The sequence below is a fragment of the Perca flavescens genome, chromosome 22 (assembly GCF_004354835.1).
Source record: "Perca flavescens isolate YP-PL-M2 chromosome 22, PFLA_1.0, whole genome shotgun sequence".
In the NCBI taxonomy this organism is placed as follows: Eukaryota; Metazoa; Chordata; class Actinopteri; order Perciformes; family Percidae; genus Perca; species Perca flavescens.
The window spans coordinates 15,491,035-15,560,735 of NC_041352.1; the positions used below are offsets into that span (position 1 = coordinate 15,491,035).

A 69,701-nucleotide genomic window follows, 5' to 3' on the forward strand; every position below is an offset into this window, starting at 1 on the left:
ATCATTAATTAATAAAATGCTTCAGATGATGTCATACCATTAGTAACAACTATATACTGTAGGTGAAAACACTATATTCACGATTTGAAGCAAGAGGAGGAGCAGGTTCCAATAACTTATTTCTTTCAACTAGATCACCAAAAATGAAGAGCATTTCGCACAAGGCACCATGCCCTCATTTTCAACCCACGTGGCGCCTGTTTCTTCTCAGTATAACCATAGTTGAAACTCTGACAATGATTCCAAAGATAAGTTTATCCTCGACAAGGTATTGAAAGACAAGTTTCCGTTTGTACTGCACTACACCTTCAAGCAGGTCGTGGGTGATGTCAACTCCATAGTTGTCAGAGGTGTGAAGAAAAACGCAATGTATTGAGCAAGCATGTCTTGACACCAAATGTCATCAACATAGGATTTTCGTATAGAGCTGAACAATGTTCTGCATGGATTTCTTTTGTATGAAAAATCAAGCCAGGGTGATCTTCAGTGAAGACACATTGAAACTTTTCCTTCGTGGTTAAACAAAATCTACAACAATATGTTGCAGCAAAAAACCAAACAGCCCGTATAAACCAAGGTTATCACCAGTTACTTGAATAACAGCCCCTAGCAATGGTGAGCCAGAGAAAGGCACTTCTATTCCTTCATTTTCTAGTTTAAAGCGTAACTCTTGCCAAAATGCAACCTAGGGTCTTTTTGTGAATGTACCTGAGTCAAACTTTCGTTTAAAAGCATATTTAGGACGGAAGCACCACTTTTAAGATTTACCGTATTTTCGGTCAAATGGCCTTTTGAATGGGAGTGCTAGGGGCACTTTTATGCTAGCCTCAAAATAGCCATTTTTAAAACACTAAGAAGGCTCAACACTGTTTTTATCAGTCAAAAACAGTCAATTTCCGAATGAAACGTAACAGGGAGGAGAGTAAAGACAAAAAGCTCCTAAAGCTTAGTTCCATATAAATGCACGGATAATTTGTTGTTTTGTCGTTAGTGAAAAACAATATTGACCTTGTAGTTGAAAAAGGAGCCTCATATAAGAAGGACATTTCCTCCTATGGAGTCCATTCATTCATTCATCGACTTGTTTTGACTGCCAAGGTGGATGCGGCTGGAAACAACAAGAGCTACGGTGAGTTGTTCAAAACCTTTTAGTAAACTCTGGGTACACAATGTTGTCAATGCTTTTATTAAGGTGTAGAGCCCCTGGTGATACTTCGAGCAAAGTTTCATGGTGTGTCGAGCCTTCTTAGTGTTTTAAAAATGGCTATTTTGAGGCTAGCATAAAAGTGTCCCTATCACTCCCATTCAAAAAGGCTATTTGACCGAAAAACTAAAATACGGTAAATCTTAAAAGTGGCGCTTCCGTCCTAAATATGCTTTTAAATGAAAGTTTGACTCTGGTACAGTCACAAAAAGACCCTAGGTTGCATTTTGCCGAGAGTTACGCTTTAACATCAACGAGAGGCTTCAGTAATTTCAGGGGTGCATCAACTTACCCACCACACATGCTCACTGCAATCACTGCAAATCGCGTCCCAGTGATATCACTACAAACTGAAGGGAACCACACTAGCGCACCTAGCCTCCACCACAAGCTGGCTACTAGCTCCACTGAAAAGTAAACAAATTAAAGAAATAACCATAAACAATTTGGTTAAATCTAAAATACAGGTGGACCAAACAGGGAGGGTGGAACCTGGTGGCACTGTAACAAGCTGTACTGAAATGACAAGTTCTAAAAACTAAACCTAAAGGAAAAGCTGACAACCTACAAGTCAGAAAACAATTACACATCAAAAACAGTTTAACAGTGCAATTATGTCAATTATTAGTAGCAGCTATTCATCACCTTATACTAGTATTATTTACTTACTTATAATATTTATTATGGCTAATTAGTAAACAGTTGCCTATTCAAACATCCAGCATACATGAAGCAACATTAGCATTCATTTGGAGTCATGTTTCTGGCCACACAACTGATGATTATAAGTCCATTATTCTCCAATAAACTCTCCTTTGTTTGGTGTTGAGCAGCTAGTGAACAGTGGGATCAGCAGAGGTCTTTTTGTTGCTGAGAACAGCTGCCTGTTGCACCAGACATTCAGAATTACACAATTTGAAAATTGGGGAGTAATTCATGAAGAATGAACAACACTAACCACACATTCCACCCAAAACGTCATGCAGTAGAGCCACCTTCCAGTCTGCATCCAGAGGTAGTTAAACAATATAAATACATTTAATAACCAGCTGAAAATTAAACACTCAAGACACGTAAAAGCAGACTGTTGACTTCTCTGTTAACTTCAACAATGACTAGCATAGAGCTTGGAGGATGGTTTGAGGCGCAGGATGCAACTGAGGAAACTCAGAAGATTTGTGATCAGGTGAGTCTCAATCTACCTTTATTCTTCACAATCTCTACACACACAACTCTCTGGTTAGCATTTCCGTCTGGATTTACATCATACTTTCATCATACACAGGTGAAGCACCAAGTGGAGGAAAAGACAGGCAAGAACTATGTGGAATACAAAGCAATCGAATACAGGAATCAGCTTGAGAATGGAGAAACATTTCTCATCAAGGTAAATAATATCGTAAATAGATAGAATAGATAGTCTTTACAGGTTGAATTAATTATGACATTCAGTTGAATAAAATGTCATGTCAAATTCATGGCAGGACAGTAAAGACCAGTTAAACACATCCCTGATGGTAGAAGATCCTCACTGTTCAATAACAACAAGATCAAGATGAAAATATTTTGTGCAATAATATGTCCAATTTTCCATTTATTTTCTTCAGGTTCATGTTGGAGGAACGGACTACATTCATCTAAAGGTCCACCAAATAATTATTTTTGTCAGAGAAGTGCCGAGCACAAAAGTTTTTCTACAAGGTGTAGAGCAGCACAAAACCAAAGATGACCCCCTCGTACCTTTTACAAACTGATTAAACAACCTGTTTCAACAGTGAAATACTTACAGGCTGCAGTCTCATATTAAAATGCTCGGCTTCTTTATTCTGAAATGATTTGACGTTGATTTTGAATGCATTACATGATACTAAAGAAACAATAAAGATTGAAGCATTAAAACAATCTATATCTCTTGTGGTTCTTATATGCATCATTTTGTCTTTTGTTAAGTCTGATTACTAAAATAGAAGTCGCCTTGGCTGCAAAAATAGTTATAAATAAATTAAAAAAGATAGATCCATCGCTTAAGTTAACACATACCTTAATAGGCATTTTTTAACCTTCTGATTATCGGGAAACACTTTCTTAGTCAGTTAGTGGATGGGTGCCCTCGAGGAGGAAAATGTATTTTATACTTTCTTCTGAGATTACTGAGAGAGGAGCGTACAGAGTGTAACCAAACAAGGAAATACACTGACTTTAAGTCCTGTCTGCCAATTTTCCTGAATGAAGAAAAGACAAAGAATACTAACCATGTTAAGAGTCTACAGCCTGCTAGCAGCTCTATGAGGCTGTACTGTTACACAGTGGTGCTTTGAGCTCTATGCTAACCTGCTCACATCATTAGGATTCATTGGAACCATGAACTGTACAACATATGTCAATCCACATGACAGTTGTTAAATGTCCAGTGTAACGTGTTTAGTTGTTCATTATCAAAATCTGTGTTGCCCGTTCACAAACTTGTCTTTTTTCATGAATATTTACCTCCACCATCAATTCCAAGTATTCATTTTGGCTTGAAATTTTACATTTCCATTCGCATGAACTTGGGTAGACACTCCATATTCATGCGCCATCTTGAAATACGTTAGCCAGTAAGGGACATACAGGACATACTGAAGGCTACTGTAGCTGTAATACGTACTTTGAACTGCATGGTGCGAGAGAGTTGATTGCGATATATGATCTCAATGCTAGATGGGAGAAATTCCTACACATTGGACCTTTAAGACATTTCAGATATTTAAATCTGTACAAGATCTTAAGACCCATGCAAAAAGATTATTACCAGGTGTTTTGCAAGACAGGACATCATGTGTGATGTGGATGAGAACTTGTGGTGGAATGCAAAAGAGAGAGATGACTCACGGTTCTTTATCTGTAGCTATCCCATACAAGTATTTTCTGGAATGACTTTAGTTTAATTTTGTGCACTGTGGATTACTCTATGCAAAGAAAGAAAGAAAAAAAGAAAGAAAGAAAGCCTACTGAAGCATGTTGCATGCTGTATTTTCATCTTGTATCGCGGTGAACCCAATCTTATTAATAATTTATCAGATCATCTATTAATACTACTCAAAAGTCAGTTTGTTATTTTTGTTTACGTATAATATCTGCATAATAATATAGTCGAGGGTCTCTCCAAATATTAGGGAAGAGTTGCTGCTGCAGCAGCCAAAGCTGAACAGAGTAGGCGGATGTCTATCTGGATGGAATGGTTACAAATAAATTACAAAAGGTAAATAAATCCCTTCAGTTTGCACAAAGCTTAACATGGATATTCCTAACTTCACTGGGATAAAAAAATAAATAAAACTTCCTCATGTTTTGAGTTCTGATTACACAAATCAAGCAACATCTTCTTACTTTCACTTCCTTGGCAGGTGCCCTGGAGAAGGAACATATTATAAACTATGAACTATAGTAAACTATAAACTGGAATTAAAAAGGTAAATCAATTGCTTGCTTTGGCTGGAAACCGTTTTCATACTTTCTTCTGAGGAATTAGTCCCAATGAAATATATCCACAGTGAGTTTGGTGGATCCTGAGTAACTGGGACACAGTTTCTGTAAATTATAGTAAAATAAATATGACACAATTTGGGAGAAAAAGTTTTGTTTTGTGATTTGGGAAACCTGAGCCTGACAAGGAGTGTCTTTCAGTGAGCCTTCCAGCAGACTGCTCACATATTACAGCCTTGTGGTATTTGGAAAGTATTTTTTTTAAATAATTATGTGATTTTATTTATTGCAGGTGAACATTGGATACAGTGTGCACTGGTTAATACAAGCAATATAATTGTTTTTCCATTGAAATATGCTACTTGAATATTTTACATTATATATATTTTCTTCTTATATGCTTCAAAAGGTTTGAATAACATTTGGCCCCCTCACGTGTTAAAACAGAAATTACACTAGTCATCTGAAGTTTGGCATAGGCTTTGATTTACCTTTTGTTCACTAGTTTTTTTCAGGTCTTTTAATCATTCTTTTCTAAATCTCAGATGTTTATTTCGTCGTGTGTTATATTACTTCTATTTCTATACTATAAATTGTCACTAGATGACACTGTTGTCAAATTTATTTGATGTTCTAAAACATTTCCCCCAGGCGTCAGCTAACTGGGCTGAGCCCTGTTGTTTTTTGATTATTTGTATGGATTTATAGGCCTACTTCTGAGCACTAGATGGAGTATGAGTGCTGACTGTTGGTAAGGACTGCTACGTTTTTGTCCTGGCCCATACATGAGGTGGATTTTTAATAACATGCAACATTATAGCTATGTGTTTATTTTAGAGGTAGCAAATGGCCATCACACTTGGATAGGAAAACATGTTTGTACGTTTATAAAACCAATGTATTACTTGGAAAGTAACTGCTGGTATATTTGGCATCAAAATAATCCCAAGCTTTGATTTCCTGTATGTATTCCTAATGTGTGTGTGTATATATATATATATATATATATATATATATATATATATATATATATATATATATATACACATAATATTACCCTTAAATTCTTGGTTCAAGCTAAATAAATAAATAAATAAAAGATACTTTAAAGACATCAGTGATAGGCTATCGTAATGCAACCTGTTGTCATTGTTTTTATGGTCATTATGTAATGAGGGACAAAGGATTACTGTTGAGAGACAAATGTCATCTGTGTTCTGATACCAGAGTTGATTCTGAGATCTATATCAGTGTTCTGCTCTCTCCAGTAGCCTACATTTTAGATGTTAGATTAACTGCTGTGCTGAGCTGAATGTCGGTTAAGAGAGATGTTTGAACAGTTTTGAAAAAGTGAACTCAGTATAGAGAATAGTGAGTTATCAACTGTCATTGTTGTTGCTTTTCTTTTGGAGGAGTATGATTTTTGAAATAGCTGCATGTGAGGGCGTTTCAGCTGGCAGAGAAGTAAAGTGAAGAAAAAGGCGTTTGAAGACATTTGGAAGTAATAAGACACGCAAACAAGTCTAGACTTAATGGCAGCTGTTGCCATCACTCCAGGTTCTTGAGTGATTTATGATCTTAAGATTACACCATCCCTTTATGCAAATCATGTCTAAAAAACTAATAAACAAGAAATAAGTGATAAACACTGCACGATAGTTGCAGAATCTGGGTTATAGAGCATTATAAGCCAACAGGAAAATCTTCTTATTTGTAGACTTTAGACTATCAATATGTATTACCATTAAACTCTGACTTGTTGAGTTTTAACTGTTCAATAGTTTCTCTTAGAGTAGTCCAAACCAAACATGCTACTTTAATAACCTTTAAATACATTTGTATTATTGTTCTTGTCTGCTCCAAAAGGTTTGGATGTACAGTTTTTGGGAAGTGCCACAGAGAAAGCTTGAATTAAATTCATGAAGAATGAACAACACTAACTCCACCTATACTTTAACTCCACCCAAAACATCATGCAGTAGAGCCACCTTCCAGTCTGCATCCAGAGGTAGTTACACAGTATAAATACATTTAATAACCAGCTGAAAATCAAACATACAAGACACATAAAAGCAGACTGTTGACTTCTCTGTTCACTTCAACGGACCTTGTGACAATGGCAACCAAACTTCCTAAAGCGCCTGAACACCCAGAGTTTAGCATGCCTGGAGGACAGAGTAAGGCAATGGCTGCCACTATGGAAATTCAGAAGATTTGTGATCAGGTGAGCTTCAATCTACTTACATTATTCAAAACCTCCACAAACACAACTCACTTGAATGCATTTACATCATATTTTATTTACACAGGTGAAGGGCCAAGTGGAAGTAAATACGAAGAAGAAATATGTGAAATTCACAGCAGTTAATTACACATCTCAGTCTACGAATCCACCTAAACTCCGTATCAAGGTAAAACATTGTGGTTGGTGAAAAGGAAGTTTGAAAGCATCAGATGTCTGTATTTGTATAGGCCAATATACAAGTTGAGTTAACTGTGACATCCAGTAGAATCTAATGTCATGTCAACATGCTTCATCATTAAGGTAATCAACTTCAGCTGTGCTTTTCCTACTATGACAAGTCAAAATGTCTGCCGTGAAAAGTCTGATTGTTGATTGTTTATTGTACGTCTTGTTGATAGTTGATTGTTTATGTTATGTCATGTTAAAATTGTTGATTGTTTATTCTATGTCTTTTCTATTTATAGAAACTTATTTTTTTTTTTTATTGCATTTTGGTGGTCCGAGAGGATTGAAATTTCATTTGTGCCGTATGTCATGCATGTATATAGCACATCTGACAATAAAGCTGACTTGACTTGACTTGACTTGAAAAAGGTCTATTAAACAGATCACATATGGTAGAAGACTGTTCAGCAACACAAGCTCAAGATGGATGTTTTTCAGATGTCCACATTACCTCTCTTTTTCCTACAGGTACACACTGGAGGAGAACACTACATCCATCTGATGGTCTCACAGGCACATCACAATGGCAAAGAAGTGATTGAGCTGCTCGGTCAACAGGAGAACAGAACCAAAAACGACATCCTAGTCTGATCACACAATTTCAACAGTGAAATACTTACAGGCTGCAGTCTCATTATAAAATGCTCTGCTTCTTCATTTTGTATGGACAAATAAAGATAAAGATATTTGATGTTTTGGAAGCAGCAAGTTGAAAGCACTACCTCTTAAAGAAATAATAAAGAAAGTCTTTCAAAAATGTATATTTCTTGTGGTTCTTATATGCAGCTTTTGCTTTTATTTTGTGAAGCCAGATTTCTCAAATATATGCTGTCTTGACTGGAATGGTTACAGACCAGAAAATCTTTTTTTACTGTCAGTTACTTGACAGGTTCACTGGAGGACTCTAAGGAAAATGTATTTCATAGAGAGAGAGAGAAAGAGAGAGAGAGAGAGAATACTACCCAACAAAATACATACAGCCCAGTCAGTGTTGTTGAGTTGATTCTGAAATCTGAGTTTTGGTTGCTTCAGTAGCCTACATTTAAGATGTTGGAGAAATGTGAGTTACCAAATGTAAAATATTCTCAACAAATCTTGTACAAAATTCATGAAAATAGCTCCATTTTGACATATTTCTTACACCATGATGAACACAGTAGTATTTACATGCTGCAAAACTGCATCTACCCCCCCTACACACACACACACACACACAAACACACACACACACACACACACACACACACACACACACACACACACACACACACACACACACACACACCACCCCACCCATCAGGATCTGCATGGCCACTTTATATAAAAGAAGACACTCAAGAACTCTTCCTTTATGTTGCTGAGGTGTATTTTCATCCTATTTTATCTGATCATTCTATATAACATGTATTTGAGCTTTATCTGAACATTTAGGACTGGTATCTAAGATTTGACAGGAGACCTTGTATGAACTTTACTCTACTTTCAGAGGACACCTGGAGACATCTGGAAGGTATTATCAATGGGGGCCCCCACGATGTTGAAAAGAAGGCCAGTTGGCTTGAAGCCATTGGTCAGTTATCGATCCCACCCTAAGTTATGAAGAATAGATATAGCATGTTCAAACAAAGAAAGCCAGAGGAACACTTGAGAATTGGGAAAACAGGTCCTCTCCGAGCTCTGCAGAGCTTGTACATGATGCTGATTTCTTCGATGTAAATAAACCTTTATAATCAAGAAACAGCGTCGGCGGATTCCTCTCCACGTAGCATTACAGCATCGCTACTGATTACACCACATTGCACATTTCAAATATCTTCATCTTTAGTTTTCTGTACTGTTTGATTTTGCCTTACAATTGCACTATTTAGAATGTATTACTGTATAAATTACTTATCTTTCTTTATCTTATTTGTACATATTATCTTTTTTAAAAATCTTTATTTGTATAATATATTTCTCATCTTTTATATTATACTTGTTGTACGTGTTCTGATTGCACTGTGGGTCGGACGGAAACGTATTTTCAATGGCGCTGTATGTCTGGCACATATTGCAGAATTGACAATAAGGTTGACTTGACTTGATTTGTTTTATATATTGAACCAGGATAACAACTGTATGTGTTGTTTTTCTTTCTGTGGGAATTTGTGAAATAGCTGCAGGCCAGGTTGGTTTTAACTGGCAGGCAGTGTGCAGAAAAAGGGTTAGGCAAAGACATGTTTCCACAGACCCAATGAAGACACAAACAAGTCTATTAATTGTGTGGGAACATTCCAAAAAAGGTACAAAAGTAGCACAGCTCAGATTTCAAGTTGAGGAGGATAAAATACCTACATTTCATGAGACTGAACACTCCCTTAAAGGTCCCATGGCATGAACATTTCACTTTATGAGGTTTTTTAACATTAACACGCATTCCCCCAGCCTGCCTATGGTCCCCCAGTGGCTAGAAATGGTGATAGGTGTAAACCGAGCCCTGGGTATCCTGCTCTGCCTTTGAGAAAATGAAAGCTCAGATGGGCCGATCTGGAATCTTGTTCCTTATGAGGTCATAAGGAGCGAGGTTACCTCCCCTTTCTCTGCTTTGCCCACCCAGAGAATTTGGCCCACATGAGAGAGAGACATCATGGCTTTCAAACGAGCAAAGTGGCAGTTGGTTAAGGCCACACCCCCACCCTCCACCTTGCCCCCCCTCTCTCCTCCTCAATAGCTACAGACACAGAAATGGCACATCCTAAGGAAGGCTCAGACTATCAGACAGCACAACAAGCACTTTAAACGTACATTTTTATAAATTTTGTATTGTATTTATGTATTGTATTTGTATTATATTTTATTTATTGTATTGTATTAGGCAGGTATGAGCACTGTAATTTCCATTTTTATGGATAAAATAAAATTGTCTTTGACTTTGCTCATTGTGGGACGGGCTCTAGTGGCTGTAATTCTGCACCAAGGCTGAATTTCGGGAAAGAGACTTCAGATACAGTATTAGGGGACCACTAAGGTCTATATAAAAACATCCAAAGAGCACCATGTCATGGGACCTTTAAGTTGTTTGTTCAAGCAGTAACTACGACTCATATTTCTGTGTATAGTGATGGCACCCTCTAGTGGCCTCCCGTAATTATGACGTAAGCAAAGCAGGAAGTAAAGTGACAGTTTTTTTATTCCATTTTTGTATTGCTTTAATGTAAACAGATGAGCAGTACAGTAAAAATCCACATTACAATGTACACAGTAATCACTTTTGCTATATCAAAAAATATTGTCAAGAAATACAGTACAGGAATCTAATACATGTAAAGATAAACACATAAAATAAACAAACAAAATTAAAATCAAATTCAAAAACGGTCGGGCCTGAAGTAGCTTAGTTAAAATCAATTTGAAATGTCTAAATAATCTTATAGTTTTTGGCAATTTAGAGCTCCTGAGTTTCAAGTTTCTATGGTGTTCAAATTTTTTTTTAAATTTGTATTTTAAGCCGACTGTCCTCCCAGAAGACGTCTGTTGTCCATGGTTCAGAGTATTTTTATTTATTTTTAAGTCTTTTGATTACTGTTAAATTTTGTTCCAAAAACAAATGGCCACTGTTGACATTGTTCCAGGTTATTGATGGTTATGTGTGGAAGATCCACTGTGACATATTATTTTACATAGATTTGTGTGATAACATGGGGGTACAACCCTACTGCCTTGTGGACTAAACTCATGCTGTGTAGTTGAACATTATTCCAACGAATCCACCCAGATCTTTATTTCAACTTCTAGTGGACATCCCAAGTTTCTAATGATACCAAATATGTTAGGCTGAATTTAGGAAAATATAAAATAAATGTAGCTTATGCACAATGTCTCCCCAGTCACTTAACAATATAATCAGTAATACTGTTAAAAGTATTACTGAATCTTTAAAAAAAACACTAGTTTTTCAGTAGAGTTAATACTTAGGCTACAGACTGCAGTCTAATATCAAAATGCTCTGCTTCTCTTTTGAAAAACAAAATGTAACATTGATTTTGAATGACTTAACACTCAGATATAGATATTTGGCGTTGTGAAGCAGCACGTTTAATGCACTACCATCTAAGAGATACTAAAAATTAAAGCATTAAATTCTATATTTCTTGTGTTTCTTATGCATTTTGTTTTTCTTTTGTGAAGTCAGAGTTCTAAAATAGATGTCATCTTGGATGAGATGGTAACAAAAAATAAAAAGGTAATTAAATCTGTATAGTTTACACCCACCTTACCACAGGCTTAGCTTTTTAACCTTCTCATGTTGTGAGTTCTGATTACACCACGGAGGAAGGTCTGGCAATGTGAGACTAGATTACACAAACCAGGAAACAATTTCTTAATGTCAATTACCTGATAGATGAGGATAGTATATTTCATACTTTCTTCTGAGATCAACGAGTTGGGAACATACAGAATCCAATCAAAATCAAAAACAAAGAAGACTAACAATATTAAAGGTGCTGTAGGCAGGACTGTAAAGATCCAGGTCTTAGCCACACAATTTGAACATCGACAACTTCTCAGTCCCTCCCCCCACAACGGAGAATGAATGCGTGCACATGAGCAGTGATTAGGCTCGTTTGAGATGAACTACGCCTCGCCTGTAAAGTGGACGAGAGCAGGCGGGAGCCGCAGGGGACGGTCACAAAAATCCACTGTCAAGTTGGACAGTTTCCAGCTGATTCCAGCAGCCTTCAGGCTGAACAGTAAGTCACAGAAACACTGTGGTCCGATTCCGATTTAATAAAATGTTATCAGACTCATATATCAGCTTGTACGCAGTCTCCAGTTGTTTTTATTATGACAGAGTAGCTCCCAAAATGCTCTAAATGCGATCTGTTGCTGATTTTTATTAACAACACACTGTAGATGATCCATAATCTGAAGGGCTTTAGTCTCTCTGACTTCTGAACATCACTATCAGCCACACGTGTTCTGTACAGAATAAGCCTTTAAATCAGACAAATATCAGTTCAAATCACTCCAATTCAAAATCAATAAAAAGATAATATATAAAACGTAATCATGTTGAGTTCATACTGAACCAATCAGCTGTTAGATCAGCTGAGAGGCCGGCGTTTCCCAGCATGCCCTGGGTCCGCCTGGCTCTTGCAGTCGGTGAAAAGTAACTGCGCTACCTGCGTCTCAGAACTGCGGCCGCCTTGATCTCGTGAGGTTATCGTTGTCCATGTGTGCATGACGTCAGAGCAAGTCGGACGCAAATCTAACCGGCATGCATTTGGGCGATTGCCAGTAATCGATTCTGCGCAGATCTGGCTCATCTCAAACGAGCCTAGTGACACGCAGTTAGACACCCTCTCTGGCCCTGATTGGTGCCTCTGAACAGGGAACGGTGCATTTTTGCAAATCACACTACAGGCTGTAGGTGGTGCCAGAGTTTTTTTTTGTATTACCTGCTTCATGTAGTTCTACTCGAACATAGGGTCAGTTTCAATATGAAAGAAAGTTAGTTTTATAAGTTTTACCTGCTGCACCTTTAAGAGTCTACAGCCTGCTAGTAGCTCCGTGAGGCTGTACTGAGGCGCAGTGGGGCTTTGAGCTCAATGCTAACATGCTCACATTGTGTCATTAGGATTCATTATCTGGGAACCATGAAGGTCCGTACAACATTTTAAGCCAATCCACTTGACATTTGTTGAAATATTAAAATCCGTACAAGAATTTAAGACTGAGAAGTCAAAACTGTATCACTGTATCAAATGTAGAAAACACAAAGTTCATCAAAAGACTCAAATGATTTAAATCACAGACAACACACTTGAAAACATTTCATTTCCTTTAAAAAAAAAAAAAAAAAAGTTTTTTGTACGTTTCTCATTAAATAAGCTCACGGATTTTACAGCTGTGGTAATGCAATACAATAATCACAATGGAATACAAGTGTGTTGGAGAAGAGGTCAGAGTGGTCTGGATGGTCTGCAGCCTGCAGTCAAGACTCAGCAGCAGGTCACAGTCTCAGCTCCGGTCTGGATTCAAACCTCTCGAGTGAAGCAGCTCCTCTCATCGGACCTTTGTCTTCACTTCACCTTCGGGGGTATGTAGTGGATTCTGCACCTTTCACTGAAAATCTGACCACAGGAAATCAGGAGTAACTACGATATAGGATAATGACAGAGCATTTTTCTGTGATTATAGGACATTACTAATAACAGTGAGCATACCTTCAGACTTCTATCATTGACGACCTCTTCAACATTCAGCTCTGATTGCATAAGCTTTAACTGGAGATGTGGAAGAAAAAAATACATCACTTAATTTATTGTTTTTACTCAAAGTATGATGACAAAATTGTTATAAATATATATTATATAGATTTATGTCTTACACAATTGTTTATATAAATCTATTCCACACAAAAACATATCCACTGTCAAGCTATAAAGAGTTTTATGGATGAGACAGAGGGTCAGATTTTTAGGATTATGTCCAAAGTTTGAGATGCACATGTCTAAAAGTACTCCAGTGATTTGATAAGTTAGTGGCGTAGCATGGGACAAATAAAGAAATGGTCCTCATTTAAGGAGCAGAAACCAAAAATATTCAGAATTTACTCCCTACTACAGATCAAACTCCAAAATTACTCAATTCTAAATTTCCAATAAGAGAACTTAATAGCACTTTTCATTAGATTGCTCCCTGCTAGGGCTGTTGCAGTGAAGGGATTTTGCCTGTGGTGAATTAGGGTGGTTTAAATATCCATATCCACATATGGAATATAGATTGATGCACATAATGCGGAACCACAAGCGCAAGTTTTTCTGTCAGTAAACGTTTAGCTGTCGCTGTTAGCAACAGGTGCTGAGGTTAGCACAACAAGCTGATTGATGTGCGAGTCAGTCACTATTGCGAGTGTGAAACGCCAGAGCTGGCAGCGATATTCTTTTTCCCACTATGGTCACACCAAGACCCGCCCTTCAATAGCTACTATTGGCCAGGCGTCCATGCTTATGCAAGGTAACGTAACCTGATTTGTTCAGGTCCTATCCCCTGACCAATCGGCTATCCTAACCTTAACCACTCAAGGTCAAATGCCTAAACCCCACCAATCGATTTGTGATTTTGTGAGCTGCCACACCCATCAGCTGGTTCCTGGTCAGCTACAACAACAATGGGGAGAGAGTTGTGTATAAGGAGAGAATGGTGTGTCACCGTTGCTCCACCGTCATAGGTTCAGGAAATGGAAACGCATCCAACATGCTAATGCACATTAGACATCATCATCCAGACGTGGCAATCACTGGAACGAGGAAAAAAAAAACACCTGGAACCCTAGTCCTTATCTTGATGATTTCTTTAGATGGAGCAATTAAATCCTTTTGTTAAACGTCCACTTTAGTTTACTCTTAAAATTACACTCTTAACTCTGAGTTAATATGAGTGTGAACATAGCAGTTGGCCTGTGTGTGGTATTGTAACATTGCGGTTATCGCCACAGCCCTACCCCTTGCCTCCTAAATACCCACGTCTTTTAAACTCCACCCCCTCATCATAATGCAGGCTTTCTATAAAAATATATAAAAAGTATTTGTTCTTTATGCCCAATCCGAGATAACCCTAACAACATCACTATGTCATCATCTGGGTTCTTTTTCATCTGGGTTCCCCTATATACTAAAGCCACAGAGGACATTATACAACTGTTTTAACCGAATAGACCTAATACACTGAACTTAAATGTGTAAAATTGTACCCCTTTACAACATTTACCCAGAAATGTTTATTACAGGTAACAATGTCCTCTTTCCTCTGGATTAACCAAATAGCTTGCTGTGCCTGTGAACAGTTTTCATTCAACTGCTTTCTACTATGTAGTATGAAAAGGTTTTGTTGTTGTGATTTAGTTGAACTGAGCCTAATCCTCTCCAAATGAGGAGTGTCTTTTAGTGAGTCTTCCAGCTGCAGATGGCTCACATCTTACAGCTTTGTGGTGTTTGGAGCCCACTGGTGTTACAAACAGGACTTACTTTGGTTTGCTCTTTTCTGAGCTGTTTGAGGAGCGCCAGGTTTTCGCTGTCTTTTGCTCTCTCTTCACGCAGTTGTCCCACCACCTCAGATGTTTGGGCTATACAGGACTTGATAGCTTTGTCTCGGGTCAGATGGGCCTCCATCATCTGTGGAATGCATGAGATTATTATAAGAACTGCTTCAGCAATTTTATGAAAAAGCTAGGAGGTAACCTGGACACATTATTTTAGTCATGACTGCCACTTACAGATTCATATAGTTGTTTGCATGTTTGTGTGGCATCCACTTTGCCTGAGAAGGATACTGTGGGCACGGTGGTGTTCAGAGAATGGACGATGCGGTCATCTATGGTGCGCATCAACTTTAGCACCTCCTGAGAAACACAGTGTGGCAACAAGATAGGCAGCGGCTCAGTTCAAGTAAATGTCAAAAGCAATCAGTTTAAGGTCACAAAACATGTGTTATGTAGCCTCGTGAGACCGCCCTGATCTCGCGAGCTCCAGTTTTCCATATGCCGAGCAAATGCGAAGCAATCCATCTGGCGGAGTCAGGTTATGGGTTATGCTGAAATACATGGCTTTTTTTTTTTAAGTAATCTCTGGTTATCAAAACATAGCCTGATGTCTTAAAAACTGTATACTAAATCTGGCCAACAGCCAAAATATACAGGTCTCCACGTACTGTATTTGTGCTCAGTACAAATGAAACGGAGTATCAGAAAGGGAACTGATGACCTGTCTGGCTTAAAGAGACAGACAGGTGCTAAAACAGAGCGTTTCAGACAGAGGGTGAATACAGATATATATTTGTTTACATTAAAGGGTGCATACATATTCTTGTAGAAACCCAAGATACAAGTTTGAACCTGAAAATGAGCATACTATGGGACCTTGAAACAACAGGTAAGGTATCACATGCTGGCCGGGTATGTTTATCTGGAGACCCGTGACAGTGACTTTCAGACCATATGATGTCTGTTTTCAGTCCTGCTGATCCAGTCTGGCTCCTAAAACTCTTGCAGAGAAACGTGTGAACATAAGGATCAGGAGTCACTCAACCACTGGTTTACACAAAAATAAACACGATGTGTGAACTTTCACACGGTTACGATTCGGATCGCTGCCATTCCGTGACAAGTTAGCAATAATCGATTAATCCTTCGTTAAAATTACCTGAAACATTGAAAAGTCCTCACAGTTTAAAGTTCCACCGGGCGCCGCCATGGTGGACTGCAGGGTCCTCTCTAGACACAACGCTAGTGGCTGTTCAAGACAGTGCCTGAATAAAACACTTCGGTCCAAAGCCCACCTTCATTTCTAATATTCAAAACTTCATCGCGGTTAACTTTAAAGAAATAAACGTACCATCTAAATGGATATAGAACACTAAATTATGATGAAATAAGCAGACCAGTATGATTTTATACCGTTCATTGGCATTGGAGCGATACGTCGACGCGACCGCCATATTAGGACGGAGTAGCTATGCCTCCTATCTATTCACAATTAAAATCATAATTTCTCGCTGGACTTTTGACCTATTTGCTTTGTTACACATGTCAGACATGTAGCTTATGTATAATAGGATACTTGGTTTAGTTAAAATTGTGATTTTCATACCAACATCCATTATCTGGTGTAACAGTATGCTTTATAGCCTTAAAACAGGTGATCAGTATATATAAAAAAATCACCTCTGTAAAGTTGTGATAAAGCTATGAGACAAAAGCCGTTTTTGTACTAGGCTGTAATTGTGTTTAATTTCTGTTGAGAAGTTGGGATGTTTTAACATTGGAGGTCTATGGTGATTGACTCGTGATGACAAACATAATTTCCTGCATCGTACTGATATATATTACTAATAACTGAAATAATAAAAATACTTGTCCTAACATAAGCTATTATTATATATATATATAAGCATTATCTTACCATATGTTTCACGAAAGTCTGTCTTTTTCTATGAGTTTTTATGGTCAGCCGTAAGCCCTACTCCGTCCCAAAATGGCGGCCTAGAGACGCATGAGACACCCCAGGCGAAAGACATGTATAGTTTTCGATCAGGCATACAGCAGAGGCTCATACGCTTATGTGACGGGGGTCCTGTTGGTAAATGATAAAAGCGCAGTTAGTTGACTTTCAACACCTGACGGGAGACTGTGGTGTTACGCAGTTTAATGGATTGATAGACACGTTATATCTTATTTACTTTAACATAAAGAGCATGAATTTCGTCAGATCTCGGATTTCCATTAGCAAATTTATAGGTTCGTATCGATACATTTGATTTCTGTGTTGTTTTTGATTAGCTGGCTAGTCTCGCATTGTCAGACCTTCACAGCGCTGTAGAGTAACTTTAAAGCTTTCTCCCACTTGACTTAATCGTTGTAACCTTAGTAATCGTACATGCTATTATATATTTGGTATTTTTACCACTCGTTCTTTGAATGTCAAACATCATAATTCGAGTAAATTATTCTTACGTGGCTATAAAAGGTGTCATTCAAAATGTTCAATACTGGTACCGATACCATGAATTCGATACCGGTTCTTGAACGAAAAATATAAAAGCCTTACTAATATAACTTTGCCCTAGCAAACCTTTTAAAATTATTATACAATATTTCTAGGCTTTGTTATCCTGACACACCTCTGTTTTATTATGAAAGTCGCCAGCACACCTTCATGTTATTATGAGGTATCTTGTGGGCACTTTTTTGTTTATGTAAAATTAGTTGTTGTGATATTTTGGCATGGATTAGTTAAGTGTTTTATGATTAGAGCTGAAATGATTAGAACACAATAAATCAACAATAGCTTAATCATTTTAAGTAACTTTACACAAATAAAATATTTTGCAGTTCCAGCCTCTTAGTTGTGATTATTTAATGCTTTTCTTTGTCTTATGTGATAGTAAACTGAATATCCTTAGTTTTCGGGCTGTTTGACGAGACAAACCACTTCAGTAGGCCTATGTAACTTTGGGGTATTGAGATGGGCATTCTTTTCTATTTTCTGACATTTTATAGACCAAATGATTAGTTGAGAAAATACTCATCAGTTAATAATCAAATAATAATAATCAAATCAAAATAATAGTTAGACCTAGTTATTATTCCTCCATCCAATCCAATTGTTTTAATATCTCAACAGGTCAGAGGTGCAGACAGATCACTGAAACATGGAGCCATAGAGGGATGTGCAATAAACCACAGGAGGCCAAAGCAGAGCCTCCTGCAGCTCCAGCACAAGGTGTGTGTGTGTGTGTGTGTGTGTGTGTGTGTGTGTGTGTGTGTGTGTGTGTGTGTGTGTGTGTGTGTGTGTGTGTGTGTGTGTGTGTGTGTGTGTGTGTGTGTGTGTGTGTGTGTGTGTGTGTGTGTGTGTGTGTGTGTGTGAGAATTCCCACTTAATCAGAGAAAGGGATTGCTGAACATGGAGAAGAGGTTTTCATTTGGGATGAGCTGTAACTATTTTAAAATGTTTAAGTTGTAAGAAAGTTGTATTCCTCAGAATATCAGACATATGAAACCTCTCCATAATGATTGTGTACATCACAGATCACTTGTTATCCTAGCAAGTGTGTGAAAGTTTTCCTTAGTCTCCAGAGGGAGGAGGGACACAGGATGTGAGGTTACAATCTGGGGTGATGGAGGCTGGGGCTTGTGAAACTGAACTCTGTCAATTCTTTCTTCAAAATGAACGTGTGCTTTCTTTTATACAGCACCTCGTGCCGCGTTCAGACTCCCCGGCTACAGACCCTCAAATCTGGACAAGAAGATGCTGGTCTGGTCTGGACGCTTTAAGACAGCAGACCAGATACCGGAGCTTGTGTCGTAAGTAGCCTCTTCCTGTTTATGCCAGACCACCCAGCACAATCTCATCTGATTGGCTCTTTGCATGATTTAGTTAGGCTGCATCACAAGAACAGAGCTAACTAACTGGATGAGCGGTGGTGCCGCTGTGGGTGGCTGATATTCCAAGATGGCTACAGTTCAGACAAGGCATCTGTCTTTGGCTGGAGGTAATTACTGTGGTTACTGAAATCAGGGTGGAGATCATATCTGATCTTCTTCAGTGATAAAAGACCTGATTGTCACGCATACAAACTGCAGACCTCCGACCTCTTGCATCCATAATGAACCAAGACGGGGAAAAAATTGTAATTAATGTTGACATGAGACTGAGAGAAGCATGAATAGCTGGTGGTGACTGTTGCCATTATGGTCATTGCACATTACTTGTGTGCTGAGCTTAAAAACAGCAAGTATCAACAGAGCCTGCTTGTTGATTCATTCTACATTGTTTTTGATTACAATATTGTTTTTTTGAAGCATTCAAATATCTGGCTACAATGACATTGGTTTGTGCACCTGCCGGTGTGTTCCACAGGTTTGAGATGATTGATGCTGCCAGAAACAAAGTCCGAGTGAAAGCCTGCTATGTGATGATGGCGACCACGATAGTGGCCTGTCTGTTGATGGTGTTCCTGGGCAAACGGGTGAGTGACACTACTGTAGGACTGCATTGTGTTTGCAGGCATTGTTTTTCTCCTTGTATCTGTTTACAAGGAGGGGAATCTTAGTTGAATGGTTAACAACAATGTGAAGGAGCAGTTTTGTCCCTGCCTTTTGTTGCATACACAAAAAAAAATCTGTTTTTCAGATCTTATCTGTAATGTGTCTGATTTTGTCACAGGCTGTAGGCAGGCATGAGTCCCTGACAGGTCAAAACATGGAGAAGAAAGCTAGATGGAGGGAAGAACTACAAAGAGAGAAGGAAGCTGCTATCGCCCTGTCTGAGAAGGCTCAGTGATGGAAGACAACTACTCCCTGCACAACCCCCCAACCCTCCAATATTGGGCCAATAGAGTCCCCCTTCTTAATGTATATCATGACATCAGAGCTCCCTACTTCCATCCTAGAGAGCAACCAGAAATAGCAGTTAATACTTCAGTTTTGCAACTGGGGGAATGACCTTAACACACAACTATGTATTCAGCAATTTTTGAAACCTAATGTAAGGTTTTATCTTTTCAGTGAATATATTGAGATTATAAACTGAAGAATTATTGTGGCATCAGTATTTGGTTGTATCAGAGGAGAATGGAAACACACACTTACTTTGATGGAGCTTTTAGGAGTTTCATAATTAATTCCTGGCATTTACTATGCAGCAAAATGATTTTCAGACATTAATTTAACAGATTCTCCAATTAAATTCTCTATCTAGCAAACTTTCAACACATATGTCTCAAGCTCTCCAACATAAATGCCTTATGTGTCCTGTTTTTTTTTTTTTTTTTATTTGCCTCCGAGGCAACAGTCTTGTGAAGAAAGTCCTGAAGAGTTTCAGATGGTTTGTTTTCTTAAGAGAACTTCAAGGAAGATACATGATTCATCTGCACAATGTTCTGTTGGGTCCTGCTATTCATGTAATTCGGCAGGTTTGTTTATGACTGATGTGACATCTGTTTGTATATAGTGAGCACCAAAAAAAAACTAAAGTATTGCTTCTTGAGAATTCCCATCTGATTTAATGACCTGATCTGGTTTCATATAAACTCTTAAGCCCGAGGTCTAAATAATTGTTTTCATTCTTCACTGTAGACCAAACGATTAGTTGAGAAAACACGCTGCAGATTAATTGATAATATAAATGAGCATTAGTTGCTGCTTAACACAGGTACATTTCTTTAGCTGTACAGCAGTAATTTGATAAAGGAAAAATGCTTTTCAAAAAGATTCACCCTGTACACAAACTACAATGAAACTAATTCACTTACACTGGTTCATGAAACGGCTTTTATGCAAATGGCATAACAAGGGACAGTTGCACAAACTCAATACAACAAACAATAATTAACATATAGAGCTGGTCATCTCTTGCAGAGATTTTGATAAAAGTAAGCAATGTTAAGAGAACTTGGTAAACAAACATACATTTGTTAAGGTAGGTGATCACCAGTATTTTCAAGCTTTTATCTGGATTTGTTTAAATTATCTAGGATTCCTGTAGAATTAGGATTATGGCACAGCAACATGGCAGATGCTAACCCCAACTAAAAAAACTTTTTAAAAAAGGCCAACTTTAGACCAAATAGCTGACGTGTAGATATGGCATGATCAAATTGGAAAATACTACCTGAACCGACTGCTCACAGCTAAAACAGAATTTTCTGAGAGTCTGTTTACTTTGTCACAATATAGTTCTTCTAGCTTTGCTGAGGCAGCATGATCTACTGGTTGTAATTAGTGTGCTAAGATTTTCAGTGGGAAGGGTAAACAGTAAAGTACATTGTAATCCTCGTCATACCAGAAGGGGACCGAGGATTCAGACCACACGTCTTTAAACCTCGCTTCCAGAGGAAGCGTGTCATGAACCAATTAAATAGTTAACGTAAAAACTACGGTATAGTCTCAAAGAGCAGGCATCAGTCCTGAACTAAAGTGCTGCAAATGAAATGCAATTATGGTAAGATAATACAAATTCCCGCTGGTCTGCTGCTGGACAGAATCCAGGGTTAAATAGTCTGTTTTGTCTCGTCCAAGTCTGTGTAATGGTCTCAGTGCGAGGGAAGACTCAAATTCCCATGGTTCCATGGGGTTATTCACATCACACCAGAGGCAGTCTAAACTCTTCAGGATAAAGCCTGTGCAGGTGGAAAGTCCCATTACTGGATATAAAGGAATGCATGATATGAGATCCAGGAGGGAACGCAGAGCAGCCTGGTATGTCACTGACAAGCTCCACCCCTCAGCGACACAGTCAAGTTCCTAATTTGTCCATCTGTGGTCACTTATCCAATGGCCAGAGAGGAGGTGATGGAATTCAACCTCCGTTTTTGAGTCGTTGAAGTGCCTTCTGTAGAGGTCAGTAGAGTCCTTGGGTTGGGGTTGGGACTGGCGACGTGGCCCCAGTGGGCAGTTCAGTCTGAAGACCACAGTCAAATGTGGTCAACGTCTCATGGTCAGTCCAGTGTTTAGGTTAGATCATTCTTGTGTGTGTGTGTGTGTGTGTGTGTGTGTGTGTGTGTGTGTGTGTGTGTGTGTGTGTGTGTGTGTGTGTGTGTGTGTGTGTGTGTGTGTGTGTGTGTGTGTGAAAAAAAATCACGTCCATGTTTGTCTGTCTTGTGAGTCATTAATGCTTCAAATCAGACAAGCAGTGCAGCAGTCCTACAAACTCCCACTTATTGAAGACAGGGATTGCCAATCCTACGGCAAGAAGTGCTTTTTTTGGGATGAGCTGAGGAAATCCACAAAGTACAACAGAGGTGGTGTTACAGGGACAATCTGCTAGTAGGAGACGCCGGGGCCTGAGCAGGTAGGTGGGGTTCAGGCGCAGAGGTGAGCTCAGCGCAAGACAGAATGATGAGTGAAACCTTTACAAACTGGCTGACAAGACTGCAGAACTTTACCCACGTCGGACGTACGCACACATGTGCTCCTGTAATGTTACATTTTTCATAATCATGATAATGATTAAATCAAACTCTCTGACGATGAGAAGGGAAGGAGGAGGGCAGCTGAGAGTTTACTCGTAACCCTTGATCGTGGCAGTGGGCAGAGAGTAGGGAGAAATGAGCAGAGGTGAGGATGAAGGTGAAGCTTATGGGGAGGGAGGATTGAGCATTATAGCTGGAAGCCTTCCATCGGGGCCTCGCACTGCTGGAAGAGGAACTGCTGCTGCTGCAGATCAACGGCTGGAGCCAGAGACGGGTCCTCGTCTTCAGTGTTGAAGTAGCGCTCGATCAGGTCGAAGGCTTTCTGGTAGATTTCCTGGTTCTCGTGGCCCTGCAGGAACTCCAACTTGTCCAGACCTGAGAGGAAGGGAGGTAGTGCTGGATTAATTAACTGCCAGCAATTAAAATAATTTCAGATTATTGACTTTTCTGCATCAAGATATAATCTTCCATACATTAACATACATTAAAATTAACTTAACTAAACTAAACTTTATGTTCTGATCCATCCACTAACAGACAGATTGATTTAGTTTTGCTTCGAGTTGCATGGACACTTACCATAGGCCTCTTCAATGAGTGCACAGTAAGGGTTGATGCCTCCTCCCCTCTTGGCCTCCAGTTCTCCCAGTCGCAGGATGTTTTCTAGGCCATTTAGAGCCACCTGAACTATTTTGGAGTCCATAAGTGTGAGTAGGTCACACAGAGGTTTTATACAGCCGAGATCCACAAGGTGCCTGCAGGGGGCAGTACATACCCAGATACAGAATCAAACTTCTCAAAAAACAACTTCAAGGTCTTTGGCTCAACAATGGACACAAAGCATGATGCGTAAACCACACATACTGCATCAAAAGCTAAACCTACACCACAGTCATACCAGCTGAAGGAATGTCTCCCTACTATCTTAAAATATTAATACAAGTGTTCATTTTACTATTCCTATCCTATATAAGTTCCTGTTTCCCCCTATCATTTCGCAAAGCATGCTGTATGTTAGTTTTGTTGGATATTGTTTGCGGATTTTCTCAACTGTTATTCATTTTTGTCAGTTTTTAAATACAAACTCACCTTGCTGTGACTTATTATAAAACAATGCCCTTAATAAAAAAGGAACAGACTACTACATACCTTTATGAGCATTAGTTCTACATATGTGAAAGAGCCAAACGCTAACACTGTATTATTTCTGATCTGTGGTGTGAGTTAGTCAAGGAACACGCCACAGTCCAATGTATGGAAGAACTTGGATGAAACTGTCTGTATACTGTATGTTAAACTGCATCAGTCTTACCTAATTTGCTCTGCAGAGCCCCCTGAGGTGGCATTGGTTATGGCCCAGGCTGCCTCCTTCCTTGTGCGAAACTCAGCTACCTGCAGGATAGTGATGAGAGGAGGCAGCAGGCCTGCATCTATCACCATCTAATAAGAGGGAAAAACGACTTGATTAGATCAGGAAATGCTAAAGCTTAATATTCATCCTCAACGTTCCAAGTTATTCTGTGGGATGCCACACAGACATACACACACCTGTATTTGTGCTCGGTTCCCTGCGGTGATGTTGGAGATCGTCCAGCAGGCTTCCTTCTTGATGGACTCCTTGGGGCTACTCAGGAGGTGAAGTAGGGACTGCAGCGCTGAACAGTTTAAAATCACCTAGGCAACCACACAAATTACACACAAAGTCAGAAATATTCATCTATAAAGTATTAGATTACCTTCTCCAAAAGAAGTATAATTGTATGTGTGTGTACATGCTGCCATTACCTGTGTCTGCAGATCATCTCCAGTGACTATGTTTCCAACAGCTCGCAGTGCAGGGGATACCACCTTATAATCAGAGTGCCTGGAAATAAGCAGAATTGTAATGTGTGATCACTCAGATGTTTACGAAGCTTGCTCCAATCACGACACACCCACATCTGGATTGTCGGATGGTACACATGGGAAATTCTGTATCTGTCTGCGTAAGAACATTGCTCTTCTCCAACAGTAAATATCTAAGTTGCGTCTAATCTTTTAGAATTAGAGTATACAGTATGTGTTTAAATTCTTACATCAGCAACTCCACCAGCCTGCGACAGACTCCTGAGTCAATAACGGCCTGGATTTTGTCATTGGGGCCATCAGATAGGTAGGAGAGTGCCCAGCATGCATCAGCCAGGATGTCTGTGTCATTGACGAACAGCAGCCAAGACAGCACACTGAGACACGGAGACACCTGGGGAAAAAGAGACATGGTGGCAGGGTTAGAGCAACATGTTAGTGTTAAGTCCAATGGGAGTGACGGTTTTCCACTTTAGATGTATAACTTCATTTGTGTCAGCTTGTGTCCTTGAAAAGTGAGATATGATGTACTTTAGCAATCTGAGAAGTGTGCTGTTGCCATAGTGATATGTTTATCTTGGCAAATTACCTTAGTGAAGTCTGGAGGTGGGTTCTTTCCCCTGCACAGGTTTGAAAGTGCCCACACTGCATTCCTCATCATAGTTAGACGATTCTGTTTGGCTAATAACCTGCAAAAGCAGCATATTTTACTGAAAATACAGGATTTATGTACTTTATTTGTTTACGTGTAATAAGATTTAAGATGAAGACAATAAGAGCTACTACAAAAAAGCTACTTACTGCACCAGGGAAGGCAGAATGTTGCAGTCTATGACAAAGTCTCTGCATTCTGTGCTATCTCCTGCTATGTTTCCCAAGGCCCACACTGCCTGATGGTCAAAGCAATTATTTAGGGCCGTCAATAAACAACATTCAAATGTACAATATTCGGCAGGTTAACTAAATATATGTTGTTATTTACATCCAAGTTGTAATAGATATATAAAAGAAGATGAGGTGAATGTCAGTGGGGAGACAATTGGCTAACCGTGATAACCAGAAAAACCACTGGTATGTCTGAATCCTCCCTACCTGTTCCTGTACGTCTTCGAAATCCGAGCTGAGCATCTCTATGAAAATGGGCACAGCTCCTGCCTGGATTACCACCCGAGTCTGATGGGATGTACCTGATGCAATGTTGGTCAACACCCATGCAGCCTCAAACTGAAACAATACATTTCATATATTAATATAAACAAATATATTTAAAATGTATTATATACTGATCACTCAGATTAGATATAAACAGTTAATGTGCAAGAAGAGTTCAGAGAAAAAAAATGCATGGAAAATAAAGCAGCTTCAAGCCTCCCCAGTTTAGTGCACACCTGCACCATTACTAAGACATACTGAGGAAATGTACCTGCAATGTGCAGTTTTCTCTCCTCTTTAGGAACTCAACAAAGCGCTCCACCACCCCTGGAGTGGCAATGACTTCATCGATGGGTGGGTTGGGCTCTGTGTGAGACATACAGTAAAGGTGGACAACATGACAAAAATAAATAAAAGCAATATTTATAGCATTATCTTGATATCAAGAGGTTAAAACATGTGGCCGGGTTGGATTGGCTGTATTTTGCTATAGGTCTCTTACTGCTGCACCAAAGACAAACTGGAGTGGCAGTTTCTCATATAGTTTCATTAAAGAAAACTGCCTGTGTAACTGATTTACTCCATTTATATAATGTATGCTTAAAATAATGTATAATTTCCCATGCTAAAAGGCATTGCAGTGTCATCCAGCCGTTGTTGAAATCAAGTTTCTATAGGAATAACAGCTATCTACAGCACTCTTACCTTTAGAAAGGAGCTTCCTAAAGCGTTGAGTGCCTATAAGCTGCTGCTCAGGAGTACTGGAGAAGATCATTTGAGTCATGTCTTCAGAGATCACCCCACCCTGTACAGCAAAGAAATGGAGATTTGATAAAACAGATGAAATGCTGTCACATCTGACTTCATACGTATATTCAATTAATGTAGATGAGTAGCAGGATTTCTCTTCTTACCGTGAGGGGGTCCATGTTGTTAGCCTGGGACTCCAGATAGCCACTATCTGCCATCCCATCGTCCTCCGGAAGGCCATCATCCTCCACTGTGGCAACATTCCTCCTCTTAAAAAGCTGCAATAGAATAATATTTAAATAAATTATGTTAGTCTTTCTAAGTATATTTCCTCTTCACAATTACATCAATAGAAACACAGCATGGGTTCAAGTTTATTCCCTGACATTAGCAACACTGCCAGGACAATTTTATTTTTTTTTAACCATTAAGGCTGTTTAAATGCAATCTACCCTGAGACCAAATTCTGCCTCCACAATAACATATTAAAACGTATCCTCTGCTGAGGTCTAAATGACGTCCTCCACACTTTGTTTACCTGTTCATCCTTCTTCTGCTTCCGAAGCTGTAGGCCTTCCTCTTCCCTCCTTCTTCTCATTTCATCTGTGTTAAGGGACTTGTTCTTGTAGCTCTTGAGTCGTGCATTGTCCTTACCCTGACTCATTGTGCAGCCTAGAGAGATACAAAAATATACATTATGTAGACAGACTTCGAGAAGGTTAGGAGAAAATGTTTTACCTTCCCAATCTGGAACTGACTATTGTAACGTTTCTGATAGATGGCATAATCCTATTCCACACCACTAATTGTATAACAATGCATGTATGCAACTTTAGCCAAAGTATTTTAGAGTTAGAGGTAAGTAGAGCACCCTCTACCAGTTTTAGGCATGTGTCAATTATAAGGATTACCTAAACAATCACTAACTAATGTAAAACTACCGTATGTAAACGTCAATAGGGCACCATCCTTTCCGCAAACACAGTTTAAACAATTGGGGCATCTAAGGATAGCTAGCAGGTTAGCTAGGTTAGCTTTATGTCTTAGCTTCCTGCGTTATTATAAATCCCACTGCCTTTACAAAACAAAACATTATAAGTATCTGGCGTGCTGCTTCCCCTTATCGATTCACAAATAAGCAAAGCACAAACAAATATTCAATTAATGAGGCACAGGTATACGGGAGGGCTAGCTACACTTTGTCAGCTAGCTAATGTCATAGCCGTTGTTAGCTGAATTAGCTAACGTTAGCTCTGAAATGTAACGTTAGCTCATGCGACAGCCCAATGTTTTCCAAATTTTGCCGACATTAGGAATTGAATAAGCTTCTGATTATAAAGCGTTACCATACATAGACTTCTAAATACACGTAACGTTACTTATTATTAACTGACCTGTCAAATTGGGCTCTGTAATCCCCTTGTTGTTATTCACTAGGCCACCGTTTGTACTGCCGTCGCCGGTATGACACTGCGCATGCGTGATATCAAACGCGCCCCCCCACCCACAAAATTCCCCCGCACTTTATTTACACTCCGCCCCACCCACGCGACGCTTCTACACACACACACAGACACACACACATATATTTGTTTAGCAATACTGCGCTGGCTGCAGACTTTATTTCAAGGCCCAACCGCAGTGGGAGTGCGCACAACACGCAGCAACATAAATGACCTGTGCAGAGGACCATAGCTGGAGCCAAGCATTCAACAAGGTTGGACAACTTCAAGGAGAACTGGATGGGTCCGTCGAAGTTGAAAGTTGTAACTGTTTTGAAGTGGACCAAACATGCTCGTTTGTGCAGCTACACAGACAACAAATAACACCACATCATATGAGAGATGCTCACATGAACACAAGCGATAGACAGATAGGCTACTACAACAAGCATCATGACCTCATTCTCTTCATACCTCCCTCTTTTTCATCAAAAAATTACAAACAGCCTATTCACAACAAATGATGATAAGATGTGATAAAATAGCGTAACAACTAACCATTGACATATAACAGGGACAGGAAAGAAAGTAAGGAAATAATGTGACAACAACATATATTTGTCACATGATCACAGGCCTAATCATCCATATTGTTGAAAACAATTGTTACACACATTTTAATAGTAAAAGGATAGGCTATGATAAAAGAGCAAAGCAAAGTCACAAGGGTACTGTTGTAATGTACTCATTCATATTTATAAAAGAGCAAACAGATCTAGTTCAGCTGCTTTGATAAGGTGATACACTTCTGCTACTTAACAGGCAGCATGGGAACCAGAACAATGACCCTGCTGAGAGAGAGTTACTGTATATCATAGATCTTATATTGTTGGATTAATAACTGATGCTTTAATGTGTAAAATGCATTTTAATGTTGTAGCTGGCTGTGGAGGAGGCTATTTTACCTTATTCATACCTACACGTTAGTTTAACAAGAACAATGTGACATGTGTGGTCGTCATATGTTTTTTAATAAAAAATCCTAATCTGTGATGCAACTAGAGTAAAAAATACAATATTTCCCTACGAGACATAGTGGATTCGAAGTATGGAAATAGTCAAGTAAAGCCCAATACTTCAAAATGGATAGATACAACACTTTTCACCACTAAATACTATATATATATATATATATATATATATATATATATATATATATATATATATGTATATATATAACAACTTTTCGCAACATGAAGGAGACATGAATAATTAAGGTAAGAATACAGTTGGGTCATGAAGCAGGAAGGCGTGGATCTAAATGTCACCCTTCCATAATACAATCCAGCTGGATAAATAAAGGTTAAATAAAAAAATAAATAAAAATAGGCAGCAGGCCAACATTTCATCAAACTCTAAAGATTAAGTTCTTCAAAGGTGTAATGATTCACTGAGTACCTGGTCCACAAACTGATTTGATTGGGTGAAAGATACCTGTTACCAAACATGAATACTGGGACAAAGTCCAGCTTTTATTAATGTTATGCATCAAGTCAGATTTTTATCTTTTTATTAATTCCGATACATTTAGTCCCTCATTTGAAAACAAAGGACACAAGGAGAAAGTCCGCAAACACTAATGATATAAGTTTCAAACAGGTACACGTGCTGGGCGTCATAAAAGCCTTACTGTTACACAACCAGCCCTTTTTAATGCAACAAAAGCCCCTTCGCTACAGCATTGTTTGTTCTGCTTTCATTCAAGAAGCACATTAAACGGAGAAGTACGTCAAAAGCTTCTTTATTCAACCAATTTTAAGAAGGAATTATCAACATGGTATGTCCATATGTTTACTTTATGTGTTTTAATTTATAATACTTGTGTTTTTAGATAACCTTTCCACAATGGCAAAACACAACATTAGCCTTGTGATCGCCATTGTGCTGGCACTGCTTTTCTTCATCATCACTATGGTGTTCACTGCTCTGGCAGGGCCGGGAATATGTAAGTTTTAATGCTCCATTTGGGATATAATATTCCGTTATTTAATAAATAATAATAAACAACGTTGCAGCCTTTGACCTTTCAAGTGTGTCAAAATACCTTTCAGTAAGTAATTCTGTATCTATTTGTATTTTTTTTTTATTTGTGTCCTAAAGATCCATTTATGGAGACCACCAGTAATATTTCAGATGAGTTTGTAACCCAGATCACCCCAGCAGGATGGACCTTTACCATTTGGTCGATCATTTACATCTTTCTGGCTTCAGTGTTGGTCTACGTCCTCTCCGGCATCTTTAGGAAGTAAGAACCAGTCGGAATTGAATTGTCATGGTAATCTTTGTGTCCTAGATTGTATGGTACTGGTATGCTGACGCAAACATTTACCTCTCTGTGATGTTCTTTCTTTAGGAATGCATATGGTTATGTCTACTGCAGCCGGCTATTTTGCCACATGGATTTTTTGTGGCTTGGTGCTTGAATCTGTGCTTGAATACTGCATGGTTGTTCCTGTGGGACAGAAAGTAAGATAGGACCTTTTCTTCATTTACTTCGACTGGATTCAGTTTGCAATTTATTTCAATGTATAGAAGACAAGTTGAGTAACAAAGGAATATATTGTATATTTCAGACATACAGCTACTTGAATGTTTTATTTGAACTAACGGTTTACAGATAGTCAGTGTCATATGCTGTACAGATTGTAAGGTCCTAAGAGGCAAATTTGTTATGTGTGAGTTATAAGCATATATATATATATATATATATATATATATATATATATATATATATATATATATATATATATATATATATATATATATATATATATATATATATATATATATATATATATATATATATATATAATTAGCACAGTTGTGTGTGACTGGATAATGATTTTCTGCATCATTGTAATAAAATATACATTATTCTATTTTTCATCCCTGTCAGGTTGATGCCTGCTGCACTGGCTTTCCTCATCCTAATTGCCTTGACTAACTACGTCATGATATTCTTCTCCTGCCATGGTCTCCACAGCTATGGCGCCTGGCTCAACAAGTACCACAAAGTAGACCTGTGGCTTCACCATGTGTTGGTTAGTATGGCGGCTCTTTTGCAAGCTTATGTTTACCTGTTTATCTCCTAGCAACATCATTTGTGCCAGCTCTGCAAATGTCTCTGCAGCTAAGTCTTTTCTGTTGTCTCTATTACAGGTTCAGAATGGTGTTGCCATATATGCAACATGGACAACCATTGCATCCCTAATTAACCTGACCATCGTGCTGACTTATGATGCAAACATGTCCCCAACGGATGCTGCCACCGCCTCACTCTCTGTTTTGACTGTCGTGTTGTTTGTGTGGTAAGTGCAAAGGAGATATTTTTGCAGATATTTCTGTTATCTTTAATAAGATCATAAAAAAAAAAAAAATACAGTATGTCGGAGCAAATGTGTTGTATTTCTTGCAGGTTTTTCCTGGAAAACTTTGTCCTCGACAAACACGTGAGGTACATTCTCACCATTTACCCCGTTGTCATCTGGGCAGTGACGGGGGCATTCACGAAAAACAATGCTGCAGAGCCTACTCGCAATAATATCTTCACTAGTAAGAAACTTTAAAAAAAACAAAACATCTTTAATCTCAATTACATCAGCTGGATGCTTCATGTCGTTTTACATTCACTATTCTACAAATATTGCATTAACTATTATTGATTTTTTTATAATGCAGTTACATATATACAGGTATTAAACCCCACTACAGGGGACAGATAGTATGCACACTAATGCCTCCCTCTTATATTTTCTTTCCACTATAGCTGTGCTGTTGGCAGTAGCCTGTGCTACTTTTGCTGGACGGGTATTTTTGGTCATCTATAAGCACATCAAAAATCCATTTTATGTTGATCTCAGCCCAGAGAGCATGTCCCCGATGGAGATCGCTGAGAAGCAGAAAAAGATATTTAAGTAACAATGTTGAATGAATATTTTTTATGATAAACCTTTCTGTATTGATGCAGTATGACATGTATTTCTAAATGCTTTGTACTGTATATATTGTAATTTATGACTTTTGTGCCTGGGAGACACTGCTGCCATACAATGAAGCTTCTTATAATAAACGTGATGTTAAATGATATGATGCTGAAGTCCAATTTAAGTTGTTTCACTGGAAAATACATTAAATGCTCTCTGAGTTGTAATAACATGCTAAATTCATTATTTATTTTACCTGCATTTTTAATACAAATATGACAAATGGGGGTTATTGTCAATTTTCTGCTTTTGAAGAATGATTTGTTGTATATATGAGACACACAAAATTACTACAATTATTAAACTGCTAATGTCCCTGGTAGGTTATGAGGTGCAGTAATGACAACATAAAGAATCCTTTAATAAGAACCGATGCATGTTTAACTGTCTAATCTTTCAGTGTAATTGTAGCTGTAAATGCCTTGCCCTTTTCAGTAAGAAGGAATGTTTTATGTGCTTTGCCATAACCTTAGTGTTACCAATACCTACATCCTTCTTCGTCCTCTCTGCTAATTTTATTGACTACATTTATCTCATAATTTGATACTTGCCTGGCACAATGAGCTTGAATCTCACAATTGGCATGGGGTACTTTCAATAAGATCATCTCTCAATGCAAATCAAACTAGCTATTAGGCTAACTGAAATAAAACCATGCCAATCTCTAAATATGGTGAAAGGTATATAATGATGTGGGACTATTTTAATTACAAAGGCCAAGGGAACTTTATCAGGATGCATAGTATCCTGGATCCATGAAATAAGTCACCTTATAAAATAAAAATCTTCCTGCCTCTATGGGAAATTAACATAGGGATGTACTTACTTATGCCCCCTGTATATTAAGGAAGAACATGTATTTATTTATTCATGATACATTATTCATTCACAAAGAAAATGTCTGTCCTTAAAGGTTGGATTTTTCCTATTTTTTTTAATTAAGGCATTAGATCAATTTCCAAAATATGTCTTTTTATTCCTCTTTTTAGTCAACTTTAGCATGGGTATGTAAACTTATGCAAGTCACTGTATATAAGATAAGAGGTGCACGTGATGCTTTGAGTGGTCGTAAACCTCACTCTTACACAACAAGCTGATTTATACAATTGGCAGTCCCCCGTCCTCTGCACAGTTACTCTTGTTCTTCACACTGAGTCAGCTCACGAAGAGAAGCGCCAAGAGAGGTATGTCTTGTTTGACTTTATCAAGTCTTCATCACGTGGGCACTGCTTTTGTTTTGCTGCCAGCATTTTATTTTCCTGGAGGAAGCTCAGCGTGCATCAGTGGCACGTGGAACTTTCTGAAGTTACACAAGTAGTTTTGAAACTTGAAAAAAAAAAATTGATAATAATTTACTTAGAATGACAGACTTTCTTTACGGTTTTTATGATGGCAATCTTCAAAAAAAGACAACAACACAACTTAGTGAAAATGTCTGAATTATTGGATATTAGCACTTGCCAAGGTCAGAGGTCAGGTTCAAATGCAAGTCATAAAGTATAAAGGGATTACATATCTCCTTCAAGGACACATATTTTTGAACAAAACACTGTTTGCTTATTCAGTAAAAACACTACGATGTACCGAAGTAATCTTTTCTATATATTGTAAGTCTTGAATTTGTCTTCTTTTCATATGATGAAATATGATCTATGTGGTGATGATCAAGTGTTTTAACTTTTTTTTCTATTTTCTATTTTTTTTTTTTTTATAATTTTCATTCATCACAGTAGACCACAATGGGAAAACATAATCTTGGACGTCTTGCTGCGATAGTGGTGTCTGTTGTCAGCTTTGCAATAAGTTTGGTGTTCAATGGGCTGTCTGTAGTTGGAATTGGTGAGTCAAAGCTCTGTTAACTTATAGGATGTTTAGTAAGATTGTTAATGGGCACTGTAAAGTTGTTGAGAAATCACAAATATTAGTTTAACATGTTACATTCCTCTCCATTGTCACTCATTATTTGCATTTGTATTCACCCTAGGACCTTATGATACCACTACAGCTAATGTGTCTGCAGTGTTTGACACCCAGATCACACCTTCAGGATGGACTTTTAACATCTGGAGTGTAATCTACATCTGGCTGACAGCGATGATTATCTACATTGTTGCAGGACTTTGCAGAAAGTTGCGGCCAATGTTTTTTATTCTCTTCTTTAAAACCTTAAAATATTGTCAACCTTTTTTGATAGGCCATGTGTCTTTGCAATCCTTTTTTTTTTTACATTTTTACCAACTCAGACAGACTGCTAGATTAAGGTTATTTTTTTCTTGTAGGAATGGTTATGGCTACGTCTACTGCAGCCCTGCAGTGTTGCCTTATGGATTCTTCATTAGCTGGTGCCTCAATCTGTGTTTCAATATTGGCTGGCTGCTTGTTTGGGACAGAGGGTAAGTGTCTCCAATGGCTTCTGTAATTATTCTTTGTAAATTAAGCAACCTATAAATTAAACTGTTGTATTTCATTTCATAAATACTGTAAATGTGTGTTTTCTGCTGTTCTTGTGCCTTTCCACAGAATGATGATTGCTGCACTGGTTTTTCTCTTCCTGGTCATCTGCACAAACTACTCAATGATATGTTTCACCTGCCATGGACTTCATGTTTATGGAGCCTGGCTCAAGAATTACCACAAAGCAGACTTGTGGCTCCTCCGTGTGTTGGTTAGTATGACAAATGTACAGTATTTGTATTATTAAGTGTATGCTAATGTGCCAGGTTATATGAGTCTATTGTGGTCATATGTCGTTCAAATAACTGGGTTTAAGTGTACAATGTTTAAAGCAAAAAGTGAAACTCTTTAATACCATCTTTGCAGGTTCAGAATGGTGTGATGATATACACAACATGGACAACCGTTGCAACACTAATTAACCTCAGCATTGTACTGACTTATGATGTAAACATGTCTCCAACGGATGCTGCAACCATTTCGTACTCTGTTTTGTCTGCTGTGCTGCTTGTGTGGTAAGTGCTCTTCACTTGTAAAAAAAATCATCGGTGAGATTCTGAAGCAACTGTGTTTGTGCTGCATGTTTCACAGGTTTGTTTTGGAAAACTTTGTCCTTGACAAACACGTGCGGTACATCCTCATCATTTACCCGGTTGTGATCTGGGCGCTGTCGGGAAACCTGGACAAAAACTACGATGCTAAATCACCCAGCCGCAATGGCATCTTCATTGGTAGGACACTACTGTAACTCTATATTAATAATATGGCTTGTAAACATCACATTAACGACATTTCTTCAGACTGATTTCCTGAAACATGATGGAAAGTAATATGAGTACACAATATTGATGAAAAATAATGAAGCACTTGTAGCCTACTACTAAATACTAGTTATTTTGACTTTTTAGTAAATTACATCCACAGTGAATCAAGTAAAGAGTTATCTTTTTACCTCCAATGTATGAGGAAATATTGTAATGCTAATACCTCTTCAAAAATGCAAATAATCTTGGTGACCACAAACATCTGTTAAACTGTTGTAACTAGATTTTCTTCTCTTAGTTGTGCTGCTGGCATTAGCCTCTGTGCTGTTTGTCATCCGGATTGTTTTGGTGGTTTGGAGACACATCAGACAGCCACTCTACACAGACGTCAGTCCCAAAGCCATGGAACCGATGGAGATTGCTGAGAAGCAGAAAAAGATTTTCCGATAAACATTTTTATGATAAATTGACATTTGATGTGATCTATCAGAAAATAGTTGTGCCATTATTTGGCATTACTTTCTTGATACTCATTAGAACAATTGTTGTGTTGTAAATTTTAATAAATGTTGTCAAACTCTGATTACAGCGAACTAATTCAATTAGCAATATTCTTTTCAACTTTGGCTGACTGATATCTGAACCTTTTATGGCTCTTTTCTAACATATTTATTCATGCAATTTATCATGCGTTATACCAACTGTTTTAACAGTTCAGCAGTGTGGGCTTTTATAAGTTGAACAAGAATATCACAATTCAAGCAGATGTACTGTATGTTGCTTCTCCAAGAGTCTAAACATCATATATCAAATATATTTTATATTTATATATTTTTTTGGGGTTAAAATCTTTTTCAAAATATTACACAGTCATAGATGTTAGGTGAAAAAGTTAAAAGTTGATCATGCAACACAGCCAAACTTAATAGAGATAAATAAAAAAAAGATTATTTGATTTCTTGTTCTTGTTGCTTTAAATCTGCATAGATTCAAAACAAACAAAAACATTAACCAAAATGGCTCTTTCAATAACCATGATTAACCTGTAGGAGGCAGCAACGCGAAGCACCAGCTGTAGGCTTGGAGTCTGCCGGAAAATACGATATAGAGGAAGAAGAACACCCTGTGATTTGGAAGACTTGATCCCAGAATTTGTCTTCTAGGCATCCATCTATGTTATAAATCCAAAACGTTGACAAGCAACAAGCTCCATCAGTCGGATAGTTGTAGTAGTTGATATATGTTATAGTTTTAAACCACAGGCTGCTGTGAGCCTATATACTGTCTATGCTTTAAGCATCTGACACATTGGCGATAGTGCTGCCTGAGAGGCTAAACGCAGGGCATAAAGACCCCGGGCTCATAGTGCGCGGGTTATTTAGTTATTTACAAATTGTAAACTGCGCCGTTTTGCTACCGCTAACGTTTGTCATCAAACGGGCAATATAGCTAGCTAGCTGGCTCACCAGATTTTACATGATTACATAGTGGTTCCTTACTTGATTTTAGAGAGTGGATTCAAATAAATGCATTTCGGGAGCTAATCAAGTAACGTTAAGAACAGTTATTAAAAACAAAATGATAGCTAGCTAACCGTTAGCATAACCTAGCTAGGTATCGCTCTCGGAAACAATCGTCTAACGTCTAAAGTTGGCCTAGCTAGCTAACCCAAATGGAGACAAATTACCCTACCTTGGTAAGTTGTTTTGAAATTTTTCTGTTGGGCTATTGAGGAAAGAGTGCTTAACATACTGTACATGTAACGTTAACGACATCCGAGGGGGTGGGGTGGGGGGTGTAGCTAACTAAACGTTACACTCATTTGCAAAGTAACGTTAGCTAGCTAGCTCATGTTACAAATAAGGTTTTATAGTAGCTAACGTTAGCTAAAACCAACATCCATGACATGTCATTAAATTTCAGTTTTTGGTGAAACGGTTTCAACTTCGTGGTTATTTTGGAGGCTTTAACGTTAGTTTGTGATGCTGTTAAATGGTAGTGCGCAACGTTATCACTGAGGGGGTGTTTCTAATATATTGCCCATCGTATGTAACTGTAGCTTAGTTATAAGAACAAATTTGCATTCAGTATTTTAGCTGGTAATCTTTTTTTCTTCTAATTTACAAAGGAACCAAATTACAATAGTCGCTAACGCTAGCTAGTAACTTCCTTTACATTTTGTCGGTTCACAGAGGAGACCGAAGAGGAAACTCTGCTACCTTACAAACAAGGAAAGGTACGTTTGAAACAAATGTATGTAACTTAATCTCATGGATGTATTAAGAGAACTCTGTGAGTAAGTGTTTTAACAATAGAGCTGAAACTTAGGCTGTCTGCAGTCGTTACATGTTATACATATAATCATGTTTTTATATCATTTTTATATCCCATGAGCTTGAGTGTGTTATTCTTACAATACACTCAATACACTTTCTGGGTGTAATCCCACTAATCATATTTTGTCACAAATAATGTATACCTATGTTATTTCTTTGCTACACATTTGCCTTTAGGGAGTTTTAAATAAGTTTGTAATGCCTATTCAGTGGTGTCGAGTGGCTCAGCAGTTGTGGGAATTTTCAAACGTTGTTCTTACAGCAATTGTACTAACCCAACCTATATGTTTTCAGTGCATCTAAACAATGGGAAGGAACACTGACATTGGGAGACATTGATAGGATTTTTGACGACTTGGGTGAGTTGAGTATGTATTTGTTTTGCTTTAATATTTTGCCGTTTGTTTTGCATTTTGATTATGTTAACCTACATTTACCTTGTATTTTCAGATCCATCCTCACATGATAATGATGACCTATTGCCCCCATCTACTCTGCTCCAGACATTTGATATTGAGACAAACCAGTGTAAGAAAGAGACTTCACCTGTCCCCCCGGAACGACACCTAACGGAACAACTTCCAGAATGCCAAATGGTAATGTATAGTCCATCACTAGAGGGACTTCTGCTAATATTACATATAAGTAGTCAAAACGTGTTTAACTCCAGTGTTGGATAATAATAAAGGCAAAATATCTGAGAGGCAGTTTGATGTATCTTTTGAATGTAGCAGGCATGTCTCTGATGATTGATTGATTGATTGATTTATTGATTTTTTTAAACATGCAAAGGTGCTTAGTTTTATGTTTTTTGTCACTGATAAGCACTGCTGTTATGTCTTCACATGGGAAAGGGCTGATGAGAAAGTAGTTATACAAATTTATTTTTTTCCATTTTGAAATTTGATTTACTTCATCTGCCAGGCAGTCCCAAAATTTCCCTAAAACTTTTTCTTGGTTAGTAAAACAGAGGACTTCCACTTTCTGATTATGTGCTTGTTTATAGACTTGGCAGTAGTGTGTATGTGTGTTAAGTCTTTATCTATATGTTTTGTAACTCTTTAGGGTCCTAAAGGAGATGTACTACAACCTGCAACAAGGTCACTCAGTCCTAAACTAGACATTGGTAAGAGACTTAAACCTGTATTAAACTGAGACAAATTCTCTAATTTCAACACATTAAATGTTCAGACTTGCACTTTTATTTTATAGAAATGTTAAAGATGCTGATTTTGTTGTTGCAGATTTGGACATCCCATTCAAAGCACATATGCCAGTGAAGACATCTAGCCCTATTGAAGAGAATATGGTTGTTGAAGAGCTAGACAATGAAAAAGACCAAGTTGCGTCACCACTTCTCTTTGCCTGTGAAGATGAAGGAAAAGAAGAGGCAAATACAGAGCCTCTACTCATCCAAAACCCCCAGTGCAATGGACATGTCACAGATGAGTAAGGAATTATTAATGCATTCCATGCTGGAAATAAGTTGTTTGTATAAAGTGTAGGATTCTAGTCAACACTCACATCAAGAGTCAGTTCATTTTCATTTTCACTATAATTTACAGCACACTTATTTCAATAATTCTCCTTTCCTTTTAAAAGAGACAACTCTCAGTTGGAGTCTCCTCCAAGCAAGATTGTTTTAAGCAAACCCAAGATGTCCAATCACAAGAACAAGGTGGAGGGATCATGGTAAAGACCTTTTTAATTCTGAACTTAATGATTTAGTTTGCTGCAAACGCCCAAATGCTCCATCAGTACCTGATGATTTCAATACACAAACAAGTGACCATTGCAGTATGAAGAGTCCATTTTGTGTTTTGATGTTCCACATTTAATTGTCTGGTATCTTTATTCGTTACTTGGATGTTTGCCTTTTTAGATTTTACACTTATGTACATGCAATGTGTATTTTTTTTCTGCAGCAAAGAGAGTCACCCAGTCAAAGAAAAAACACCCAAAAAACCTCCAGCACCTGTTTTGGAAGGCAAAATAAAAACCCCAAAGTAAGAAGTGCTGTGCATTCACGTTAGAACTAGTGACTTAACAACACTGGATAGTTTATAGTCCCATATCAGCATTCATTACCTTGTAGTAAGATTTGCTATTTGCGTACAGTGTACTGGCCGATATTGAAGTTTGGCATCACTTGAATGGATGGTTATTAAAGAGTTAATACAAAGATTTACTTTGGCAGAATATTTTATAGTTGTACAATTATGTAATTATAAATATGTCAGTAAGAATATATGAAAAGTATAATTATAACATAATACCGTATACAATTTTATGTATAAGTAAAACTGTAAATTACATTATTGTTAATGGCTACAGTATAAAATACAAATGGCAACAAAAATGGGATAATACATTGAGTCAGGAAAATATAGATGCATGTGCAGCCCAAAGAGTTGTGAAAGATGTATTGCATAAAATACTAATTAAGTCATTTCTTTTTTTCTTTTTGTCTATTCCCAGGCAAGAAAATTCAGGCCCACCTGTGTTAGCAGTGAGACAGAAGCCTGAACTTGTAGATCCTGAGAAAAAAATAGAAAATGTTCACATGCAGCCATCGGTGGAGTCCACCCGTGTAGGAAAAGACATGCCGGCGTTTCTTAAGAAGCTTAGAGATGCCGGACAACCCAAACCTGCATGGTGAGTTTGTCGCTATGGTGCCTTGTAGAGCTGCACGATATGAGGAAAATATGTGATACTGTTAAATATTGCAGTAATGATATTACTTGCGATAAATAAAGTTATTAAAGTGTTTGTTGAATTTAAAACAAACAAAAGGATATGTTCTTTTATTTAACAAATTAAACATTAAATATTATATTAAAGACACCACTAAAAAACGTGACTGTTAGGCTACACTTTAAATTGTAGTTTTCTATTGATATTTTCTTTAATATCAGTGTCTTTAGCTATATGTTGCAATCTTTCGCAATGTGTATATTGCGCCAGTTGATATTGCGATGACGATATATTGTGCAGCCCTAGTGCCTTCCTATTTGAAAATGGAAACAACTTAAATATACATTTATAATTTAAAGGCTCTTGTACTAATTAATAATCCATTGTTTTGCCATTTTAGTTCCGGGAGGTCACCGGTGAAAGTACCCACTCCTCCTCCTGAGCCAGAGGATGATTTCCTGATTCTGGAGGATGATAGACCACTTTGGTTTTCCATCCCAAGTAAAACTGCCACCAGTAAGAAACGGAGACAAAGCAGGACTCTCATCAACGACAAGGACAGGTCAACAGACAAGGGCACTCAGGATAGCCCTCTGGGGACTGCACAAAAACCGCAGGATTCTGAACAGACAAAGAGCAAACTGGGAAGTCAAACTGTCAATCAGAAAACGAAGAAGGTGAAAGGGAAAAATGATGTGATTGAGCCTGAAAATGATGATGAATTGCCCAGTCCTGAGGATCCTCCTGAGGGGGACTTAATGGAAGAAGAGAAACCAAACAAAAAGAAACAAGTTAAGAAGGTACCATCTGAAGAACATGACAAGGAAGAGGAGAACCCTGAAGATGGAGTCAGAAGGAAATGCATAAAGATCAACTCGCTTTGAAAATGGAAAAGAAAGCTCAGAAGTCTTCTGACATGAAGAGATCAAAGTCTTTAAAAGATGGAAATCAAAAGGCCAAGAAAAGCAGGGCTACTAAATTGAAGGGGGCCAAAAAAGTGACGCGGAGGTCTGATGCAGTAAAGGAGACAATGTCTGTTGAGTCTGTGAAGGAACAGAGTGAGAGCAGCGAGAAGCATGCAGAGGCTGAATACCTTGACTCTCTTTCAGGTAAGGACCTCCTACTGTTAAAATCTCTGACTGATGTTGACTAACATATTTCTGCTAGTGTTTATCATAGGTTAAGCAATGTTGATGTTGCTCCTGTAGCCCCCAAATGTTGACATACAACATCAACTGTTTTAAAGCTGGAAACTAAAAGATGTCAAACTTTAGCACCATTGACATTTATGTAGTGAAGTAATTGGTATACTCTGAATATTTGGTTTCAAAATTTGAACTCTAAAGATCTTTACTTTTAGTAGAAGAAACAGCTGTGACTCAAATGCATGGCAGACATCAATAATATTTTACCAAAAATTAAGATTTTCATGATTTGGTAAAACCTAATTTGTTTTTTGTTTTGATCCCCATTAACTTCTATAAATGTGGTTGCTAGGTGGGGTCCACACCAAACAACAATAATAAAAACTTAAAAAATAAGTAATTTTACATAGGAATCGGTAGAGACTAGAAACTTGTAATGGCAACCGAAAACACATTTTTGAAATAAAAAACAATGAAAATGAATGTATTAGATAATATTGTATTAGAGATGCAGTGTGAAATGTATAAAATACTATTGAAAAGCAGTTGAACCATTTATTTTAAGCTTTTAATGGAACATTGAACATTTCCCACAGACAACAAATTCATGAATTCTGAAGCACAGACAGAAAGGGATTTAGCAGATGGAAAGGACAAACGCAACAAGTTACCGGTTGTGTCTGAAGGGAGTTCATCTGAAGACCAGATTCTTGGGAGAGGGAAAAGGAAAAGGAGGCAGCCTGGACAGTGGTGGTTGGACAATTTGATCACAGAGGAAACAAAAGTTACAGACAACCAGCCAACACTCAAGAAGTTAAAGCAGCACAGCCAAGAGCCCAGCGCAACAGTACCTTCACCTGTGAAGGCTAAGAAGAACAGAGTTTTAAAGAAAAGGAATCTGACCCAGCCTGCACCTTCACCCAGTCATAACACAAATAAAGCTAAAGAAAAGAAAACCAAACAGAACAAAAACAGAAAAACAAGAGGAGACACAGCAGACGAGGTATTTCACACGAATAAGGCAGAGCAGTTTGAAGAGCAGCAGCAGCAGGAGGTCGTGGACCAGGACCTGGATGACCAGTCTAGTCCTTTGGACCTGACACACAGAGACCACAGCCATAACTCGGGTAAGGTCAATGGTAGGGGAACTACTCCGATCCTTTACTTAGGAAAAGTGCCAATACGACTATTTAAAAATACTCTATTACTATTTAAAGTGCTGCGTTTAAAAACCTACTTAAAAGTAAATAAGTATTATCAGCAAAACGTGCTTGAAATCTGTTCAAGTAATACCTGCATTTGAGTTTTGTAAACATAAAGACCAACCAATAATCTCTGTAATTTACTAAAATGTGATGTTTTACAGGGCAGCAGGTATTTCAAAGAGTATACCATCACATCTCTCATGAAAAACTGTCCACGCCAGAGCCTGTCTCTCCCAGAGGACCTAGGGAGCCGCTCTGGTCAGAAGAATCAGAGAGACGGAGGAGGAAACCTCCCGGTAACTGGTGGACGGTTGATAACAGGTCTGAGGACGTGGAAAGCATCTCCTTACAGCCGCAGAAGCTGGAGCCCAAACCTCGTAAAGAAAGAAAAAAGCCGTCAAAACAGAACCGATCTCGACTTGGAACCCCCAAAAAAGGCAAGATGGCAGTCGCATCAAAACCACTAGGGGGATCTCTTGTGCCTCTTTTGAAACAGAAGCCATTGTTGACTCCAAAGACTGTCAAACGCTCTCTGGCCACATTTAGAGACATTTTCACTACAGGCACAGAGACCCCGACGGTGGTGAGCAGCAAAGATGCAGGTCAGAAGAACAGACGTAAAGTCAGTGCACCTCCTGCGGAGGCAGTCACTGCTACTGACTGTGCAACATTCAGTAAGACTGCCAAAGATATTCCCAGTATGGATGCTGGTGAATCCTTACAGGACAGCATGTGTCAGTCAGAGGGCAGGTAAAGAAAAGTCTAAATGTTACTCTTAACACCTCCCTCTTATTGACTGTATTAGTAGTTTTAATCATTTTGTTAATTATTTTTTTGGCAGGTTAAAACCCCTCAGAAGTGGGCTGTCCTCCATGATTCCGCTTGAACATTATGAGGAGGATGAGGACTTGAGTATGTTCTTAAACATTAAACAAAATAATACATTAATTTACTTTATAATTCAAACATATTTTGTTGTTGTTTAAAAGGATATATATATATATATATATATATATATATATATATATATATATATATATATATATATATATATAAATAAAAATAAATATATAATTTTTCGAGAGGTGCAAGTCAGGCTATGGCTTAGAGTCCGGCGTAGGTTCGTGTCTTTGCATACGTACAGTACGTAGCCACGGCGTAGATTTTACGCAGAAGTATAAATCACTCTAAATATTCATTGTAGACACAGAGAGAAATGCCAGAGTGAGCTCAGTCTTGGATAGCTGAAATGAAAATACCACCCTTGACAGTTCTGTCAGTCCCGAAATTTGGGCAACCCGACTGCAACATTTACACTGAGCCCTTTCACCTTCTGCAAAGAATAAAAGATGCAGCAGCTGGGCCTTTCAAGTCTGGATATGTAGCTCAGGTCACCAGTTTAAACAGTGCCTTCTGGTGGTTTCATTGAAAACTGAATTTTCTAGATTAATAGCCAAGCAATCCCTTTTAAAAAATATAAATAAAGATTTAACTTATTTTATCTTTACTTTGTTCCAGTTCTGCCACTACCCAGAGTCCACGCTGCTCTCTCTTTATCAGATCTGTGTGTTCCTCCTCTCAAACCGCTGGTCTTACAGCCGCAGGATAAGGCCAACCTGAGAGAGTGGTTTAAGAGTCTCTGGCCTATCCCTGATGACAGTAAGGAAATACGTCTGATAAATATCTGTTTTTAAATAATTTATAGATTTATTTGCAGTAAATTTAATAGACACACGAAACAAGAAGAAAGGAAGTAACACTGTTTCTTAACAAAAACAATCACCTGGTATTAAAATGATCAGGCTGAATGTGGGTTATTCTCCTTGTCTCATTTGCATACTTAATGGAGCTTGGAACTTGAAAAATGTATTTACGAAATAATGTACAAAGTAGTCTTAATTACACTAATATCCCATTGTATCAAAATATATAATACAACGCATTTTCACATAATACACCAATATCTCAATTTACTTTTTTATTTTAAAAGGTTTTGCTTTTTATCTGTAATGTAGAATTATCATCAAATTCTTATGAAAGGGTCTAAAACATAAAGCAATGATTGGCCAGACCTGTCATTGAATAATTGTTTCTGTTTAATATTACAGAAAGTCCTGACATCACTCCAGACCATTTTGATTGGTACTCTTATAAGGGAAGAGCTATTGGCTTCCTGGTGGACCTGAACTGTGACTCGTTCTGTAGTGGAAAAATCCTGCTGGGCTCCTACATGAAGAAGCCTCTGTGGGTGGATCACAGTGCCACAACAGTCAGTACACTTGTCATTCACTTGTCATTGTGTTCTACTCCTGTGTTTTATGTCATCTTATCCTCTCCCTCTCTGTCCTTTTGTACACCACATATCTTAAAAGTGTTTCATTATTAATCCTTTCTTTTAATTGTTTAATTGTTGTTTTTAAAGGTTTTTAACTTATTATCAAGCTCTGTGAGTGTAACCATCAACGGCGAGCAATCGCGCTTCTATCCCGGACCATCCTTTATGGTGCCATGTGGTAAGAATATCATTACATATATTAAGGCGAAATTAAAATGTTTAATTGTGTTTTAGTTGATTGCTTCTTCTCTGTCATTGTCATGTCCAGGTATCCTCTAAACCTTTGAGCTCTAATTTACAGCTACATTAGAGATGTATACCTATGACGATTTAAGAGTCTTTTTGTTTGTTTTACTGATGTTACTGCTCTGTTCACACAGGGCATGCTTACAGCATCCAGAACGTCACTGCTCAGCCTGCAGTTCTGCACTTCACCAGGGTATTAGCAGAAAGTTCAGATTGAAGTTGTCAGCTCGGTGGCTGCTGGATAACCAGCCACATGATTCTACATATGTAAATTTAAAATAAACGACTGAATATGTGTGACATCTGAAAGAATTAAAAGATGTAAATGGAGTTTTTTTGTTTTGTTTTTCAGTTTAATGAATATGATCCTTAGCTGTGCTTGTAATTATACAATTCTGTTAAAACAAATAAAGATAACTTGTAAATATGTTTTTTTTGCTTGTATTTACTAGTTCTAATTGGCCATTTCCTACGATTGTGCATGTATTGTTTCCAGCCTCTGAGTGAACAGCTGTAGTCCAACTGAACCAGAACAGTATAGTCCAGGATATTGTATATGGAGTCCAAACGTTTTTACAACTATATATACAGTAGTGACAGATGTATTCCGATTCTTAACCTAAATAAATATAGTGTAGTACTATAGTGTAAAAAATGCCCCAAAAAAATAATCTTTAAAAGTTCTCCTTATGCCAAATGGTCTTTTCTTTACCTTTTTTACCTGAATCTATTCTTTTACGTAAGAGGCAGCAACTAGGAGTAGTAGACACTTATACACTAAGTCCCTGGTTGTATCATTCACATAACTTGGCACAAAATGAAGTCATCCTCATGAAACATTTACTGACCTACTTCATGACGACTGAATTATGTTTTTTTTTTTGTGTGATCTATTAACCTTTTGTCTCCCCCCCCCCCCATGCCACTGAATAGTTTGATACACTGATACCAACATGTTACTTAAACAAGATCCTTGGGATGGGATTGCTCTCTGATATTTGAACACACCTTAACCTATTGTACAGTGATTTAGCTGTTATAGGCTACCCTTCTTAAAATGTTCAGTCTGTTTCTGCAGGCTACAATGGCCATCACTGGTGCAGATGCCCTGAAAGAGCAACTCAAATGAAACTAATCCCACATCCCTGACTTCAATACAAACCAAAGAAAAAGAGTGTCCTCTCCAAAGTCAAGCTTCAGCAGCTTGCCACTTTGATGATTTATCACTTTTGAATGTCTAGTTTTAGCTGTGCCTGGTGCACCGGCAGTCTGACTTGCCTCTGGGCAGGATTCAGTCAATGCTGTTCCGTCCTCCAGAGTATACTGGAATCTTGGTATCTTGAATTATACATTATACATTACATTACGTTCTGTGACCAAATATGCTGCCTGTAACAACATCTGTACAGTGAAATGGGCTGAAATACATCTTTTCATTCTGTTCTTGTGAAAGAAAAGGAGAGGGAGTGAATTGTTATTGAAAGATTTTTGTGTTCAGAGTGAAAATTTAAAGATGAAGATGTTGGATTGTGTAAATGGTGTTAGTGATTCTGAGAGATCTAAGTATTTAGAAGGTAAGACTAAAGGAAGCAAAGAATGTCCAAAGAAGTTCATTTAAAATAAGACTATGCTAGCCGTTCTGTGAGGCTAAATGCTTGCTAACGCTAAGGTCTATTTAGCATGTTAACATTTGCTATTTGGGACTAAACACAACGTTTAGTTATATGAATACCATTAGTTTTGCAGTTCAGCCTGAGGTTGACATCAATGTATCTAGCAAATACAGCAAACCATTAATTAAGCTATGTGTTAAAACATTTTCCTTTAAACCACAAATGTTAACTTCATTGTGGAGCTAAAGGAAAAGTCAGGGAATCACCAAAGTTAAAAGGGTTCATTCTCTGGGGAACATGGATATAAGTACAACATTTCATAGCAAACCGTCAGGTAGTTGATGAGATATTTTAGTCTGGACCAACTGGCAGACTGACCATTGTTATCCAGAGAGCCATGGATAAAAAATGGACATAATCAGCAAAAAAGGGAAAGAAATGGGCTGTGTATTTTTGTTTGCTACCTTAACTTGAGGTCAAATGCAGAATCTCATCCTTGGATAAGTAGTGAGACAGCCACTGAATAATGTATTCATGAGAGTATGCTTCACACAGAGTTTAATCTCAGCCCTCACCAACAGAACGCACTTTCATACTTACATCGCTTTCCCTTATGCTTCTGTAATTTAAGTGAATTTGACACAGTAATGACTCATTTAACCACCAGAGCTACAACACTGCGAAGCTGTAGCCTGTCACAGATGGCAATTAGTGACAGTGACAATACAGTTTTTGTTTTAGTCTCCAGAGATATTACTCTTGAAATAAGTATGTGTATGTGATATACAGTATTTCAACCACAGATTTTCAAGGCAGCAAAAGCCTCTCAGCAAATATTTACATTTCTGAATAACAAATCACTACATTGTAAGCCTGAAGAGGCAGGAAGAAACAATGTCACACTGAAACCTGGCAGGCCGGTGAACACTTTCAATAATAGAGTATATTAATTACACAGTATTTACCTCTGCTAAGCTTTGCATGCCATGAATACATTTGTCCCCACAAAGGCTATACAAGTTTTCTGGGATTAGTCTCAGTTCTTGGAACAGACTTCAACATTGAATCTGATTTCCTTCCTTTGTTCAAGTTGGCTCTGAACGTTAGTACTCGGGCCAACAAGCACAAGATTGAATAATACACTCTTTACAGTGGAAGTGTTGTGTGTTACTCTATGAATCATCCTCTAATCTAATTCTTTCAGGTTGAAGCAAATAACAGGAAATTATTTTGGAATCATTATTTTCCACAAAGATACCATTGATGTAACAGGAAAACTGAAGGCATTTAATTAAAAGACAGCAGAAAGACCTGCATACCCAGGATAAACTCTAGTGTTGCTTTACATCCTGGTTACACCCTTGTTGACAGCTAACAGAAGATACTGACACTTATGGCACAACAGGACTAAATAAATAAATTCCTGCACTGCTAGTGAGGATTTCATTGATTAATTATCTACATGAGTTATAAGAGTTCATTCTTGTAAACAGGCTCAATGCTCGAGTCATGAAGACAATAAATGATATACACGTCCATTGTGCAGTGTGGAAATACACAGAGGAAAGGCTGCGCTGTGATATTGTTTATATGAGTTTGTTTAGCATTGGACCGGACATGAGGTCCTTTTGGTTATGTGTTGCATCTGTTGAGACTGAGAACATGGGTAGGGTTAAGTTTGGAGCAAGCTGTTGAGTCTTCTTAACAAGAACGAATAAAGCATGGCCCCCCGTTGGTAACCTAAATGCTCACTTATCCTGAAAGGTAGCCCAGGTCTTGGATTACCAAACGGGCAAAATGGGCAACTGCCCCGATGTCCCAGGGTAACAGTGTGGCAAGTTTACTCTGCGTTTGGTAGTGTGGAATGTACAAATAAACTCCTGTACCTTGACCTCATGTTGAGGACCAGTCTTATAGTGGGTCCCATGTATCAAAATCTATTTTAAATACATTCAGCATTTCAAATGGTATTATTTATTTCTATTCTATTCTTCATTATTCTTAAGCAAATTTACGGTAATCCTTTCACAAGCTATCACGGCGGAAGTCTGTTGCATGGTAGCATATCATTCAATAAAACGTTAATGTGGCCCTTTATATAAGTGCTATATGAGGAGAGAAAAATGTGATTTGCTGAAGAATCTTTGCAAAGGTTAGAACATGGGAATGTATTGGAAAAACTACTGTAGGTTCACCTGTTGGAAGACACAGTTAACAACAAAGACACAATATAAAGCAATTAAATCAGTTATACTTATGAATTATGAACACATTTACAATAATTATGGACCATGAACATAATTTCTCATGTACAAAAAACTGTGCATACTTTTTTGGGCAAATAGATGGTAGTAAAACCTAACAGTGATATGATTACTTTCATTTGATTCCAGCTTTTGATTAGACTTCACCAAATACAGAAAAATGAATTAATCTGTGTCAGCAAGAACAGTGTATAATAGATAAAATAATTTAATTTATTTTTAAAGTATGCTCAATGGATGACATAAAATTTGACACATTTAGTACTTTTAATGTGGTTCAATTACTTTTATTGCAGGGGAATCGAGATGTGGAGAAAAGAACAAATCCTTTGATACAGTGTAAATGCATTTTTGATTAAAACTATGGCATTATAAAAGCTGTCAATAATGAAAAATGATAGCTCTTTTCAATGGGAATCGTAATTTAAACTTCACATTGTTAAATATTAAATTACTCTGTATATGAAAAGATCATTGTGATAAAATAACCTCTCCCTTGACACTTTAATTTAAATCCTTACATGTCACCTTGATAACCCCTACCTGTCTTACACCTGAGCACCCAATCTCATCACATCCACTCACAATCTCCTATGCTAATTGAATCCTGGTCTTCTGATCCTCTGGTGCACAAAACCCACAGGGTTGATTTATTTTGGACCTCAGTTTTTCATGAGAATGAACAGAAATAAATTATACAGGGTCGCCTACAGTAGAGCAGGGTTACAGTCTTGATGACACTTCTGGGAGTTAAAACAGCCTTTGAATCTAAAATTCCAATTATCTTTTGACAGCTGGTTTAGTGAAGTTTCCTTGTCAAACTAATAGGCTTGTTAAGAATTATCGCTTAAAAGGAAATCAATGAACTGCCTGTGGGCTTCCCGGGCTCTGAGATAGAAAGCTAGAGCAGGTTTGGGGAGGGGGAAATATAAATACAGATATGGGGACGTCTGAGCATTATAGATAGATAGATAGACAGACAGACAGACAGACAGATAGATAGATAGATAGATAGACAGACATAGATAGATAGATAGATAGACAGACAGACAGATAGACAGACAGACAGATAGACAGACAGATAGATAGATAGACAGACAGACAGACAGATAGATAGATAGATAGATAGATAGATAGATAGATAGATAGATAGATAGATAGATAGATAGAATTGTATTGATCCCAAAAATGGGAAATTACAGTGTTACAGCAGCAAAATATCAGACACACAGCACACATACAGAATATACATGAAATAATTATATTAAAAATCAAAGAAAAGTAGACATTTTCTAATACTTTCTAATAACAAGTGTGAGTTTTTCCTGAATATCTTACATATTAAAAAAATAGGGCCTTAGGAGGATTTAAGAAATGCTGAGGTCAAATTACATGACTATGTAAATATAAAATAAAATAAAGAGATAAGATGCATATAAATATAATACAATTAAGAATCATTTAATAACATTTATTAACAAATAATAAAAAGATAATAAATAAAACAAATAAAAAACAAAATATTAATAACAGATACATATGTGAAAATAAAGACAAAATACAGTAAATCAAAAATATAATAATAAATAAGTAAAAATATTAAATAGTGAATCCAAGTCAAAGTTTTTTTAGATTACAAAAAATGTCTTATGTAAACTATTAACTATGTAACTATTAACTTTTTAAAAATTGATAATTAGATCACAAGAAGATACATATTTCATTTCATTTTTAGATTTCAAGCTATCCAATTAGACTTAGTCTGTTATAGATGAAGTTCTAAGTTTGGTTTCAAAGCCTTCTCCATGCTGCCCGGAAATCTGCTGGAGAAATACAAAAGCCTTTAATGCGAATTTGAAACTAGCTTATTACAAGTCTTTTAGAGTCAGCTGATAAAATATCCATCATGTGTAGAGTGTTTGACTGTGCACAAGTGGACAGAGAGATCTAAACAGTTAGATGGTCAAATGCTTGAAACAGCTAAAAGTGATGATACAATAAAATAAATAATTTTCAAAATATCACATATGTTGGCAGCAGTTGATTTCACTTAAGTACCAGCGTCCTTCCACTGTGCACTTACATACAGTATGACATATGACAGTTTTCACGCTTTCCCTGCTGTTGCATTTGTATGAAATGTGGTTGTTGAGTTCCAATAGTTCTCCATCAGCTCCTTACATTTTCTATTTTCCCACTCCCCTTACAACCTTGCAATCAGACTGTGTTGTCTTCCTGGTGGTGTCATCGTGGCTGACCGCCAGAACAGACTTTATCTCTCTCTCTGTCTGTACTTTTTTGTGGGTGCCTGCCAAGAGGAAAATATTTAAAGCTAGATTTGAAAGAGACAGATGAAGAGCTTCAGCCCGAGGGGTGGGAGAAAAAAAGAAAGAGAAACAGATTAATTGGTGTTTTTTTGCTACAGCAGTTCCCTTCTATGTGGAACTGTGATGCATGGGATTTTAGTCCAACCAAAAAAACAGCTAATTGGGTGTGTAATGGTTTAGAAGAAGTCTGAGTCTGGAGTATCTATTTCTTACATTTAAACTAATCAAAGTGGCATGCAGCCATGACATCCCAGGTTCATCTGAGCCTCAGAGCATTACTGCGCGTCATCTTCCTCACTTTCAATGTTCCTGTTCCTCTTTGCTATCACAATCCAGTAAAGCAGAAATACCCCAAAGTCACCTTTTAAAAAGTAAAAGGTTTCTCCTTGTTCTTTTTTTCTTTTGTAGTACTTAGTACTGGAGCCAGTACTCTCCATTCAGTTAGATATGTAAAGAGGTAATTATTGAAGACAGAAGCATTGAAGATTTATAAACCGTTGCAATTTAACTTTTTCCCAAAAATCTATTTGTAACCAATTTAAAATGGAAGATGCTGTGGAAAAGGCACTCTTTCCAGTATAATTAAATCTAATAGCTCTGCAATACATGTGTTTTAAGTGTTGCTGTCACTGAGGTAATGATTCAAGTTAAATGTAATTTTTTTTAAGTGTGCAGTTTTTGTTTTGGGTGGCATGAAATGATATTCAAGATTCAGCAACCCTCCCCATCCCACTCATTTTCATACAAAAAATGATGAAAAATGATAGCTCTTTTCAATGGGAATCATTGTATCATGAGTATCATATACTCCAGTATATGTTATCACATTGTTAAGCATTAAATTACTCTGTATATGAAAAGATCATTGTGATACAATAACCTCTCCCTTGACACTTTAATTTAAATCCTTACATGTCACCTTAACTCAGTGGTTTCTCAACCTTGTCAAATAATGAGGTTGGTGCACGAGACCTCCCCACCCCTCTCGGCGATGAGAGAAAGAGCTGCAAACCGCTGTAAACTGCTGTTTCTTGCCTCCCCCTGCTGATTTTGAGTGATTATTGTGAGTGCTCTGATTAATACATGTAAACAAACAATGCTTTGCTTTAATGATTATAATTTTTTTAGCAGCTAGCACCTACGCTTCTCAAGTGTGCTCCAGGCTCTGTGGATTTTTAATGCGTTTGTGATTTTTTTTCTCTCCCCCTAACCCGCCGGAACAGCACCCTGTCTGTGGTCCAGGACCTCCAGATTTACAAATGAAGCTCTGAATATAAGACATGAAATCTACCATACTTCACACATTAATGTAAAAACCATTCATAAGGTCTAAAATATGTTATTTCTTTATTTCTCCCCAACCATCTGGCGACCACCAGAAATGATCTTGCGACCTCCAGGTTGAGAACCACTGCCTTAACTGACAGAAACCTTTAGGATAGACAAAATATCAGAAACATGTTTAATGTTCAAGACCACAAACTAAAGCTTCAAAAAATACCACAGAGTTGAATCGCCACTTCTCTCACACAGCCCCGTCTGTCTGCATGTCTGCATGTCTGTCTGTCCGTCCGTCCGTCCATCCATCCGTCTGTCTGTCTGCCTGTCTGTCTGTCTAGTAGGCTATATTTTTGTTCTTTCAGACTCACTTGAAAACTTGACTTGAAAACTGACTAAGTCATTGCACAGTGATTTAGTGACTAATCATGTTGGCAAGGTGCATCCTATTTATCTCACTGAGACAGGTCTGAGAAATGTTAGCAGTAAGTCCCCAGAGGACGGCTGGAGAATCACAAAGTAGATCCGGACAGGTTCGGCTATAAATCCAGCAATACAATCTGTCATGCTATGGAGCTCTAAGCTGCCAATGGCTATTTTCTGTGAGCCATACTTCTGTGGAATGTGACACTCATACTAATACTCTTAAAAATGGTGCATGAAGGTCAAATGTGATTGGAGAGAGATGTATAGTTTCTAAGCTCAATTTATCTACAGAACAAAATCAGTGAATGAATGAATTTAAAAAAAATATATATTAATATTGGACATAAAACAAACAAATGATATCGGGTGATGACTCAGAAATGATGTTGGGAGACCTCAAAGATGACGACCAGTCCGAGTAGTACAAATCAAATGCAGCTTTATTAAAACAGTCAACAAACTTTCATGACACTGGGACAACGATGAGCATACAGACACGTCTGCCCAAGAATGACCAAAATGTACATCAAAATGGATCCCTTTTAAACTCTTTTTTTGTGCTCACACAGCTTAAGATATCTATGTCAGCGCACAAGTTTTACTCTCAAACTACACCTTTTATGGCACCTGCTCCTAATAGATTCCCACATTCCTGGCTCCAATTTCTCTGTGTGACAGTTGTGCCCAAACTCATAATAGATTCACACATTCTAAGCTAGGTTTTACTGTGAGACCATATCATCTTAAACTGACTGGTCCCTAGAAACTCCTTAGAATAGATAAGATACATTCAAACATCTGCATGCACACATACCAAACCTATCAACAAACAACAATATGCTGTCATTGAATGTAATCTGGGGTCCAACATCAACGTTTTTGTCTGGTGATAGGGTTGGTAATACTCACTAGAACACCAAATGCGTATTAATCCGTGCTTGAAAATAGTCCCCTACAAACGCAATATTTTCTCCTTTTTGAGTAAAATTTTTCCTGATATCCACAGTGCCCAGCTGTTTTAGAATTAATTGAGTAAATAAAAAATTAAAGTATCTATTTGTAACCCACTTTTTTATTTATTTATAAAAGAGTCCATCAGAAGCCAATGATTTTGGAGCTAAAAGCCACAACAGGGTAGGGAAGTCAGAAAGTGTTGTTGTCTTCTCATGACATTGGTTAAAAATATACATTATCACCAGTTTCATCCCTTAATCAAATATTCACATTTGTTTTGTGACTTTTTGAATACTTTTTTTCCCGGCCCCTCCCCTCCCACCTGTGTTTCTAGACAGGATGTTCATGGTAGCAAACTGAGGACAGGATAGTCACGGCCAGGTTTATTTCTGGCTACAATCAAAGCCCGGGCAGCTGGCGCCCTGTTGTGTGAGGTGGCTCGTCAGAGGCTCTTAAAGGAGGACTGCCCGCTCCCTCTGTCGAACTCACAGAGCCACCAATTAGTGTAAAAGCTCTGCGGATCTTCCCTCTTTCACCTTGTGAATGTGACATTTGAAGCTGGATATAATGGTGTTGAAAAGCAGCCAGTAGCTTCTGAAATCCATCTAATAGAGTAAATGCATCAACGGCAGATGCTGACTCAGCCCTCTCAGGTGCCTCCTGTGTACTGATTCAGGAGCCTGAGATAATACATTTTAGAAAGATTTGTGTTATTAAAGTGAAAGAGGAAGATCCTCCTACTGCTTTTAATGGTTTATAATGGAGTTAGTTAACAAAGTTTAAGAGCAACGATCAATATACATTGAAAGGGAAACAACACCTTTTGGATTTGCACACACTGTTCTCTATCATCAATCTGTTATTTTATGATGGAGTGTTTCAATTTATTCTCAGCCAGCCGTCCTTGTAGGGATCTCCTTTATTGACAACCTCCAATGAAGGACGTCGACTTGTTGCCTTTAGGTGTGTGTTACAGGTGTTAGTGCAACAGATTCAAGGCTCAAAAAACTTTGTGTTTATTGATAGAACATAGACAAACAACATAAAAAACATGCACCCATGGAAAGACTCCTGTTAAATATCAAGTCTTTACCTCCATCCATGGACTGTCAATCACGACTAAAACTACTCCCCTTTCCAAGATTATATAACTCCGCCCTTCAGGCCTGTGACACACTTTTCCCTCCAATCCAAACCACACCAGGCAGAACAAAGAAAGGATTGATATCGCCGAGTTCAGTCCTGTTCAAAATAAAGAGAAAAGGAGAACATTTTGTGCAGATTGTGGAAGCATTAATGATCCAAAATCGTCCATCGTCCACCTGCAACCAAGTATTAACCATTTATTTGCCTTGAGGACAATAAAATGTTGGAACAGCACCACTGGATCCTGTGTTTAAATGCGCTCACCAGATAAGATATTCAGTGAGCCAACACTATCAGCACTTAGTTTTTTCACTCCCATGAAATTACATTACAATACAAACAATTCCATAAATAAATAGGAGCAGGTGTGCAAAGCTGCATTCAAATGTAGTGACAGTCGATTGGGCCTTGTTTAAAATGGATATTGCAGTGGGAATGAAAGATTTTTCTAAGTTCTGTTTTTTGGCCAGATGCCCTCTGTTGGGCCTTTTTGCTGACCCCGTCCGGTCCGCATGTTGTGTGAAGGACAGGTGGTGGTCGATCTTAGTGACAAGGTACTCAAACATCTCAACGTGTTCCGCCACCTGGCCTCCAGCCTGAGTTTCAGGTGTCCGGCCCCCCTCCCAACACAGCTCTTTGGTCTTACTGATGTTCGGTTCCAGGAAGCTCTCCACCAGAGAGTGACCATGTGAACAGGGAGCGCTCATCTGTCAAGCGGGCCACCAAGACCATGTCATCAGCGCATTTAAAAAGGGACAGTCTGTTGCTACTGCAGGTGATTTCCTTTCTGTATATGGAGAGGAGGATGGGTGACAAGACATTTAAAACAATATTGCTTGATTTAAAACTGTTCACTCTAACACGTTGTCTATCAGGCAAGAAAAGAACGTTTTTAAGGTTGTTTCGAAGAAATTCGCACTTTAATTAAAAAATTCAAACCTATCTTCCTTGTATGAGCCCATCCACACCGAATCCCAAACTTTTGTATTTCGCAGTGCATCTTTGTAACTTTTCTAAACAAGTCTCCAGTGAGTTAAAAATAATTTTTGGTGGAATGCACAGAACTTAAATAGTTGTGTCGGCCTTGGTGTGAAAGGTTTGAAGCAGTTTTATACAGTCTATGATTTGAACCCGAACAATCGCCAACGATTATTCTGTTTATTTGTTGTTATTTCTTCCATTTCATCCCAGGTGTAAAAAGGCCTTTACATTTCTTACTCATGAATGCACTATGTCTCCTAGCTATGTTACATTATGGTCTGTTGATGCCACCGCCACATGGGGTATTGATTTTTTTGTGCCTTTTGATTCTGAGGGACTGACAGCAGTACCTGACTTTAGTTGTTGATATTTTAGGTTTTAGTTGAAAATATTTCTGTTATGATGGAAAAAATAATGATTTGATGTTAATAAATATAAGCACCAAACGACACAAAAGCTACTTTTTAACAGTGTTTTAGTGTCAAACATTGTGGATTTTTTCTTCAAATTGGTTTCGCTGCCTGCGCAGCAGACAGTTTTTTTTTTTCAAAAAGAAAAAAGGGAGCCAGATAATTAGGCAGGAAATTGTATTGTTTGTGTGACATGCCCAAAACGAATCTTAACTGATAAAGAGCAGCTGCATTTATATTTTCTGGGTAAACGTCATCAAGTCACAACATTACATTTTGCGGCAGGCAAAATCCACCTCAAAGGCATGTATGTTTCCTGCTTTAGAAGGTTATTCATTTTGTGATCTGTTGTATTTGCTTAACTGATCCACTGTGATGTCGTGTATGTTCCGTTCGTAAAGGGTAAATTAAACTCTTAGCGGTCATTTTATGGGGTGTTTCCCCCTTGGGTGCTCTAACAGGAGTAACATTGGGACCAGTATGTGGTCCTTATGTTGAGTGTGTACTATGAAGCACAGCCCAAGGTAAACGTACAAAACTGGAGATTGTTGTATTACAGGAAATCATTGGTTTGGCTGAAGCTGCCAGCTGATATCTGCAATAACATACTGTGGAATATGATTTTTGGGTTCAAAGCCATCACCTGAAGGATACAAACCAAATTGTTCATCAGAGTTTTTGTAGCCAACTGTTGTTAGTGTAGTTTTGGAAAGTGGAAGCCGGAGATCTATCGTTAGGTTTTAACCAATTTGGTGCCATAGGCAAGATTTTAGCTGTTTTTATTGCTTTTTCATTTTTCTTTTTTGTTTTCAACATGTCATTTTTTTCCGCCATTTTATTGTTTTTTTGAAGATTTTCACCGTTTTTGTTGGCTTTTTAAAACTTTTTTCAAACATTTTTGGCACTTTTTTGACGTTTTTGGTGTTTTTATTTGATGGTGTGTTCCTCTCCCCCTCCCGTGTACCAGTGGCGGGCTGTGTATTTTACACCTGGGCCTTTAGTACTATGCTACAGCAATTAAACGCCTTTGACAACCTCACCATGACACTAGGACATTATCATGTGGAATAAAGTGATTTAACACAAGGCTCAACACCTAGAGAGTTTCAATACACTATTGCAGAACCATCACTTTTACTCAGTATGATAGGATGGTCATCATTTACACCAACTGAAACGATATTAAGCAAACAGTAGCTAGTAAAATAATTTTACTAAAATGCATACAAATCCAGTATCCAGACCATCCTCCACAGCGCAGCGCAGGAGGGTCTGGCTAGTCCACACAACATTCCGGGTATCTGGCAATGCGAGACTAGCATTTCTTTAAACCAATCATAATCGCCTTGGGAGGCGCTATGTGCCGGACGGAGCAACGGTGCCTCTGCAAAATAGTCTCGAGAAGGAACTTGTCCTGGTGGAACGAGTTGAAAGGTTAGTCGTGCGACAGAAAACTCAGATTGGACAGGACAGATAGTCTAGCTAGCTTTCTTGATTTACCACGCAGAGATCTGAGGAGAAGTTAACCAGTTGGGGTGACAGAGCTTTCACCATTGCAGCCCCCTCCCTCTGGAACTCCCTACCCATACACATCTGTGAGTACTGACCTGGACACATTCAAAACACTAATCAAAACACACCTCTTCAGATTAGCTTTCCACATACAATAATTTTACATTTCTCACCCGATAGTTACTGGTTTTATTGTTTTTTATTGCTTTTAATATCCTTGTTTTATGTGTTGGTTTTATTGCTTATCTGTTTTGAATGTGCTATATGTGCTGGTTTTACTGTAAAGTGTCTTTGAGTACCATGTATTGTAATGCATGTAATGCATCCATGCATGTAAAATTATTATTATTATTAATATTATTATTATTATTATTGCTTATAAATTGACCGGAGTTTAAAATGGCAACACAAAGAAAGTGTAAGGTAATGGACATCTGGCTGAAATAAGGGACATCTGGTGGAATTTCCGGCTGCAACGAGGCAATCCCAGAAATGAAATGTTGTCGACATAGACTAGTGTAGTGATAAGTCTTACGCTTGTCACCATAAGCAGCACCATTCACATTGTCATTTCATCTATTGTTGATAATGATGTTTTTTTTAAATACTGTACATTTTCATCAAATGTGATAACCATTTACACCTTGTGAAGACAATAATCAATGATCAACATACAGCGGTCCAGAGGCAGGAAGCTGTAAATTCAGTTAAGTGCACATTGTCTTGTCTGAACCACAATTGAAGTGACAGGTTGCTCAAGCAATCTTCCAGCCCCTCAGGTTAAGCTGTGGGGGTTTAACTGATGGTGATGATGGGTGAACAGTGTGCTAATTCAGCAGCCTGGTCCATGTGCACAATGAGAAATGTCTTTTACGCAAGTATCTCCATGCACTTTGATATACTGGATCCTGCTGGACACCTGTTGTGTAAGCAGCAGGTTGTGAAAATAAGATTATTTCAAAGTCTTCTCAGTGCTGCTGAGCGTAGGTGCATTAGTTGTATATGAGTTCTGGTTATGATGATAAATAGCAGTTTCATTTCAGAGCTGGCATCAAAGGCTGTGCAAGTTAATATTGTGTCCCACTTTGTATGCTCGACCATGTACTGTCGGACAACAACTTAAACTAAATAAATAAAGGATAGAGGAGTAGCGATAGTGTCGTAAAATAAAAAAATATGCCAGTCCACAAAACGCATTACTTTGTGAATTTATTCACATCGCATCATATATTTGCATTGATATTCTGTGCGTAGGTTTGGCTGTAGGTCGTCATGGTAAAGGGAGGTCTCTAATGCTGATTATTCAGATGCTGCTGCAGTGGCAATGGTGCCTTTTGAAAGACCTAATTTCGATACAATTAATCTGACTTGCAAAAGGTTTTTGGAAAGTGGAATTAAATTTTTTTTTTTTTTACTGAGTAAAATAATAATAATTAAAAAAAAGTTACATTAAAGATAATACATAAAGGGTGTGACGCGTGTGGAGAACAAAAGACCAGAAACTAGAGTGTTTATCTAGATGTGGCCCAGAAGGATGTTTAAAAAAAAAAAAAAAAAAAAGAAGCAGTCTGCTGTGTTCAGAGTCAGTTCTCTGGCACCAAAACAGTATTGATCTATGATGTAATCAGTCTAACTCTATTGGTGTGAAGATAAAGGACTGGGATGTGTGATCACTGGGGCTGCACAGCACCAAACAAAGCTTCTGCATGAGTGAAGATTCTGGTGTGAAAAAGCCAATGCATATTTTAACAGCTGGACATAAACAAATACAACTATAGTTACATTCTTTATTTTTTTACAATTGTGATGCTTTTACCTTACATGTCTTTATCTTGTTTTCTTTACAAACCTGCCCTGTACCGTTCATAAAAGCATGTCAACACACCCGTCACACATTCTGTAGAATTTGAACTCTTACTTTCAAGTTAGTCTCGATTTGCCAGACCTTCCTCCACAGCGCTGCGGAGGAGGATCTGGCTAGTCCACACAGCATTCCAGGATGGGAGGAAAACGTGCTCTGGTTTATTGGCATTTCTTTAAACCAATCACAATCGTCATGGGCAGCGCTTAGCACCAGGAAAAGCAACGGCACCACTGCAAAATAGCCTTGGGAAGAACTTGTTTTGGTGGAATGTGTACGTTCAAAAGTTGTTTTAGTCGTGCAACAGAAAACTCAGATTGGACAGATAGTCTAGCTAGCTGTCTCAATTTACCCTGCAGAGATCTGAGGAGCAGTTAACCATAGTCCTCATAAATCCACCGGAGTTAAAATTCCAACACAAAAAAAACAGAAGTAAATGGACATCCGGCTGAAAAAAACAAAATCCGGTGGAATTTTCGATGGCAATCCAGGAAGTGAAACGTCGGATATAGACTACTTTCAGGTAGAGCCAGCAAATGTCTATCACTGTACTGTTTTGTAACTATTGTTTCAAATTGATAACAGCTGTGTGTATTACTATTGCCTAAGCAAAATTGACCCCTGGGACAATAATATATATCTTTTTTTTTATCGTATCTTATCTTAAAAACTCAATGGCGTGTCCCCTAATTCAAGAAATAGATGGGTTTTTTTTTAAACAGTGATTTTCTCTGCTGCATTTAGACAGATGAGGTGAGGTGTTCCGCTCTCAGGCGGCGATGGAGTAATTTAGAGGCGAGTTTATTCACTGGATCAGATGAACCTTTTAATTCAGTGTCTGTAATTAAGCTAAGGAGGTCTCAGTCAACAAGCTTGCACACACTAATTCAATACACTTGACTGATCATAATGGTGATACCTTGGAATTATAAAAATGTATTTATTCATGCAGTTAGTTAACCTTTGCTTTTATATGCAGCAAACATCTAAATTAGCACTCCAACATGAGCTCTTCGACTCAGCTAAATACATGCAGAATTTATGTAGAGCGATGTGATCTTTTGGAAAGATCAATTTAAAGCACAAGGGCCAAATATTCACTGGCACTTCTTAAATGTACGAGAGATTTGTTGCTTCACTTTGTCATATATGATAGCTAACTGAATGTTTTGGGGTTTGGGCTCTGTTGGTCAGACAAAACAAGACATTTCACAACATCTTTTTGGACTTTGAGAAATTGTAATGTGCACTTACTGAAAGTATTAACTGGAAATTCTAATCAAATTATCAATAATGAAATAACTTGCATTTCAAATGGGAAATATTTGAAATGTGTAATTGTAGTTTAACAGAAAATGTATTGACACTATCAAATTTCTCTCTGCACAAGGGACACTGGTGTAATGTTAATTCATCACTATTGGAAGAAAAAGAGGAAAACCTCCTGTCCTTATCTCTATTTATATATGCCTAAGTTATACTCTGTAGACTTTCAATAACTCATTTTACTCACTAATAGGAAGCTGAGTAACACTTTCAAAATAAAGTATGACCTAAAACTTTAAACACACTGCCTTGTCATCGTGAAGCCTCTCCCAGCATGCACCAGGCAGGGAAACACCCTTGTGTATGACAGCTCTACTTTGATTGTATTCTGCATAGTAATTATGAGTAAATAAAGCTACTGCCTGTAAACAGCATACATTCTCAGGATTAAAACTGTAACCGACAACTCTGAAGCTACAAGCAAACACAGGCAAGGTATATTTTCAGTTCAGAGAGTATAGAAGTCTGTGAATGTATTAACTAAGCCTTTAGCTCGCACCAGCTGTCTGTGGCCGGGGCTCAACATGCCTGCAGTCGAAATTGTGAATTTTTTCTTTGTTTCCCCAGAGAGTAATGTGATACAGGAGAATTACATTAGCATATTGTGTGGTCCCTGCTCAAAACAGAAAACCACTTTACTGTGAATTTCTTTATATATATATATATATATATATATATATATATATATATCATGCTACTCCTGCTGCATGCTATGGATGCAGATATATGCCACTAGATTCACTCTGCTGGTTTGACACTGAAGAGGTCAACCCGTTCTCACTCCGAACTCGTAAAATATGGACGTTAGGACAGTGGCTATCAGCGTCTGAAGCGACGAAAAATGAGCCCGTACCAGGGAGAGCAGCAGCTACACGGGGTTTGAAGATGATGTAACACTAAGAGCGACTACGGTAGCGAGTAGTATGAAAGGCCAAAATTCCGCACAGGGAGGTTGGTTGGGGTGGTGGATGAGTCAAACAACACAGGATTTTCACTCAGGAGACCAGGGTTCGTGTCCCGCGTGTCACGTTTCCTAAACCCAACCGGCCGTTTTTTTCTTTTCTTAAACCCAACTGTCCCGTTATTGTTTTCCTGAAGCCAACCACCCCGTTCTTCTTTTCCTAAACTCAACCGTCTGTTCTTTTCCTAAACCCAACCGTCCCATTCTTCCCGCGTGTCACGGAAACATAAGCCCACCCACAACCTTTTCCTTTACATAACTGCATCAAAAGGGAAGCCAATAGACCAAGCGCGTTTAGATAAAGGGCGTTATATAACGCTAAAGGAGACTTTTAGCGTCAATAACAACGACAAAGGCACCTGACCAAGCACCCGTATTTTACGAGATGGGAGTGAGAATCTGTTGAAGAGGTAGCAAACAATCACAAACTGTGAAAAATCCTGTGCTCCAATTTAAAGCTGCACGCTTCTTCTTCTAAACATGCTCATGCTTTCTGTTAGAGACTTGACGCCATCACTCCGTGAAATATCCGAGTTCATGCCAATAACCTGCTTCTGGAGGCTGTGCAATATTCACAGACATTTAACTGAAGACGAAAGATACACAAACAAGACTAAAAGAGCCTACAGCCTTGCTAGCAGCTCTGTGAGGCTGCACTTTAAGCACAATGGTGATTTCAGCTGAATGCTACAGTATATGTTAACATGCTGATGTTTCGCAGGTATAGTGTTTACCATGTTCACCATCTTTCTTCAGCTTGTTAGCATGCTAGCATTTGGAATTAATTTATTTTTATGTTTGCTGCACTTCTTTCTACAAGTTAGAGACAAAGGACCAGTTTTAAGTGAACAAGACCAACACTGACTGATTGAGATGTTCTCAAAAGGCCAACCTGTATAAATCTTTTACTTTTCTATTTTATGAAGCCTGTCTTGAGTCATTTTTCCTCTAGTCTCAGGTCTCTGCTCGCCTGCTGCTCCTTGACGACTCCGTTGACGCTTTGCAGCTTAAAGTGATAGTTCGGAGTAATTTACCCTAGGGTCCTTTGCACCATGAGCTCGAGCCAAACACCCTCCCAGAAGCTTTTTTCACCTGGGTCTAACATTGGGCGAGTTAGCGTAGAGTAGCGTTAGCAGCTGAATAGCTTAGCGCAGGGGCTAATGGACCCACGTTTGTATGTCGTAAATGACTCCACTAATAATGCCCGAAATGATACCAAACTTCTACACTAGTACAAATAGGTTATGCACTCATAAAACAATGGATTGGAAAGTTTGTAAGTACACCAGAAGTTTATGAACACTTGCCTGCTCTCTTCTGCTCTCTGTTGCTGCTGCTGCTACCTGCAGTTAGACGAGTTCTTAGGGCTGTCTACAAATTACTACACCGAAAAGAGATACAACAAAAATATTTATTAATTTAATGATTAAATAAGGTAATGTCTCCATACTTACCTCAATTATTACTTGTCTCCTGCTAGTTATATTACAGCACTTACTTTAAAAAATAAGTTAAATTAAAAAATATTTTTGTTGCATCTCTTTTCGGTGTTGTAATTTGTAGACGTCCCTAAGCACTCGTCTCACAACAACAACAGCAGAGAGCAGAAGCCAGCAGGCAAGTGTTATTTACATAAACTTCTGGTGTACTTACAAACTTTCCAATCCATCGTTTTATGAGTGCATAACCTATATATACTAGTGTAGACCTTTGGTATCATTTCGGGCATTATTAGTGGGGTCATTTAAGAGATACAAACGTGGGTCCATTAGCCCCTGCGCTAAACTATTCAGCGGCTAACGCTACTCTACGCTAACTCGCCCAATTTTAGACCCAGGTGAAAAAAGCTTCTGGGGGGGTGTTTGGCTCGAGCTCATGGTGCAAAGGACCCTAGGGTAAATTACACTTCATATTTCATATTGTACTGCAAGATATTCACTTTACCCTTTGTAACATTCTGACTTTAAAACCTGGACACAGAAACATACTGCACTTTTGCCATTTTGCCAGTATTTAATTATGTCGTAAAGGATTATGAGGATATATCATTTTGTTAAGTTTTTGTAATTGGCAAGTGATTGGGTGAATCAAAGGTGGCTCACACAGATGTCATAGTATAGTTACTACACTTAAATGTTACCAGTTTTCTGTCAAAGCTGTGACAAATGAAAGCTGTTGAACAAAGACTTTCAGCACAATGACTCCTTATCCAGCAGCGCTGTGGTTTACAAATTGACCAATTTCACTTTGGTTGCCAAGGCTGCTCTTCAGGTGTCCTTGCAGAGTGTGTTCTGTTCAGATACTCCTGCTAATGTTAACACATTGAATTGTACATGAATTATAGCGTATTATGTTATCAAAAGGGACTGGCAATTTGGTGCATAAGAAATGTAAACCAAATCTCTCCGGTCTGCATAGCAGTGCACATGTGAGGTTTCCATATGTGTTACCTTGACCAAACTTTCAGTATTTAGCTGATTTTCTTTCAATTTAACCTTTTAATTTAACAAGCATTTAAAGAACAAATTTTATTTACAATGGTGGCTGCATGATTCAGAATTTTGCAGCAGCTATAATTAAAATTTAAATTTAAATCTTTTTAACTCAAATGTTTTCTAATTCTGGCACTATTTAACAAGACTAAGAGTCTACAGCCTCGCTAGAATTTCAGTGAAGCTGCTGACACAGCAATGCTTTGAGATAAATGCTAACGACAGCAGGCTAACATTGCTCACAGTAATAATGCTGACATGCTGATGTTAAGCAGGTAGGACAATTGCCATGTTAACCATCTTAATTTAACGGGTTAGCACAACATTCGCTACATGTTGCAACTTCTGCTGATTTGCACTAAACACAAAGTCGAGATGAGGCTGATGGGAACGTCGTTAGTTTAGCGTTTCATCCTGAGGAGAGCACGAATATACCACATTTCATGGCAATCCATCTAACAGTTGTGATATTTTAGTTTGGATCAAAGTTGTGGACCGATGCACTGCAATCCCTCAAGCTGTCTAGCGTGGCTAAAACATGCACTGATTGTTCTGATATGCCACATCAACAGAGACAGTTTTTCCAGCCTGGTGGTGGTCTGAACATCTGGTTAAAAAGCTCCATGGACTCCTTCCTGTGAAGGTATTCTGGGCACGATCAACTGGGAGAAGATCCCGCACACACTGGAGGGATTATGTGTTCCATCTGGCCCGGATCCCTAAAGAGCAGGAGGACATGGCTTTGCCTGGAGGCAACATGACCTGGACCCGGTTGTATGAATGGAATAATATTAAAGGCCTATACAGTAACTGTAGCACAACTAATCAGAACATAAATGCTTAACCGCAAGGATTTAGGAGCACCAATAACATTATCTTCTGCCCTACATCACTTTTTCTTCTCCAGGCATTGTGAAAGGCCCTCCACTTATGTTTGAAGGCCATAACCATTTTACACTCCAGAAACACAATGATTACAGTGGGGCAAAGGTGAGGTCTCAGTGTGAAATAGCATTCAGCTAACTTCACCTCTGGGAGGTGTGATTGAGGAGCAGCTCTCTGTCGAAGATGGACACAGATGTACCTGGGAGAACGGATGAGTTTTTGTGGAGGAGGATACAGTGACACAGACTTTGTTGCAGTCAATTCGCTCCCACTATGTAGGCATCATTTTTAAATCATTCAACCAAGTGACAGATACTTCCATCTTATCAGGACAGCAGTTAGGCATTTAAAAGCATCTTGTTCTGATTGCAGATCAATTTCATGCTGTATCTCTATTGGGTCACTTAGCACTGATGACCTCAATGGTAAAAAAAACATAAAGCAACCACTTTCTTCGCTCTAGCAAAACCAGTCTGACGATTTCATGATTGCAAGTAAACGGATTAAACGGATGAAAAGAGGCTCTCTGTTTTTCCTTGAGGAGATGAGGCTGTCATTCCACCATTCAAACCCAGATTGCTTATCAAGTCATTGCAGACTGTGTTTTGCCAATTTACTCATCACACTGTACTCATTTTTGTCTATTTAGATCCTTTACTTGAGTAAAAGTAGCAATACTGCTCTGGAAAATACTTTACATTAAAAGTATTGCATTCAACTCTATCTGAGTTATTTTAAGCCAAGAGAGGGGGCCCTGTAAATTGGGATTCCTGGCAACCTCCGTGAACTTTGAGTCTGGGGAGGAGGGGGCGGGGGAGACAACTCTCCAGTATTTTGAATTTGAAAACACTAGCTTTCAGTATTACATATTGCACCTTTTAGGCAAAATGGTCATGTCAGAATGTTGTTGCTATATATTAAACAAATGAATAATTATTATAATGTAACTTTAAAAAGACAAATAACATAATATTTATCTTACAAATGAAACAACAACTCCCCCGAATTAAATGACAAAACATCTACTATCATAATTTGATCCATTGGATCCGATTACATTCAGAAAGTTTTGAAGTGCTGCACAATTAAATCCTTTAATCCCCATTCAAGTTAGCTGTAGCGCTAAACTTGGCCAGCGGAGGTCTCTAGTGCGCCTGCTCTATGGTCCCCATAGTGCGGAAGCAGCGCAAATCATCCGGTTAATTTTATACACTGAGCTGAACATTTTTGGCTTCATGCGCCACTGAGGAACTCTCATAGGAATGAAATGGTGGAACGCTGTATCCAGTTCTCATCGTACATCCACCACCCCAACCTTCCTCCTTCATTGTTTGCTCTTGCGATAAACAGCTAAATGCCTAACAAGAAATGTAATAATGGGCTACTTGCACAATCAACCTATACGGTCGTTTTCTGGGTTAGGACGCTCTGAGTAAAACATACAACATTTCACTCTTAAATATTTTAAAACACAGGTATAAAGTAACATTTACTTGAAATACTCAAGGTAAGTACACATACCACATGATTGTTACTAAATGGCTGTAGTTCTTGAGTGGCTGTACCTGGTTACTTTCCACCTCTGGTTTTGGCTTTGTGTTTGTGCAGAGACAAACATAAATGACAATTTATAGCTAGAATATAAAAATGACAGCTGAGCCGTACCACAGCTGGCAGGCTGCTCTTCCATACCTCACCACAGAGAAAATCAAGTTGGCTGTCAATGTGATTGCTGTCACCACACTGTACTGCCATTATGATGCACAATGCTCATCATGTTTTCACCTTTTGCTTCTTCCAGCAGCTTGCAGCAATATTTAATACATCTCCACAGCAAACAGCACAGAAGCCAAGGCAAAGTGCAAACTACCCTTTAAGACATGAGAAGCCTTTAAGCAAAGAGAGCTTATCCTAAGCCTGCAGACCACGCGGAACGCTGGATATTGAGGTTTGGCACTCAGACCGTAACGCGTGCCTTCATTACTGACATGCAGAAACTCACCACAGAGCCAACTGCCTTGAGCTGTGTGTATGGACGCGTATCACTTTTGTAAACAAAACAAAAGCTGAGATTTAGTACAAATACAGCAGGGAGAAAAAGCTTATATGTAATGTATTTGTCTTCCAGAAATTTTAGCATATTTGTTACTTGTGCATCACTAGGCTGATCTTTAGGCTGTGAGCATCACCCAGGGGGCAACCTGGCTGCTGGAGAAAATGCTTTAATTGTGTAAGTATACAGGAAGCAGCTCTTCACTCTGCACTGATTGCAGCACCTTAGATAAAACCGTATTGATTCGCCAATTTTCCAAAAACTGTGTGGAGTATTTCTTTGATCTTTGGTTTGATGATGTTAAAAAAAAGCCCCCACGTGATTCTTCTTCCTCCTCTTTCATGCCTTTAATATGCTTTTAGATTCCCAGTACAAATTAGACAGAGTCAGATGAATGGAGATGTTACTGACAGCAATATAGTTACAATATTTACAAAGATTTCAACGGTATTGATTCGAATCTCATCTCAAGTTCCTGTTGCTGCCCTCGGCAGTGACTCTGCTGTGTAGCTGAAGAACTAATGAAAAACTTCCTATTCAAACCCAATACCATGTATTTGATTATTTCCCATAGTTCACAGCTAACCAAGGGAAGTTTTCAAAGTTCAGCTTTATTGTTATTATACAATACAGGATTGCAAAATGAAACGCAGTTGCAGTGAAATATTATATTACAATGAAATAAAACAATAAAATAGAACAAAATATATGAAAGTAACACTAAAGGAAGAAATAACCAAATTATATTTACAAGAATGATATACAGTTAGGTATACACAGTATATATATATATATATATATATATATATATATATATATATATATACACACACACACACACACACACACACACAAAAGAAAATGTGTAAAATATGTGCCAGTGTTTCTAATGTAAAATCTGTGTGTTGGCCAAAAACGCAGGTGTGGAAACTCACTTACAATTTCCTCTTGCTCTATTCATTCCGACCTGGCTCAGTAGGTGAACGTCCTGTCTGCATGAACTCACACACATACACACACACAACATAATACACAGTACACACACTACACTAATGCTCTCACCTTCACCTTGGGTTAAGGCTTTTTATTAATGGAGACAGAAAAGAGAGCCTGAAATGATGAACAACAGCCACAGTGGTGGGAGGATTCCTGGAAAAGCATTGTGCGGACATAATAAACAGGGGTTATAATGATGACAGACATACTGCAACCCCAGTTTCATTCTGTAACATTGTCCTGCTTTATTGTTGAAACATAATGTGGATCCGCTTGAGGAGCAACACCCAAAACACATTTATTAATGTTTTATATTACATTTAGTTAATATCATGCCTACAAACCCCCCTTCACACATTAACATGGCTGACTTGCTTGGATCGTAAATGGCAGGCAAAGATGAAATGAGAATAAAGAGAAATGCATTTAATATTTGATAAGATGTTCACTGATAATCATCAAATTACTTACTCCACTTTCTTACTTTCGACAGTACACTCTATAAAAAAGTTTTCTTATATTTAACCTTTGTAGGTTTGTGTGCTCCAGATATAGCACTACAAAATGGTTAAATATAAAACCATGTTACAACACTTGGGCTTCTTTAAGCATTAAAAAGTGATTTAAGTTCACACAAAGACTTAAATAATAATAATAATAATAATAATAATAATAATTTATATAATAATCATCATGGTAATACTTTATACTTAATACTTTTTTGACATAACAAATTTTTGTTTGACAAATATTGTATGTAATTGTTTGCTTAACATTAATGGAGAGTTTATTTTCTCTGCAGATAGGATGTGGCCTCTTCTAAAAGTGATAAAATGCACCTTCCAGCAACTCAAAAGTTGTATTTCAATGCTGTGTTAATGTAGCTACCAGCAAGCCACCTGTAGTTTTGCCTTCTTTCAGTTGTGGAGGCCATAGCCTACGCTGTAGCCTGACGGAGCCTAACGCAGACCACAACAACTGTGATTGGTCCGCTTGGTAGCATGGCATTTATTTTTCCATGTCTGTCAGTAACCGAACAAGCACAGAAAATCCCCCTTGTTCTGTCTCAATCGTTTCAATGGACGTACACCATCTCCTCCGATGTCTTCTCTCTTTTCTGCGTTACATTAATTTCAGCAAAAGTAACATGACATAGAAGTCCCAGCGCCAACTAGCATGGTTTTTTTCAGTGTAATTGCAGAGCGACTCAGACACA

At 38.1% G+C, this 69,701-nt stretch overlaps 8 protein-coding genes across 9 annotated transcripts; 6 read left to right on the forward strand and 2 right to left on the reverse strand.

The window, feature by feature from the left end:
• The first annotated feature begins 2,181 nt into the window (after positions 1 to 2,181).
• Positions 2,182 to 3,106, forward strand: LOC114549511 (cystatin-A1-like). The gene is made up of 3 exons (XM_028569852.1): positions 2,182 to 2,390; positions 2,490 to 2,591; positions 2,812 to 3,106. Exons 1-3 carry the CDS (start codon positions 2,316 to 2,318, stop codon positions 2,956 to 2,958), a joined length of 324 nt encoding a protein of 107 aa, XP_028425653.1. The 5' UTR covers positions 2,182 to 2,315; the 3' UTR covers positions 2,959 to 3,106.
• A 3,525-nt stretch (positions 3,107 to 6,631) lies between these two features.
• Positions 6,632 to 7,852, forward strand: LOC114549510 (cystatin-A1). The gene is made up of 3 exons (XM_028569851.1): positions 6,632 to 6,893; positions 6,979 to 7,080; positions 7,608 to 7,852. The coding sequence occupies exons 1-3, from the start codon at positions 6,786 to 6,788 to the stop codon at positions 7,728 to 7,730; spliced, it is 333 nt and encodes a 110-aa protein (XP_028425652.1). The 5' UTR covers positions 6,632 to 6,785; the 3' UTR covers positions 7,731 to 7,852.
• A 4,284-nt stretch (positions 7,853 to 12,136) lies between these two features.
• mix23 (mitochondrial matrix import factor 23) lies at positions 12,137 to 16,431 on the reverse strand. 2 transcript variants are annotated; one of them, XM_028569685.1, is made up of 5 exons: positions 16,345 to 16,411; positions 15,397 to 15,522; positions 15,149 to 15,295; positions 13,346 to 13,405; positions 12,137 to 13,252 (listed from the first exon to the last, which is right to left on the reverse strand). In XM_028569685.1, the coding sequence occupies exons 2-5, from the start codon at positions 15,505 to 15,507 to the stop codon at positions 13,202 to 13,204; spliced, it is 369 nt and encodes a 122-aa protein (XP_028425486.1). In that variant the 5' UTR covers positions 15,508 to 15,522; positions 16,345 to 16,411; the 3' UTR covers positions 12,137 to 13,201. The 2 variants fall into 2 exon arrangements, with proteins under 2 accessions (XP_028425486.1, XP_028425485.1); XM_028569684.1 differs by having other exon boundaries at positions 12,141 to 13,252; positions 16,322 to 16,431.
• Positions 16,432 to 17,253: 822 nt separating this feature from the next.
• fam162a (family with sequence similarity 162 member A) lies at positions 17,254 to 20,721 on the forward strand. Its single transcript, XM_028569281.1, has 5 exons — positions 17,254 to 17,415; positions 18,302 to 18,400; positions 18,870 to 18,981; positions 19,538 to 19,646; positions 19,844 to 20,721. The coding sequence occupies exons 1-5, from the start codon at positions 17,262 to 17,264 to the stop codon at positions 19,958 to 19,960; spliced, it is 591 nt and encodes a 196-aa protein (XP_028425082.1). The 5' UTR covers positions 17,254 to 17,261; the 3' UTR covers positions 19,961 to 20,721.
• A 214-nt stretch (positions 20,722 to 20,935) lies between these two features.
• On the reverse strand, positions 20,936 to 28,752 carry kpna1 (karyopherin alpha 1 (importin alpha 5)). The gene is made up of 16 exons (XM_028569979.1): positions 28,744 to 28,752; positions 28,064 to 28,143; positions 27,731 to 27,858; positions 26,875 to 27,008; positions 26,501 to 26,614; positions 26,292 to 26,391; positions 25,858 to 25,952; positions 25,527 to 25,658; positions 25,236 to 25,324; positions 25,024 to 25,123; positions 24,665 to 24,828; positions 24,375 to 24,453; positions 24,138 to 24,263; positions 23,902 to 24,029; positions 23,169 to 23,344; positions 20,936 to 22,964 (listed from the first exon to the last, which is right to left on the reverse strand). The coding sequence occupies exons 1-16, from the start codon at positions 28,750 to 28,752 to the stop codon at positions 22,777 to 22,779; spliced, it is 1,842 nt and encodes a 613-aa protein (XP_028425780.1). The 3' UTR covers positions 20,936 to 22,776.
• Positions 28,753 to 33,915: 5,163 nt separating this feature from the next.
• On the forward strand, positions 33,916 to 35,489 carry LOC114549601 (uncharacterized). Its single transcript, XM_028569981.1, has 6 exons — positions 33,916 to 33,950; positions 34,101 to 34,214; positions 34,342 to 34,486; positions 34,642 to 34,790; positions 34,867 to 35,006; positions 35,338 to 35,489. Exons 1-6 carry the CDS (start codon positions 33,916 to 33,918, stop codon positions 35,487 to 35,489), a joined length of 735 nt encoding a protein of 244 aa, XP_028425782.1.
• A 671-nt stretch (positions 35,490 to 36,160) lies between these two features.
• On the forward strand, positions 36,161 to 41,046 carry LOC114549517 (microtubule-associated protein 1B-like). Its single transcript, XM_028569858.1, has 10 exons — positions 36,161 to 36,735; positions 37,232 to 37,275; positions 37,670 to 37,734; positions 37,826 to 37,971; positions 38,441 to 38,501; positions 38,620 to 38,824; positions 38,978 to 39,067; positions 39,301 to 39,381; positions 39,854 to 40,030; positions 40,470 to 41,046. Exons 1-10 carry the CDS (start codon positions 36,712 to 36,714, stop codon positions 40,951 to 40,953), a joined length of 1,377 nt encoding a protein of 458 aa, XP_028425659.1. The 5' UTR covers positions 36,161 to 36,711; the 3' UTR covers positions 40,954 to 41,046.
• Positions 40,960 to 45,309, forward strand: si:ch211-161h7.4 (uncharacterized). The gene is made up of 8 exons (XM_028569857.1): positions 40,960 to 41,178; positions 41,811 to 42,341; positions 42,581 to 43,169; positions 43,261 to 43,331; positions 43,938 to 44,078; positions 44,528 to 44,688; positions 44,842 to 44,932; positions 45,135 to 45,309. Exons 1-8 carry the CDS (start codon positions 40,986 to 40,988, stop codon positions 45,215 to 45,217), a joined length of 1,860 nt encoding a protein of 619 aa, XP_028425658.1. The 5' UTR covers positions 40,960 to 40,985; the 3' UTR covers positions 45,218 to 45,309.
• Positions 45,310 to 69,701: the final 24,392 nt, after the last annotated feature.

What these genes read in the sequence shown, in the direction of transcription:
- LOC114549511 (XM_028569852.1), top strand. Translation starts at nt 2,316, where the DNA reads ATGACTAGCATAGAGCTTGGAGGATGGTTTGAGGCGCAGGATGCAACT. An exon ending in CTCAGAAGATTTGTGATCAG is followed by an intron (nt 2,391 to 2,489) that starts GTGAGTCTCAAT and finishes CATCATACACAG; the next exon opens with GTGAAGCACCAAGTGGAGGA. An exon ending in GAGAAACATTTCTCATCAAG is followed by an intron (nt 2,592 to 2,811) that starts GTAAATAATATC and finishes TATTTTCTTCAG; the next exon opens with GTTCATGTTGGAGGAACGGA.
- LOC114549510 (XM_028569851.1), top strand. Translation starts at nt 6,786, where the DNA reads ATGGCAACCAAACTTCCTAAAGCGCCTGAACACCCAGAGTTTAGCATG. An exon ending in TTCAGAAGATTTGTGATCAG is followed by an intron (nt 6,894 to 6,978) that starts GTGAGCTTCAAT and finishes TTATTTACACAG; the next exon opens with GTGAAGGGCCAAGTGGAAGT. An exon ending in CACCTAAACTCCGTATCAAG is followed by an intron (nt 7,081 to 7,607) that starts GTAAAACATTGT and finishes TTTTTCCTACAG; the next exon opens with GTACACACTGGAGGAGAACA.
- mix23 (XM_028569684.1), bottom strand. Translation starts at nt 16,372, where the DNA reads ATGGCGGCGCCCGGTGGAACTTTAAACTGTGAGGACTTTTCAATGTTT. An exon ending in AGGACTTTTCAATGTTTCAG is followed by an intron (nt 15,523 to 16,321) that starts GTAATTTTAACG and finishes TGTGTTTCTCAG; the next exon opens with GAGGTGCTAAAGTTGATGCG. An exon ending in TCAGAAAAGAGCAAACCAAA is followed by an intron (nt 13,406 to 15,148) that starts GTAAGTCCTGTT and finishes CCACATCTCCAG; the next exon opens with TTAAAGCTTATGCAATCAGA.
- fam162a (XM_028569281.1), top strand. Translation starts at nt 17,262, where the DNA reads ATGATAAAAGCGCAGTTAGTTGACTTTCAACACCTGACGGGAGACTGT. An exon ending in CAGATACCGGAGCTTGTGTC is followed by an intron (nt 18,982 to 19,537) that starts GTAAGTAGCCTC and finishes TGTGTTCCACAG; the next exon opens with GTTTGAGATGATTGATGCTG. An exon ending in TGGTGTTCCTGGGCAAACGG is followed by an intron (nt 19,647 to 19,843) that starts GTGAGTGACACT and finishes ATTTTGTCACAG; the next exon opens with GCTGTAGGCAGGCATGAGTC.
- kpna1 (XM_028569979.1), bottom strand. An exon ending in CCCATCCAGTTCTCCTTGAA is followed by an intron (nt 27,859 to 28,063) that starts GTTGTCCAACCT and finishes GTGTAAATAAAG; the next exon opens with TGCGGGGGAATTTTGTGGGT. An exon ending in TACAGAGCCCAATTTGACAG is followed by an intron (nt 27,009 to 27,730) that starts GTCAGTTAATAA and finishes GTATCTCTCTAG; the next exon opens with GCTGCACAATGAGTCAGGGT.
- LOC114549601 (XM_028569981.1), top strand. Translation starts at nt 33,916, where the DNA reads ATGATTATCTACATTGTTGCAGGACTTTGCAGAAA. An exon ending in TCTGCTGTGCTGCTTGTGTG is followed by an intron (nt 34,791 to 34,866) that starts GTAAGTGCTCTT and finishes CATGTTTCACAG; the next exon opens with GTTTGTTTTGGAAAACTTTG. An exon ending in CCGCAATGGCATCTTCATTG is followed by an intron (nt 35,007 to 35,337) that starts GTAGGACACTAC and finishes TTCTTCTCTTAG; the next exon opens with TTGTGCTGCTGGCATTAGCC.
- LOC114549517 (XM_028569858.1), top strand. Translation starts at nt 36,712, where the DNA reads ATGGAGACAAATTACCCTACCTTG. An exon ending in AATGGACATGTCACAGATGA is followed by an intron (nt 38,825 to 38,977) that starts GTAAGGAATTAT and finishes TCCTTTTAAAAG; the next exon opens with AGACAACTCTCAGTTGGAGT. An exon ending in GGACAACCCAAACCTGCATG is followed by an intron (nt 40,031 to 40,469) that starts GTGAGTTTGTCG and finishes TTGCCATTTTAG; the next exon opens with TTCCGGGAGGTCACCGGTGA.
- si:ch211-161h7.4 (XM_028569857.1), top strand. Translation starts at nt 40,986, where the DNA reads ATGAAGAGATCAAAGTCTTTAAAAGATGGAAATCAAAAGGCCAAGAAA. An exon ending in TGGATCACAGTGCCACAACA is followed by an intron (nt 44,689 to 44,841) that starts GTCAGTACACTT and finishes TTGTTTTTAAAG; the next exon opens with GTTTTTAACTTATTATCAAG. An exon ending in ATCCTTTATGGTGCCATGTG is followed by an intron (nt 44,933 to 45,134) that starts GTAAGAATATCA and finishes CTGTTCACACAG; the next exon opens with GGCATGCTTACAGCATCCAG.